This window comes from Arachis stenosperma, chromosome 2 (genome assembly GCF_014773155.1).
Source record: "Arachis stenosperma cultivar V10309 chromosome 2, arast.V10309.gnm1.PFL2, whole genome shotgun sequence".
Classification (NCBI taxonomy): Eukaryota; Viridiplantae; Streptophyta; class Magnoliopsida; order Fabales; family Fabaceae; genus Arachis; species Arachis stenosperma.
In genome coordinates, this window is record NC_080378.1 from 115,878,787 (window position 1) to 115,950,422 (window position 71,636).

At 32.6% G+C, this 71,636-nt stretch overlaps 6 protein-coding genes and 1 non-coding gene across 10 annotated transcripts; 4 read left to right on the top strand and 3 right to left on the bottom strand.

The window, feature by feature from the left end:
* Positions 1-24,327: 24,327 nt before the first annotated feature.
* On the top strand, positions 24,328-31,663 carry LOC130960290 (protease Do-like 2, chloroplastic). Of its 2 annotated transcripts, none has more exons than XM_057885660.1 (21): positions 24,328-24,622; positions 25,293-25,448; positions 25,593-25,643; positions 26,255-26,328; positions 26,406-26,469; positions 26,718-26,762; positions 27,079-27,186; positions 27,370-27,447; positions 27,554-27,620; positions 27,780-27,838; positions 28,084-28,183; positions 28,567-28,646; positions 28,752-28,808; positions 29,263-29,366; positions 29,975-30,062; positions 30,147-30,232; positions 30,339-30,363; positions 30,452-30,523; positions 30,685-30,735; positions 30,801-30,861; positions 30,953-31,663. In XM_057885660.1, the coding sequence occupies exons 1-21, from the start codon at positions 24,455-24,457 to the stop codon at positions 31,195-31,197; spliced, it is 1,839 nt and encodes a 612-aa protein (XP_057741643.1). In that variant the 5' UTR covers positions 24,328-24,454; the 3' UTR covers positions 31,198-31,663. The 2 variants fall into 2 exon arrangements, with proteins under 2 accessions (XP_057741643.1, XP_057741644.1); XM_057885661.1 differs by having other exon boundaries at positions 25,296-25,448.
* An 87-nt stretch (positions 31,664-31,750) lies between these two features.
* On the bottom strand, positions 31,751-31,831 carry TRNAL-AAG (transfer RNA leucine (anticodon AAG)). Its single transcript has one exon. It is a non-coding gene; the product is annotated as a tRNA-Leu (tRNA).
* Positions 31,832-35,220: 3,389 nt separating this feature from the next.
* On the top strand, positions 35,221-36,299 carry LOC130962041 (classical arabinogalactan protein 26). The gene has a single exon (XM_057888127.1). The coding sequence runs from the start codon at positions 35,323-35,325 to the stop codon at positions 35,788-35,790; it is 468 nt and encodes a 155-aa protein (XP_057744110.1). The 5' UTR covers positions 35,221-35,322; the 3' UTR covers positions 35,791-36,299.
* Positions 36,300-36,619: 320 nt separating this feature from the next.
* On the bottom strand, positions 36,620-40,030 carry LOC130961956 (protein NETWORKED 4B). Of its 2 annotated transcripts, none has more exons than XM_057888010.1 (3): positions 39,199-39,240; positions 38,940-39,069; positions 36,620-38,325 (listed from the first exon to the last, which is right to left on the bottom strand). In XM_057888010.1, the coding sequence occupies exons 2-3, from the start codon at positions 39,034-39,036 to the stop codon at positions 36,803-36,805; spliced, it is 1,620 nt and encodes a 539-aa protein (XP_057743993.1). In that variant the 5' UTR covers positions 39,037-39,069; positions 39,199-39,240; the 3' UTR covers positions 36,620-36,802. The 2 variants fall into 2 exon arrangements, with proteins under 2 accessions (XP_057743993.1, XP_057743992.1); XM_057888009.1 differs by lacking the exon at positions 39,199-39,240 and adding an exon at positions 39,940-40,030 and having other exon boundaries at positions 36,621-38,325.
* Positions 40,031-43,769: 3,739 nt separating this feature from the next.
* On the top strand, positions 43,770-45,400 carry LOC130960451 (uncharacterized). Its single transcript, XM_057885846.1, has 2 exons — positions 43,770-44,121; positions 44,735-45,400. Exons 1-2 carry the CDS (start codon positions 43,800-43,802, stop codon positions 45,265-45,267), a joined length of 855 nt encoding a protein of 284 aa, XP_057741829.1. The 5' UTR covers positions 43,770-43,799; the 3' UTR covers positions 45,268-45,400.
* Positions 45,401-46,443: 1,043 nt separating this feature from the next.
* LOC130961714 (sodium/hydrogen exchanger 1-like) lies at positions 46,444-52,188 on the bottom strand. Of its 2 annotated transcripts, none has more exons than XM_057887701.1 (15): positions 52,007-52,188; positions 51,312-51,518; positions 51,102-51,220; positions 50,007-50,104; positions 48,966-49,025; positions 48,810-48,856; positions 48,532-48,726; positions 48,353-48,399; positions 48,123-48,189; positions 47,935-48,035; positions 47,733-47,834; positions 47,507-47,645; positions 47,352-47,414; positions 47,148-47,231; positions 46,444-46,902 (listed from the first exon to the last, which is right to left on the bottom strand). In XM_057887701.1, exons 2-15 carry the CDS (start codon positions 51,489-51,491, stop codon positions 46,630-46,632), a joined length of 1,575 nt encoding a protein of 524 aa, XP_057743684.1. In that variant the 5' UTR covers positions 51,492-51,518; positions 52,007-52,188; the 3' UTR covers positions 46,444-46,629. The 2 variants fall into 2 exon arrangements, with proteins under 2 accessions (XP_057743684.1, XP_057743685.1); XM_057887702.1 differs by lacking the exon at positions 52,007-52,188 and adding an exon at positions 51,605-51,818.
* A 9,531-nt stretch (positions 52,189-61,719) lies between these two features.
* LOC130961469 (tubby-like F-box protein 3) lies at positions 61,720-65,661 on the top strand. Its single transcript, XM_057887377.1, has 6 exons — positions 61,720-62,667; positions 63,609-63,696; positions 63,956-64,085; positions 64,210-64,392; positions 64,490-64,981; positions 65,247-65,661. Exons 1-5 carry the CDS (start codon positions 62,335-62,337, stop codon positions 64,959-64,961), a joined length of 1,206 nt encoding a protein of 401 aa, XP_057743360.1. The 5' UTR covers positions 61,720-62,334; the 3' UTR covers positions 64,962-64,981; positions 65,247-65,661.
* The last annotated feature ends 5,975 nt before the right edge of the window (positions 65,662-71,636 follow it).

Here is a 71,636-nt window from a genome sequence, read left to right on the forward strand (position 1 = left end):
AATTTATAAATTTTGTCCAAAATAATACCCATACATCAAACTTTACTACTTTAGTATTAGGGAAAAAAAGTTCAACCAACTTCATAATAAACATGTAAAGCTGACACACTTGACGGTTGAGCTTGACTGGTATATTTCGGTTACTAGCTAGAGAGTTAATTAAATTTATTAAATATTTTTAAATAAAAATATAATATTAATTAATTTGAGTTTGAGGGAAAGAAATCAAAGAAAATATTTATAAAAATTATGACATGGAAAAAGCAAATTGGAAAGATAGTTTTGTATGCTCCATGCCAACAATTACTATAATGTATGTGATTTTTTATAATGATATGTAAATTAATTAAATATACAACCAAGGCTTTGGGCTTAATGGTTAGGTCCCTATAATAAAAGTATAAAACATAATATTAGAAGAATGGTAAAATTAAAAATAAAAGAATTTGAGTACTAATTATTGACAAACTAAAATTCAAACAAAGAGGCGTAAAATTGAAATGTTACAAAATATCTAGTGTAAAAACTGGAATTAAATAAAAGTTAAAGATAAAATTAAAATTAAATACAAATGTTAAGAGTATAAAATACACTTTCGTCTTGTATATAAATTTTGATTCAAAATATTACATGTATAGATCTTTTTAAATACAAATAATTTACTTATGAGTCTTATTAACACTTGTGATTGAAATATCTTAAAAACATTACTTTTTAAGGTGATTAATGAAAAGAGTTTTCATGAAAAAATAAAATAATTTAAGTTTTCAAATTTATTTGATGCAAGACGTATATTATAACTTGCACTAAAAGCTTTAAAATAGTTTATATTATTTACCAAAAACTCTACTTTGTAAGAGATGAATGTTGTTACGGTGGGTAACCGGAGATTAATAAGATGGATGGCTTTGGTTGGTCCAATCGTCCGCGGATGGTGGTTTCCGAGCTAGTTTGCACGTTGGAGCCTCCTCCCGACTTGTGTTCGTGAGTGAATGGGGGGTGGTACCTGCAAAGACACTCCGATGCCTAAGTTAGCAAGGGTGTGAGCAGGTCTAGAGAGTATTGGGCTTAGAGATACCTGAGGGGAATCGGTGTATTTATAGTGGTGAGGCAATAACCACCGTTGGGGTAGTGCCATATTTTTAGGGTGTTAACCGTCCCACTATCTTAGGGAGGTTAAGATATGGCTCGATAAAGTAGTCAGAGAGATTTTAGGGGCAGTTACTCATTTGAATGAGTGCTTATCTGCCAGCTATTCTCCGTCCCGACTTCTTGGGAGTAAGTCGGGTTCAACACCGACTTCTTAATGTGAAGGTTGGTGCTTAGCAAGGCTCAATCCTCTGGACTAGGCCTTTTATTTGGACCTTGGACCTTTATACTTGGGCCAGGGTATGAACAGTGCCCCTATTTGAGCCCAAGATCTTTATAAGACTTGGGTTCAAGTATTTTACTCGGGGTCGTAGCCGACTTGTTGGAGGACCGACGTGATTTTCTGAAACCGACGTGACATTTCCGTGTCTTTTTGGTTCTGACAGTTACGTCTAATCAAGCGTCGTGTCCGTTAGGGATGTGCGTAGACTTTGATAACGGTGCATTCTCATTAATGACTACCCCGCTTTTACCATTATGCGTGTATGCTTTTTTTTTATTTTCTGAAGTCTCCTTGATCTTTTCTTGAAAACCTTTCCTTTTGGCTTGTTTGTTTTTCTGAGCTTTTTTATTTAAGGACTTTTGGGACAGCCTTTAAACTTTTTCCTGTGTTTTCCAATCTCTTTTTGTTATCCCCTATACTCAACTTTGTTTTAGCGAGTTCTTATGACTTAGGTTATTTTTGCGATGCGTTTTTCTTCTACTCGGTCCTTCGTTCCGATTTACGGGTCGAAATATTTCCGAGTTTTTCTACTCGGGTTCTCATTTCAACTTATGAGTCGAATTGTCCCCGAGTTTTTTACGATCAACTCATATAACCTCTTTACACCGACTTGTACCTCGTCGTTTTATCCTGACGACCATCTAGGTCGGTTCATGGGATTTTCACGTTTTGTCGAGCTTAAGTCGGCGCGTTTCGTAGAAAGACTTAGAAAATAAAAAGAATTTTATAAGAGATATTGTAGATGAAAAAGATCTTTATTAATTGGGGAGGTACCTTCTTGCTACCAAGGGTTTTAATAGCCTATTTTCCCTTAGCCTCTACTATGATGCCTCGTTAAAAACCCTTCTCCAGAAAAAAACCCTTTTGGGAAAAAAATCATGAAGTTGGGAAAAGAGTACATCAGGGAGTAGAGTTCGCTTTTAACTGTAGTACATTTTCATATTACAAGCATGCCACGACCTTGGGAACTCCGTGCCGTTCAGGTCGGTTACTTTATAATAACCTTTTCCTAAAACTTCATTGATTTTGTATGGTCCCTTCCAATTTGCAGCGAGCTTTCCTTCTCCTGATTTGTTGACTCCAATGTCGTTTCTGATTAGGACCAAGTCATCCGGGGCGAATGTTCTTTGAATGACTTTTTTGTTGTACCTTGTAGTCATCCTTTGCTTCAATGTTGCTTCTCTTATCTGGGCATCTTCTCGGACTTCGGGGAGCAGGTCGAGCTCCTCTTTGTGCCTCTGTATGTTTCCGATCTCATTATGGAGAATTACCCTTGGGCTTTGCTCATTGATTTCTATTGGTATCATTGCTTCTACGCCATAGAATAGTCGGAAGGGCGTTTCTCCAGTGGCGGATTGAGGCGTTGTCCTGTAAGCCCATAGTACTTGGGGGAGCTCTTCAGCCCAAGCTCCTTTTGCTTCTTGCAATCTTTTCTTTAGTCCTGCCAGTATGACTTTGTTGGCTGCCTCGGCTTGCCCATTGGCTTGTGGGTGCTCCACCGAGGTGAACTGATGTTTGATTTTCATACTGGCTACTAAACTTCTGAAGGTAGCATCGGTGAATTGGGTTCCATTATCCGTGGTGATGGAATAAGGTATCCCATATCTTGTGATGATATTTTTGTAGAGGAACCTCCGACTTCTTTGAGCGGTGATGGTAGCCAATGGTTCTGCTTCTATCCACTTTGTGAAATAATCTATTCCCACGATCAGGTATTTGACTTGTCCTGGCGCTTGAGAAAAAGGACCTAACAAATCCATTCCCCATTTTGCAAAAGGCCATGGAGAAGTGATACTGATAAGCTCTTCTGGTGGAGTCACGTGGAAATTCGCATGCATCTGACATAGTTGACATTTTTTCACAAATTCTGTGGCATCTTTCTGCAAGGTCGGCCAATAGAATCCAGCTCGGATTACTTTCCTGGCTAGTGACCTTGCTCCGAGATGGTTTCCGCAGATTCCACTATGTACTTCCTCCAACACCTCGTCAGTTCTTGAGGTCGGTACACACTTTAATAGTGGTGTTGATATCCCCCTTTTATAGAGAATATTTCTCACCAAGGTGTAGTGTTGTGCTTCCCTTCGGATCTTTTTAGCTTCTTTCTCCTCTTTAGGGAGGATGTCGAATTTCATGTATTCGACTAAGGGGTTCATCCATCCGAGGTTTAAACCGACTACTTCAAGTACTTCTTGTTTATCTTCTATTTTTACTACTGAGGGTTCCTGGAGGGTTTCTTGGATCAGGCTTCTGTTGTTCCCTCCTGGTTTGGTACTTGCTAACTTGGATAGGGCGTCCGCTCTGCTGTTTAGATCCCGAGTTATGTGTTTGACCTCGGTTTCTGCAAAGCGCCCAAGGTGCTCCAAAGTTTTTTCCAAGTACCTCTTCATATTAGGGTCCTTTGCCTGATATTCTCCGCTTATTTGGGAGGTCACCACCTGTGAGTCGCTGTATATCATCACCTTTGTAGCACCGACTTCTTCTGCCAGCTTCAATCCAGCAATCAAGGCTTCGTATTCTGCCTGATTATTTGAAGCTGGGAATTCAAATTTTAAGGAAACTTCTATCTAGGTTCCTCTTTCATCCACCAATATTATACCTGCGCCGCTTCCTATTTTGTTGGAGGATCCATCTACATAGAGTTCCCATGTAGTTGGTTTTTTCTCCTGATCCCCTGCGTATTCCGCGATGAAGTCGGCGAGGCATTGGGCTTTAATAGCCGTCCGAGTTTCATATCTTAAGTCGAACTCGGAAAGCTCTATTGCCCATTGGACCATTCTCCCTGCAACATCCGTCTTTTGGAGGATTTGCTTCATGGGTTGGTTCGTACGGACTCTTATTGTATGAGCCTGAAAGTAGGGTCGTAGCCTTCGTGAGGCTATTACTAAGGAGTAGGCAAACTTTTCTAGTTTGTGGTACCTTAGTTCAGGGCCTTGTAGAACTTTACTGATGAAGTAAACTGGATGTTGTCCGACCTCGTCTTCTCTTATCAAGGCTGATGAGACAGCCTTGTCTGCTACGGATAAGTACGGGACGAGGTCTTTTTCAGATACTGGTCGGGTTAGAATAGGAGGCTGGCTTAAAAACTTTTTGAACTCTTGGAACGCCTCCTCGCATTCAGGAGTCCATTCGAACTGGCATCCCTTTCTTAATAAGGAAAATAGTGGAAGGGATTTCAGTGTCGACCCTGCCAAAAATCTGGAGAGGGCTGCAAGTCGGCCATTCAGCTGCTGGACTTCTCTCAAACAAGTCGGACTTTTCATTTCTAGGATGGCTCTACACTTTTCGGGATTGGCTTCGATCCCTCTTTGTGTTAGTATAAACCCTAGAAATTTTCCTGCTTCCACCGCGAAGGCGCACTTTGCGGGATTTAGTCTCATCCCGTGCAGTCTTATGGTGTCGAAGACTTGAGAGAGGTCTGTCAAGAGGTCGACTTCTTTCTTTGTCTTTACCAGCATGTCGTCGACGTATACTTCCATTAGACTCCCCAGGTGAGGGGAAAACACTTTATTCATCAACCTTTGATATATGGCTCCTGCATTCTTCAATCCGAATGGCATGACCACGTAGCAGAAATTAGCTCTGGGGGTGATGAATGATGTTTTCTCCTGGTCGGGCTCATACATCGGGATTTGATTATATCCCGAGTAGGCGTCCATAAATGATAAGTATTGGTACCCCGAGCTGGAATCCACTAGGGTATCAATACTTGGCAGGGGGTAAGGGTCCTTGGGACATGCCTTATTTAAGTCGGTATAGTCGACACACATTCTCCATTTGCCATTCTGTTTTTTGACTAGCACTACATTGGCTAGCCATGTTGGGTATTTGACTTCTCTGATGAAGCCGGCTTCCAGGAGTGCCTGTACTTGTTCTTCTACTATTAGGGCTCGTTCTGGGCTGAGCTTGCGTCTTCTTTACTGTACAGGTCGGGATCCCGAATAAACCGAGAGTTTGTGGGACATGAGCTCGGGATCTATCCCAGGCATGTCTGAGGCCTTCCAGACAAAGAGGTCGGAGTTATCTCTTAGGAGCTTAGTCAATCCTTGTTTTAGGGTTTCCCCTAGGTTGGCTCCTATATGAGTATTTTTCCCTTCCTCTTTACCGACCTGTATCTCCTCGGTTTTTCCTCCTGGTTGTGGTCGCAGCTCTTCTCTGGCCCTTGCGCCACCAAGCTCTATCGTGTGAACTTCTCTGCCTTTTCTTCTCAGATTTAGGCTTTCATTGTAGCATTTCCTTGCCAACTTTTGATCTCCCCTTACCATTGCTATTCCCGCTGAGGTCGGGAATTTCATGCAGAGGTGGGGAGTGGACACCACCGCTCCGAGTCGATTGAGGGTAGCTCTACCGATTAAAGCATTATATGCTGACCCCACATCAATGACTATGAAGTCTATACTCAGAGTCTTTGATTTTTTCCCTTTTCCAAAAGTGGTGTGAAGGGGTAAAAATCCTAGTGGTTTTATTGGCGTGTCCCCTAGTCCGTATAGGGTGTCGGGGTAGGCTCTTAATTCTTTCTCGTCTAACCCTAGTTTGTCAAAAGCGGGCTTAAAAAGAATATCTGCCGAGCTTCCTTGGTCTACTAGGGTTCTGTGGAGATGGGCATTTGCTAGGATCATAGTTATTACTACTGGATCATCGTGTCCAGGGATTATTCCTTGTCCATCTTCTTTTGTAAACGAAATGGTGGGGAGGTCGGATGACTCTTCTCCGACCTGGTAGACTCTTTTGAGATGTCTTTTGCGAGAGGATTTGGTAAGTCCCCCTCCCGCGAACCCTCCTGAGATCATATAAATATGTCTCTCTGGTGTTTGCGGTGGTGGGTCTCTTCTATCCATGTCATCTCGCTTTCTCTTTCCATGACCGTCCGACCTTTCTATGAGATATCTATCAAGCCGACCTTCTCTAGCCAGCTTTTCTATCACATTTTTAAGGTCGTAACAGTCGTTTGTGGAGTGACCATATATTTTATGGTACTCGCAGTAATCGTTGCGGCTCCCCCCCTTTTTTATTTTTAATGGGTCTAGGGGGTGGCAGTCTCTCAGTGTTACAAATCTCTCTATATACGTCCACTATAGAAACTTTCAGAGGAGTATAAGAGTGATATTTTCTTGGCCTTTCGAGACCGAGTTCTTCCTTTTTCTTGGCTTCCCTTTCCCTCTCTTTTGTTGAGGGAGGGGGCCCAGGTTGCCAACTCAGGTCTCTTAATTTGGCGTTTTCCTCCATGTTGATGTACTTTTCAGCTCTTTCCTGTACATCACTCAAGGAGGTGGGGTGTCTTTTGGATATGGACTGCGAGAAGGGACCTTCTCTAAGCCCATTGACTAACCCCATTATTACTGCCTCGGTGGGTAGGTCTTGAATCTCCAAACATGCTTTGTTGAACCTTTCCATATAGGCTCGTAAAGATTCTCCGACCTCCTGTTTTATTCCCAGGAGGCTCGGTGCATGTTTCACTTTGTCCTTCTGGATCGAGAACCTCATCAAAAACTTCCTTGAGAGGTCTTCAAAGCTAGTAACCGACCTCGGGGGGAGGCTATCGAACCACTTCATTGCTGCTTTCGATAAAGTGGTCGGGAAGGCTTTGCATCGCGTAGCGTCGGAAGCGTCAGCTAAGTACATCCGACTTTTGAAGTTGCTCAGATGATGCTTTGGATCCGTGGTTCCATCGTAGAGGTCCATATCAGGGCTTTTGAAGTTCCTTGGAACTTTTGCCCTCATTATGTCCTCGCTGAAAGGATCCTCCCCGCCTAAGGGCGGCTCTTCTTGTTCGTCACGGGAGTTGCGACTTTTGAGGGAGGATTCCAACTTTAAGAGTTTTCTTTCTAACTCTTTTCGTCGTTCCATCTCCTCTTTTAGGCTCTTTTCAGTTTCCTTTTGCCGCTCTCGTTCCTGCTCTAACTGCTCCAGGCGGCTGTGGACTAATTCCATGAGTTCAGTTATATGGGGTGGTCCTTCTTTTTCTGACTCGTGCCCTTCTGAGGAGTTTACCTTCGGGTTCTTTACTCCGGAGGTGCCTTCCCTGTGTTGATTATCGATTTCCTGGTGGAGGGTGAGGTCCACATCGTTATTGCCTGTGTCCAGATTCTCTTGCTCAGAATCTGTCTCTACATGGCCTTCTTCGTGGGATCTGTCCGCCATCGATGGATGATCTCTCGGGTCCCCGGCAACGGCGCCAATGTTACGGTGGGTAACCGGAGATTAATAAGATGGATGGCTTTGGTTGGCCCAATCGTCCGCGGATGGTGGTTTCCGAGCTAGTTTGCACGTTGGAGCCTCCTCCCGACTTGTGTTCGTGAGTGAATGGGGGGTGGTACCTGCAAAGACACTCCGATGCCTAAGTTAGCAAGGGTGTGAGCAGGTCTAGAGAGTATTGGGCTTAGAGATACCTGAGGGGAGTCAGTGTATTTATAGTGGTGAGCCAATAACCACCGTTGGGGTAGTGCCATATTTTTAGGGTGTTAACCGTCCCACTATCTTAGGGAGGTTAAGATATGGCTCGATAAAGTAGTCAGAGAGATTTTAGGGGCAGTTACTCATTTGAATGAGTGCTTATCTGCCAGCTATTCTCCGTCCCGACTTCTTGGGAGTAAGTCGGGTTCAACACCGACTTCTTAATGTAAAGGTTGGTGCTTAACAAGGCTCAATCCTTTGGACTAGGCCTTTTATTTGGACCTTGGACCTTTATACTTGGGCCAGGGTATGAACAAATGTATAGGAAAAATTTTTTTATATAAATAAATTAAATATTTTATTTATCAATATATATCGTTTCCACACGTTTATTATTTATACTATAAACGAGATAAATAATATGAGGTGAATTGATAAATACTTCCTAAATTATATATATTAGTAAATAAAATATTTAATGTTTTATATAGAAAAAATTTCCTAAATGTAGCTTTATATATTTATTTAGAAAATATATTAATAATTAAAATGAAAAACATGGAAGACATGACCAATGGCTCAATGACAAGCTACTTTTGTCTCTAGCAATCAATCACGAGGTCCAAGCAAGCACTTGGTTTTCATGTTTCATTTTATTTAAGTGGGTTTGTTGGTCCACATAGATTTCGATTAAGATTTCACAAGCATTATTATTATTATTATTATTATTATTATTATTATTATTATTATTATTATTATTATTATTATTATTATTTGAAGTCTTCACTGGCTTTCTTTGCAAATTTGATTGAAAAGAGAAATTACAATAATCTGCCATGGTCCTAGGAGAAAAATAATATATATTTTTATATACATTTTATGTATATATTAAAAATAATTGATAAAAAATGAGAAAAAATAAAGAAAAAGTATTCACTTTTATTGTTATACTAAAGAATTATGCAAATATAATTTCTTTTTTGTATGACTTCAAATTCTCAATACAATCTAAAGAAATGGCTAATTCCAAATTGAAAACTGTTAAGTATATTTTACCAGTTTCTTTTGGATTTATCATCTGAATTTAAAATTTATTATTATTTTATTATTAAATTAAACTTTAGCTAATCCAATTTAAGACACTATATATAGTCAAATTAATGTTTTACACATAAAAATGTCTAGTAAATTTTTTAGAGATCATTATTTTTATGTGATATAAAATTTGTAATACTGCATAAAGGAAAAAAAAAACCCTTTAAGTGAGAATCTGAGATGTGAAAATTATGCAAGAAGTTTATACAAATATTCTTAGATCTTACTAATAGCTAGATAGAATCAGTGTCATAACTAGACTAATTCAGAAGAATGTAGAAACCTTTTTTTAATTTCCTTTCAACAATAAGTCAGAGAGACAATAATGGGGGCCTTTAATCAATTAGTTTGTGACTTTAATTTTTCACTGTTTCAGCATAAATTAAATACGAAAAAAAAAACATGTGGAGTATAGTGATGATTTTTGTCACCATCGGTTCATGTGTGACAATAGAGTGAAGAGAGAAAAGTTGGATACATTATTTTGCATGTTAACTCAATTTATATATAATTTAATAAATATATTAATTTATTTATTTTGAAGAATTAAAAGATTATATAGTGACCGACAAAATTGTAAGGAACAATGCAACAAACAGTGGACAAAAATGGGTAGAGTTGAATCGAATTTTAATTTTGACGAGGTTGATCTATATAATTATTATGATAGAATTGACAAATAAAAGTTAACCGCCTGAATTTTCAATAAATTTCTCTTCATGTACATAATTCTATATATATAATGAATAATAATAATTATATCAGTCAACATGTTACTTGCAAATAATAATTCACCTAATGACACGTAAATATTTCAAGTGATATTATTTTAAAATTGTAATATAGGACAAATTTACACTCAGTTTATATACTTAGCAATTCAATTTAAATTTAGATCATTATTAAATTGAAATAAAATATATATTATGTTAGATTTTATTATTTTTTATTATATAATAAAATTTTTTGTTAAATTCTACAAATAAGATGAACAAGAGTCTAGCAAAGATTAAAAAAAATTGCATTTCTAGCTAGTAATAATTTTTTAAAGTAAATGCTTAACTTGGTCCGAAACAAATTTAAAAAAAAATTAATATTTGTGAAAAATATAAAAAAAATCAAATTTTTAATCAAAATATTTTAAATAAACAAACCCAAAAAGTTTGGTGGGGTTGTAGTCCAAAACTTTTTGTCCTTGTCATTGGGCAAGAAAGTGACTAAAGGACTTCGATTTATCACATGACATTTTTTTGTCTGTATTAAGAAAAACTAAAATTATTCAAATAGTTAATATTGTAAATATAAATTTGATTTTCTAATTTTTATCCAGAGATACTCTAGTTTGAATTTCCACAAATGCAAGCTATGGATCGAAGAATTTCAAGCCCTATATAAAAATAATACTTGGACCTTCGAATTATGTATGCCAACTTAATGGTTCAGAAGCAAACTCTAACTTGGTTCATTACTCTATGTTCCACCCTTCACCATTTTGGTTTTAAAAGACCAAATTTAATTCATTTTTGTTCTAAAAGCACAATCTACGAGAGATCTCTCAAATTATTTTTGGTCAGAATGATATTTTTTCTCTAAAAAATCTTAGAGAATTTTACTATTTCTTAGATATAGAGGTATCTAAAATTAAAATCGATTTTTTTTCTTTCGCAATTCAAATATATCAAATATAATAATATAACAATAAAATTTTATTCTGTTAGATAATTTTAGATAAATGCGTGCGAGAAGGACAGTAGCTCTCATCGGACTCTGTAGAATGAGTTCTTGAGAAGAGAAGAATGTGAAAGTAGGATGCAAAATAGAGAGGTTGGAGATGCAGAGAAGATGAAGAAGAGAGAGAATAAAGGGAAATAATTTTGTGAAGTAAAACAGAAAGGTTGGTGTTTTCTATTAGTCATGAGGCTAATATATATACATCAGGGAATGAATTCATCTGTAACAAACTTATCAAGTGACCAAAAATATCTACAACTAATTATCACTTTGTTAGCTATCTCTAACTGCTTTGATTTACAAATTAATTATCTCTAACAAACTATTATTAACTTATTGGACTGAACCAATCAAGTCACAGCCTCCCGCAAGCTAGGACGATGGAGATCAAGCAGTCCTAGCTTGGACAAATTGGTGGAGAAAGGTCCTGGTGCCAAAGGTTTGGTGAGGAAGTCTGCCAATTGATCAGCAGAGGAAAACGGGCAATAAGTGCGTCAAGCCGCTTTGTAGCTTCTCACGAGTAATGTGGCAGTCAACTTCAATGTGCTTAGTACGCTCATGGAAGATGGGATTGGCGGCAATGTGAATTGCAGATCTGTTGTCACAAAAAATGGTAATCGGAGCCGTAAGTGGCATGCCAATGTCTTGGAAAATGAAAGAAAGCCACTGGGCCTCGCAAGTAGCATTTGCTAATGCACGATATTCAGCTTCAGATGAAGACCTGGAGGTGGTTGATTGTTTCTTGCTCTTCCAACTAATCAATGCTGACCCAAGATAAAAACAGTAACCAGTGATTGAACGTCGTGTATCTATACAAGCAGCCCAATCAGAATCGGAGAAACCAGTTACTGAAAAGTCAGAATCAGAAGGAAAGAAAAGGCCAAGTGTGGGACAACCCTTGAGATACCTCAAGACCCTAAAAGCTGCCTCGAGGTGAGCAGTAGTTGGGCAGTCAATGAATTGACTCAATCTGCCCATCACATAAGAGATGTCCGGACGTGTGTTGGCTAGATACATAAGGCGACCAACTAGTTGCCGGTAATTGGTGAAATCAGAGAGCAAAGTGCCATTTTCGGAAGATAGTTTCGCATGGTAGTCCATGAGGGTACTGATAGGTTTGCAATCCAAGAAACCAAAATCTTCAAGAATGTCCAAGGCATATTTTTGCTGACAAAGATGAATACCTTTGGCTGAACGTGCAACTTCCATGCCTAAGAAAAACTTCAAGTCACCAATGTCCTTGATTTTGAACTTGTCATGAAGAATTCCTTTAATTCGATTAATCTCCGAAATGTCATCCCCCGTGAGCACTAAATCATCGACATAGACAAGGATAATGGTGATCCCTGAAGCTGTAATTTTGGTAAAAAGAGAGTGATCCGAAACGGACTTCTTGTATCCCGAGGTAATAAGTGTGGCTGTCAACTTCAAATTCCATTGTCTACTTGCTTGTCGCAAGCCATAAAGAGATTTCTGTAACTTGCACACCATCCCTTGCTGTTCATCCAAGCCCGGAGGGATTTTCATGTAAACATCTTCATTTAGATCGCCATGTAAGAATGCCGTATTGACGTCAAGTTGTTTCAAGTGTCACTTCTTAGCTGCTGCAACTGCTAACACTAATCTCAAAGTAGTCATCCGAACCACAGGGCTGAATGTATCAATGAAGTCGACCCCTTCAATCTGTGTGAAACCTTTCGCAACCAACCTAGCTTTGCATCTTTCAATGCTACCATCTGCATGAAATTTGGTTCGGAAGACCCACTTGCAACCAATGGCTCGCTTACCAATTGGAAGTTTGCAAACTCTCCAAGTATTGTTTAACTTCAATGCCTCCAACTCACTTTGAATAGCCTCTCTCCAGCAATGATGAGCAACAGCCTCCTTATAAGTGCGAGGATCAGGATTTGAAGAGACGGCCAAACAAAAAGATTTGTAATTAAAATTTAGCTTATTATATGAAAGAAAGTTAGAAATTGGATATCTTTGAGTAGAAGGAGGTGCTAAACCTGCTGTGGTCACCATACAATGATAGTCCTGTAAGTAGGAGGGTGGTTTGCTGTTCCTAATAGGTCTTGTTGATGCAATAGGAATGATGTCAGCAGAAACATGTGTGCCTAAATTCTACTGAGATGCAAGGTGATGTTTTGTTGTATTTAAATCCTCATGTGGTGTGTCTAATGAATGAGACTCATAATGATTTAATGAATGAGATGTATTATTTTCTAATGAATGTGTTACATTATTTTCCAATGAAATAGGAATGTCAGGAGAAGTTGCATTTGAAGAATGCGGTGATGCAGGTGAGTGATAAGTGCAGGAAGTAAATGGATCTAAATCTTGAAATTGAAGATTATTAGTCCTGCAATCAGCACCAATAGTTGAAGTGTAAGTGGAATCATGCAACTGTGAAGAATGAGACAGTAGGAAAAATAATTTTCATAGAAGATAACATGTCTTGAAGTAAAGATCTCCCTAGTATTAAGATCAAGTAAAATGTAATCTTTTGTACCATCTTTAAAACCCAAGAATACACACTTCTTAGCTCTAGGGTCCAATTTAGTTCTACCATGAGCAAGTGTACTAGCATAAGCCAAGCATCCAAATGCTTTCAAAATTTGTAAATTCGGCAAAGTTTGAAATAGAATCTGATAAGGACTGCAATGGTCTAAAAAAATGCTTGGAACTCGATTGATCAAATGAATTGCATGAGCTATGGCAAATTTCCAAAAAATTTTGGGTATGTGAGACTGAAACAGCAATGCCCTTGCAATGCCAAGTATGTGTTGATGCTTGTGCTCAACGATACCGTTTTGTTGTGGAGTTTCTACACAAGAGATGTGATGGACTATTCCACTCTTAGTGAAGAAATCTCTCAATAAAAACTCAGGTCCATTATCAGTTCTAATGCATTTTATTTGTGCATTAAACTGAACGTTAGCATATTGCACAAAATTTTGTAAAAGTATGGATGCTTCTGACTTTGTTTTCATGAAATAAGCCCATGTGTATCTACTCTTGTCGTCTACCACTGTTAAAAAATATTTGTGTCCGGAACTAGAAAGTGTGGATAGTGGTCCCCAAATATCCATGTGTATAAGATCAAAAAAATTTTTAGATTTACTAATACTATGAAAAAATGGTAATCTCTTTTGTTTAGCGAAATGACATGGGTCACAAGGTGTGACTTTGCTTTCTTTACATTGGATATAAGGAAAATCTTTCTGCAACATTACAATTTTATTAAATGGAATATGTCCTAACCTTACATGCCATAGATGTTCATCAGAAATAGAAACTACATCTAAATGCTTATTATTCTGACCTAACGAATTATTGGAAGAATGAAGTGTTAATGCTGCAGATTTTGATGAATCACTATGTATTGTAGGGCTGTTCATTGTATATAGTCCATCGGCACATTTAGCTACTTCAATCGTCCTCAATGTAGCTTGATCCTAAATTTCACATGTTTCATCATCAATAAGAATTTTGCATTTTAAAAGTGTTGTAAGTTTTGACACCGAAATCAATTTGAAATCAAAAGATGGAATGAAAAGAACATTTGTTAAAAATAGATTGTTAGAGAACATGATGGTACCTACAATGCTACTAGTTGTAAAGCTACCATCAGGTAATTTAACAACCAAGGGCTTAACCCTTTGATAAGTTTTGAAATCGGTTAGATCAAAAGAAACATGATCTGTGACTACAGTGTCTATGACCCAAAGAGCAGATTTTGGTCTAACCAATAATAAAATTCTTGCACTGAATTGCAAAAAATGAGTTTTAGCTTGACCTGAAACAGGATTGGATGATTTCTGACCCTGGTTTGCACCATGAGAGTGTTGCTGAGCACATTGTTCTTTGAGAAGGGACATCAAGGCTTGCCTTTGGTTCACTGTTAACGCAACACTTGCAGTTTCACTCACTTCTTCTTAGTTCATAACCAATTCATTACTATTGACTTCATCAATTTTCTGCTCAGTAGTCATCATTTGATTGATATTGCCTTGCTGCCGCTGTCTTAAGTGTGGAGGCAATCCATGCTTTTTGTAGCATGTGTCCACAATGTGTCCTATTTTTCAACAGAAGGTGCACTGCATCTTGGTGCCCCTACCTCTGCCTCTTCCATTTGTCCGACCACCTCTGTTTCCATCTCTGCCTCGGCCTCTATTTCCTGAGCCATCTAAGTAGTTTATCCTTGCATTATTCAGTAAGGTTTTAGAGTCAATCAAATCCAGATTGCCAAACTGCCTCTCTTGTTGAGTGAGCAAAGAAAATGCGGTGTTTATGTCAGGAATAGGATTCATAAGCATGATGTGGGATCTTACAGTCGAATATTGTTCATTGAAGCCTCTTAGAAACCTCACTGTGTAACTCTCTTCTCTGTATTCTCTCATTTTAGCCAGGCCACACTTACAGTCCTCAGTACACATTACACAATTAGGAATTGGTTTGAATCCATTTAATTGCTCCCAAATAGCCTTCAACTTTGTAAAATATGTTGTAATTGTCAATTCGCCTTGTCTCATTTGGTACATCTCTTCCTCTAACTCAGCCACTCGAAACCGATCTCCCTGACAATATCTATGTTCCAAATCTCTCCACAGATCAGAGGCAACATTATTCCAAATCACACTTTCAGAAATTTTAGAACTCAAAGACAGATTAATCCACGAGACAATAAATGTATTGCATCTTTCCCATGCCTCAAACAATGCATCTGTTGGATCAGGCTTCTTTGTTAAACCATCTATGAATTTTAATTTATTCTTTGATTTTAATGCTAACAGCATTGCTCTACTCCAGCTATGGTAATTATTTGTATTTAGAGTAATTGATATCAGAGGCGAACCAGGACTCTCACCAGGATGTATGAAGTAAGGACTTGCGGGATCTGAAATCGGACTTGAACCAGCTTTGGAGATTTGAGCTTGTAATGTGGACAATTGATTAAGAAAGCTTGCAATTTGATGCACATCCATGGATCCCAGTTGTGCTCCACTAGAGGATCGATTGAAACCCTCTAGATTTTCTTCAGCCATCAAGAAATCGCTACTGTTGAATATCTCACTTGATTAGGAGAATTTCAAAGTAATTCCTCAACCAATTCAACTTAATGACTTTGTTTTATCAAAAATTCAAATCTTTCTCTCATGAACTCGTCGATCGGAACACCACTACCTTCTCCATGCTCACCGCACCATGTTAAATGCGTGCGAGAAGGACAGTAGCTCTCATCGAACTCTGTGGAATGAGTTCTTGAGAGGAGAAGAATGTGAAAGTAGGATGAAAAATAGAGAGGTTGGAGATGCAGAGAAGATGAAGAAGAGAGAGAGAATAAAGGGAAATAGTTTTGTGAAGTGAAACAGAAAGGTTGGTGTTTTCTATTAGTCATGAGGCTAATATATATACATCAGGAAATGAATTCATCTGTAACAAACTTATCAAGTGACCAAAAATATCTACAACTAATTATCACTTTGTTAGCTATCTCTAACTGCTTTGATTTACAAATTAATTATCTCTAACAAACTATTATTAACTTATTGGATTGAACCAATCAAGTCACACAAAAGAAGAAGTAAGAATAACCTAAAAATTAAGCTCCCAACTAGGTTTACAGTATAGTGATAAAAAAAATTGTGAAATATTTACGTAATGAGGGACGAAAAAAAATATATCAGCAGAGTTGACAATACAATAAAAAAGAACCAAAAAAAAAAAACAGAAAGCGGCACAAAACTCAGGCTAAATTCTTTTATGAGGAGTAGTATTAGTTGGGTATCTTTTGAGGAGTTAGTATTAGGTACCGTTTGTGTTTTAAGCTACTTAGACAGAGGTTGAGAGACTGAAATTTAGTATTATGTTTGTTGGTTTAGGGATTAGTACTAAAATTTTTGTCTCTATTTTTAAATTTCAGTATTTCAGTAATTCCAAAAAGTGGGGACACATGAGACTAAAATTTTTAAAGATAGAGATTGAAATTTTAATAACATTTTATATAGAAAATACTCTCATTTTAATTAATTAATTCTAATTTTATCCTTTGTTTTCAAATCAAATTAGAGTTTCATTCTTGTTTTAATTTTTGTCTTCCATTTTATACCAAATAGAATACTGAGATTTATTTCAATATTTGTCTCTCAGTCTCAATCTTTTTATCTCTGTTTTTTCACCAAACACTACCTTGGACTATGTTTGGTTGGAAGAAAAGAAATAGAGAGGAAGGAAATAGAAAGGAAAGAAAGAAAAGGAAAGAGTTTGAGTGAATTTTTTTTTTTTCAGATGTATTTGGATGGAAGGGAAATAAGAAGGAAAGAAATGTTATAGAAAGACAATTTTATTCCTATATTATAATATATATTAAAAAAAAAGTGAAGGGGTAGTATTGGAAGTAGAGAGAAAAATATTAGTTTTCTCTCCATTTTCTTTCTAATGTTGGAAAGAAAAAAAATTGGAGGCCCACCAATTTTTTTCCATCCTTTTTTTTCTCTCTAATTTTCCTCTTCAACCAAACAATATAAAATAATCATTTTTTCTCATTTTCTTTCCTTCTTTTTCTTTTCTTATATTTTCCTCTCAAACAAACATAGCATTAGTGTTTTGGTGTTTTGACAAGGTATTTTGGTTGTGTTTTTGTTAGTTGTTGGTCTTTGGTCTCTTAAAGAAGTAGATTTTTTATTTGATTTTCGTGTGTTAAGTGTTTTGGGCCGGGGTATCATTTGTAAGGATGAGACTTGTTATTTTGATAGTTAGTCCAATTTATCTATTTCGTTGAGTTCTTATATTTTACTTTCTAATTGTGGTTGAACAACTCACTTAAATACAAAAAAAAAAAAATTTGTTGGCTGTTAATCCAACACCGCATCTATGTTTGTATGAAAAAAATGGAAGAAAAGAAAAGGAAGGAAAAAAAAGGAAAAAAATAATTATTTTCCATTGTTTGGTTGTGAAGAAAAATTGGAGAGAAAAAAAATTTATTTTCTCTCATTACTTTTAATATTATCCCTTCACTTTTTTTAATATATTTTATAATACAAGAATAAAATTATCTTTTTATAATATTTCTTTTTTTTTTAATTTTTCTTTCATCCAAACACATCTACAAAAAATAAAAATCCACTCAATTTCTTTTCTTTTCTTTCTATTTCTTTCCTTCCAATCAAACATAACATACATGATAACAGAAAAAGAATAACTTGTTCATTTTGTTGTGATAAAAGTGGATGACCATGGATAACCACGCAAGGCTTAGGTGGATTTCATTCTCAAAACTAAATGAATCCATTTACAAGACAAATGGCAATAAATGAAAGTTGAAAGTGGTATCATTTTTCATGTATAAATAGCAAGCATCTTCGTATGCTTTGATACACAGCAATAACAAATATTTCTACCTCTCTCTTCTTTCATATATTATAAAGTCTATTTCCATTTCTCTCTCTCTTTACAGTAATAAAACAAATGCTATTCTATCTCTCTTTACTTTTATAATCCTTTATATCTTTATATATATATTTATGCAATTCTCTTTCTATATACTTTTTGTACTCCTTTCTATCTTTGTGTATATATATACATTACAACATATAATATTATTATATATAAAAATTATTATTGAACTAATTATTTTAATACTAGAATCTTCTATTTATACATCTTTATTTTATATATCTTTTATTCTACAACACGTTATCAGCACGAGACTCTGATCAAACTTTTAGGAAGACTCAGAGAATGGCAAGGATATGTAATGAAGATGTATGCCTTGCGGATAGTGCAAGTTCGCACACTATTCTCAAAAGTGATATATATTTTACCCATCTTGTGCCAAAAGAGGAATATGTTAACACTATTATTGGCTCAGGCAATGTGATAGAAGGCTCCGGAAGAGCTATAATTTTGTTTCCTGGAGGAACAAAATTTATAATAAATAATGCACTGTTATCTACCAAGTCTCGAAAAAACTTGTTGAGTTTTAAAGATATTCGTCGAAATGGATATCATATTGAGACTATGAATGAGGGAAATCATGAGTATTTATGTATCACAACTCATGATTCAAATAAGAAAGTTATATTAGAAAAATTACCCTCACTTTCATCTGGGTTGTATTATACCAAGATTAGTGCAATTGAATCACATGCCATTGTAAACCAGAAGTTTACTAGCTCAAATGAGTTCATAACTTGGCACGACCGATTGGGTCATCCGGGAACAACCATGATGAGGAGAATTATTAAAAACTCTCATGGACATTCACTAAAGAACCAGAAGATTCTTAAAACTAGTGAATTTTGTTGTGCTGCATGTTCTCAGGGAAAGTTAATTTTAAGGCCATCACCAGTAAAGATTGGATTTGAGTCTCCTGAATTCCTAGAAATGATTCAAGGTGATATATGTGGACCTATTCATCCACCATGTGGATCTTTTAGATATTTTATGGTCCTAATAGACGCATCTTCGAGATGGTCACATGTGTGCTTATTATCTTCTCGCAACCTGACGTTTGCGAGATTATTGGCTCAAATTATTCGATTAAAAGCACAATTTTCAGAAAATCCAATTAAAGCAATTCGTCTTGATAATGCTGGTGAATTTACTTCCCAAGCTTTTGATGCTTATTGTATGGCTAATGGAATAAGTGTTGAACATCCAGTAGCTTATGTTCACACACAAAATGGGTTAGTAGAATCACTTATTAAGCGTCTCCAATTAATTGCTAGACCCTTGCTTATGAGAACAAATCTCCCAACCTCGGTTTGGGGGCATGCTATTTTACATGCCGCAGCACTTATTCGTTTAAGGCCAACGAGTTATCATCAATTCTCTCCTATGCAATTAGCTTTTGGCCAGCAGCCAAATGTTTCCCATTTAAGAATATTTGGGTGTGCAATATATGTTCCCATTGCACCACCTAATCGCACCAAAATGGGACCCCAAAGAAAATTGAGAATATATGTTGGATATGATTCTCCCTCTATAGTGAGGTATCTTGAGATACAAACTGGAGATGTATTTAAAGCCAGGTTTGCAGATTGTCATTTTGATGAATCAAAATTTCCAACATTAGGGGGAGAGAATAAGCTTCCTGAAAAGGAACTTAATTGGAATGCATCATCGTTGATGCATTTAGATCCTCGATCAGGGCAATGTGAACTAGAAGTTCATAAGATTATACATTTGCAAAGAATAGCAAATGAATTGCCTGATGCATTTTCCGATACAAAGAGGATAACCAAATCTTATATACCAGCAAAAAATGCCTCAATTCGAATTGACGTCCCAGTAGGACAAGTAGCCACTGAAGCAAATTCACGCCAGAAGCGTGGCAGGGCAGAAAATGTCCCAATTCGAATTGATGTCCCAGTAGGACAAATAGCCACGGAAGCAAATACACGCCAGAAGCGTGGCAGGCCTGTCGGTTCCAAAGATAAAAATCCTCGAAAGAGAAAAGAGGTAAATACGATTCCTGTTGAAAAAGACATAGTAAAGACACCGGCAGTTGTCCAAAATTCTGATATAACGCCAGAAGACATTCAGGTACCTGAAAATTGTGAAAATGATGAGATCTCAATAAATTATGTCTTTACAGGAGAGAAATGGGACCGAAATAAGACAATTGTCAATGAAATATTTGCATATAATGTGGCATTAGATATCATGCATGAAAGTAAAGATCTTGAGCCAAGATCAGTCGAAGAATGTCGACAAAGGAATGATTGGCCAAAATGGAAAGAAGCCATGAAGGCTGAATTAGACTCACTTGCAAAACGTGAAGTCTTTGAACCTGTAGTACGTACACCTGAAGATGTAAAACCTGTTGGATATAAGTGGGAATTTGTGAGAAAACGAAATGAGAAAAATGAAGTTGTGCGCTACAAAGCCCGACTTGTGGCACAAGGTTTTTCACAAAGGCCCGATATAGATTATGAAGAAACGTATTCCCCTGTAGTGGATGCGATAACATTGCGTTATTTGGTCAATTTATCTGCATATCATAAACTGCATATGCATTTAATGGATGTGGTAACAGCCTATTTATACGGCTCATTAGATCGGGATATCTATATGAAAGTCCCTGAAGGACTAAAGATATCTAAATCATCTAGTGAATATTCGCAAGGGTTATACTCAGTCAAATTGCAAAGATCTTTATATGGTCTAAAGCAATCTGGATGAATGTGGTATAATCGTCTTACTGAGTATCTGGCCAAAAACGGATTCAAGAATGATGATATCTGCCCATGTGTTTTCATAAAGAAAACTACATCTGGGTTCATTATAATTGCTGTGTACGTTGATGATTTAAATATCATTGGGACTCCTGAAGAGATTCCAACAATTATAAAAACTCTAAAAGAAGAGTTTGAGATGAAAGATCTTGGAAAGACTAAGTTTTGTCTCGGCCTGCAAATCGAGCATATAAAAAATGGGATTTTTATTCATCAAACAACATACACAGAAAAGATCTTGAAGAGATTTTATATGGATAAGTCACATCCATTAAGTACCCCAATGATTGTAAGATCTTTAGATGTGAAAAAGGATCAATTCCTTCCTAAAGAAGAAAATGAAGATATCCTTGGTCCTGAAGTACCATATCTTAGTGCCATTGGAGCGCTAATGTATCTTGCTAATAATACGCGACCCGATATATCATTTGCTATGAATTTACTAGCAAGATATAGTTCCTCTCCAACCAGAAGACATTGGAGTGGAATCAAACAAATCTTTCGATATCTTCATGGAACGGTTGATATGGGATTGCTTTATCCCTATGGATCCAAGTCACAACTAGTTGGCTATGCAGATGCTGGATACTTGTCTGATCCACATAAAGGGAGATCTCAAACAGGATACCTGTTCACATATGATGGTACAGCTATATCTTGGAGGTCCACGAAACAGACGATTGCTGCAACATCCTCTAATCATGCTGAAATACTGGCGATTCATGAAGCTAGTCGCGAGTGTTTTTGGCTGAGGAGTCTGATTCAATATATTCTATCATCATGTGGATTGATTGATCATAAGATAGCTCCAACCGTCCTGTTTGAAGAGAATACAGCATGCATTGCTCAACTTAAGAGTGGATACATCAAAGGTGATAGAATAAATCATATTTCTCCCAAATTCTTCTTCACTCATGATCTTCAAAATCAAAGGACGATTGATATCCAACAGATCCGCTCAAGCGATAATCTGGCAGATTTATTTACAAAGTCACTCCCAAAATCCTCCTTTGAAAGATTGGTACATGAGATTAGAATATGCCGATTTCGAGACATTAAATGATGTCGACAAGAGGGGGGACTGTACTCTTTTTTCCTTGGTCAGGTTTTTTTTCCCATTGGGTTTTTCTTGACAAGGTTTTTAATGAGGCAGTCCTCATCACAAAGGATATTGTACTCTTTTTCTTTCACTAAGGTTTTTCCCACAGGATTTTCCTTTAGTAAGGTTTTAACGAGGCAATAATCCTAAATGGTCATCCAAGGGGGAGTGTTGTGATAAAAGTGGATGACCATGGATAACCACGCAAGGCTTAGGTGGATTTCATTCTCAAAACTAAATGAATCCATTTACAAGACAAATGGCAATAAATGAAAGTTGAAAGTGGTATCATTTTTCATGTATAAATAGCAAGCATCCTCGTATGCTTTGATACACAGCAATAACAAATATTTCTACCTCTCTCTTCTTTCATATATTATAAAGTCTATTTCCATTTCTCTCTCTCTTTACAGTAATAAAACAAATGCTATTCTATCTCTCTTTACTTTTATAATCCTTTATATCTTTATATATATATATATATATATATATATATATATATATATATATATATTTATGCAATTCTCTTTCTATATACCTTTTGTACTCCTTTCTATCTTTGTGTATATATATACATTACAACATATAATATTATTATATATATATATAAATTATTATTAAGCTAATTATTTTAATACTAGAATCTTCTATTTATACATCTTTATTTTATATATCTTTTATTCTACAACACATTTCACCATTTGTCAAATTTAAGGATAAACTCAAAGTTTTCTCTAAAACTATCCTTGAGTTTAAGAGTGCACATAAAAATTATATTCTATTACTTGTCTAAGTTTATTATAAAATATTTGTTTTGGTGTATGAAAGATGGTATTTAATTGCTAAAAAAAGTTAAATAGTTAATATTTAATTTAAAATATAAAAATTAATAAACTTTAAATATTTAAAATTTGATATAAAAGGTAAATTCGAAAAAAAAAAATCAACACCAAATAATAGAAACTAAGAATTTGCATTATTATAGTTGTTCATCTCCTTTTATTGGTTCTGTTAATTATGTTACAAAAGAGATTTTAGTTTCGAGTTTAGGAAATCTAATTTGCACTGCAGGGATTGTTTTTGGATCGAATTGCATTTTAAGTCTTATTGGGCCAAGATTGTTAAGATTTTGTGGGCTCTTACGCTAAATGCATTGCTGAATTTCCGTACATATAAAAGCCCGTTTAGGAGAATTTCCAATCTGCTAGGTACAGAGGTACTTAATGTAAATAGAAACTTGTGTCTTTTTTACCAAAAACTAAAAAAGGAAACTTATGTATCTAAAAAAAATGCAATTAGAATTTTAGAAACTTTGGTTGGGGTTGTAGTTAAATAATAGGAGTTAGGGGTTATTGACTCATAAGCAGAAATCAAACGGTGTGATTTTTGTCTAATAAATTGGATGATTTGATTTTTACTTCTCTAATTAAACAGTATCACATTTATGAATAACATCCCAACAATTCATATTTTAAAAAAATATCACTATTATTCTAATATTAAAAATAAAAAAATTCTAAATACTCACGTGTAGAACTGAATTTTCTAGCAGGAGTAAATATTAAAAATAAAAATAATTAATAGTTCTAACTAATTTTTTAATTTTTAAATTAAAAATTTCAATTATTTTATCTTTTGATATTTTTAAAAATATATATTTAAATTCTTACTCATTTAAGTATTAAAACAATAATTAAAAAAATCCCAATTATTATTCATTGAAAATATTCTGCTTGAAAATCATATCTATTATCAACCCGATAAGATTATTGTTGAGACAATAAGTTGATAATAATTAATAAGTAAGAGTAATACTACAAATAAATTCTTAAATGGAAACATTAGATATATGATATATGGAGCTACATTAGTTAGGGATGTGAAAAGAAAAATCTCATTGGAAAATTCGTATTTTTTTATAATAAAGATAAAATATATTTTTTGTTTTTTAAATTTATTAAAAATTTAAAAAATATTTTTAAATTTTATTTTGTTTTAGTTTTATTTTAAAAATTTTTGAATTCCATTAAATATATTCTTTACAATTAATTTTTTAAAAAATTTTGGACTAATTTAATAATAATTTTATAAAAACAACTTTTAACACAAATAAATTAAACATAGTTGTCATGCGTTATTAATAAATTGATCCTAAATTTTTAAAAAATTTAACCATAAAAATATACTTGATGCAAATTGAAAATTTTAGGAACAAAATTGAAATAAAATAAGAATTTGGGATCTTTTAAAAATTTTAATAAATTTTATATTTTTAATAAATTTTAAAGCAAAAAAAATATACTTTATCCTTATAATAATTATTATATTATATTATTATTACAAATGCATAAAAGAAAAGAAAAATATCCAAAAACATAAGATAGGAGTTTGAATGCAAAAACAAAGAAGCGGATAAGAAAAAGAGAAGCAAAAGAGAAACAAAGTAGACACTAGTTTCAGAAATGGTGGCCGTGAATCAACACTGAACACACTTAACACTTTCTCTCTCTCTCTCAATTTATATTAATGGCGGTTGCAGCACTTTCCAGCTTCACTTCGCCGTTATCCTCTTCCACCGTTAAATTCCGTTACTCCTTCTACTCAAATTCTTCGTTCTTCCTTAAACCCCTTCACTGCCACTGCAAGATCTCACCTTCCAATCCTCAACCTCATCATAGACATAATCATCGAGAAGTAAGTTCAACTTCGCACTCTTTTACGATATCATACATTCTTTATCCTTTACCTGCATATTTGTTTATTCATTATTCAATACGCAAGTTATGATTTTTTTTTTTTTGGTGACGCAAGTTATGATTTGTTACTTACATTCTTTTATCTTTTACTTAATTGCTGTTATTGACATTCATTTTTTCATTAATCATTAGTATTAGGTGATCTGAGCTTGTATTATCAACTAAGGGTATGTTTGGCTTGATGAGCTTTCAATGGAATGGATAGTTAGTGATGGAATTGAATTTTTTTTTGTTCTAACTAGAACTCCTGATTTTAGTTACTCCCAATTTGGGGGATTTTGAGTGGAAATCCATTTTATTCAAATAGTAAAAAAACAAAGCAGTATACAAGCATCTCGCGTTAAGGCAGGATTCGGGATGAGCTGCACAGCCTAACCGGAGAATTACATTGGTAGCTTAGACAACTCAACTGTTGCTTCAAGGCTCCTCTTCTATTTTATCCAAAGAATGAAGTGGAATAATTGCTGCACTCCTTTGTTGTTGTTAGACAAGTCATGGCAAAGCCTTTGTTTGTAGTCAACTATCTTAGTCGGAAAAGACTTGATGGCGGTTGTAGATGCTATATGTTTATTATTTTTGTTAACTTTTTGGCTCTGCTAAAACTGTAGCAGGAAGTTGTAGGGAAGAAGAAGAAGCCAAGGGAATGTAAAGAGGAAAGGTCTAGTAAAGGGAGTGTGGTTGGACCCCAAACAGCTGCTTATAAGTCCTTTGGCATTTCTAAGAAAGATAAGGAGTCATTGATATTTGACTCCAAGGATCAACAGGTATAGACAGGCACAATGGCTTATTCTTCATGCTATCATTGTTATGTACTTCTTGTGTAACAAAGCTAGATTGTTTTGTTTGTGTTAGGGTTTGAAATATATTGGTGTTGCTTTCTCATAACTTCTTCTAATAACTGTGTTCAGGTTGAACCAAATAACATACAAGACTCTGCTTTCCTTAATGCTGTTGTGAAGGTAAAGTTTCACAACTTTCTTTTCATGGTTGGTGGTTATTTTTGTTTTGTGCGGACAAAATAGTGAATTAGAGAAAATGTTAGGGCAATGCCTATTATAGAACATATGGTAGAATCTTGCCTTAGGTGGTTTGCTTATGCGTGAAGACATGTAAAAGCCCTATGAGGAGCATAGATCTTGAGAATGCCATAATAACTAAAGATAGAGGGAGGCCAAGAAATACATAGGTAAAAACTAAATTTGTATGTTAAAAGCTATTAAAGTAGATTTATACGGTAAGTTTGTTAATTTGTTTTAACATTTTTCCTATGATTATAGGTTATTGATCACTTACTTATGTAAGACACTAAATTCGTATATAGATTGTTCATGTCCTTGTTAGGGAGCTTTTATTGCATAGCACTATATGATTGACTGTCCTAAATCTGAATGATCTCATCCATTTCATAGCATATAAGTTCAAGTGCTTTAATCAATGTATCCTCCTTTTTTATCCCCTATAAGGATCAATCCTAATCTGATCTCGGTAATTTCATAGTTTCTGGTGTGTTGCACTGCTCCTGTATGCATTTTCTTTTTATTAATATATCTTTTTTCTTTGACATCTTTAGGTTTACTGCACTCATACTGCTCCAGATTACTCACTTCCTTGGCAAAAACAGCGACAATACGCAAGTACTGGAAGGTAAGGTTTTGAAAACCTTAACAGTAGAATAGTAAAAATGGATTCATTCTTATTCTTACAAGCCACCTTTTTTGCAGTGCATTTATGATTGGAGGTAGGAAACTAATAACCAATGCACATTGTGTGGAACATGATACACAGGTAATTTCCTTAATTGTCCTATTTTCTCCAGGCTGTAGATCCTGCAATATAAATTTTATTAAGAAATTATATTATGTTCTTAGATCTTAGAATCAGTTGCCAAAAGGTTATAAATAGCACCCCCGATTAAATTAAGTTTGATTTTGGTATTACTTTGATGTCTTGACTTTAACCAATTATTTGTAAGTTCATAGAGCAAGTTAAAGACATTAAGCTGCCAACTTTTTCATTGTTGTGGTTTATTGCAGGTTAAAGTCAAGAGAAGAGGGGATGATAGAAAATACGTAGCTAAGGTGTGTCTCCTATGAAGGACTTGTCCTTTTTTTATTAAAAAAAATGAGTATTATGTGAAGAGCAATTTGCTTAAATATCTCATATAGTAGTGAGTAAGGACATTAAGAAGTATCAGTGAATAAGTCACTAAAATTGTATTAGTGCAGGTAAAATTTGATATATCTGAGGTTTACTTGTAAGCTATACCTTGCTTTTAAACTTGGAGTGAATTCATTGTAAAGTGCAAGTTTTGCATGTTTGCTTAGAAGGATATATAGCTTCCAACTCATGACATGTTCATATAGTTACTTTACTCTCAGTGAATGAACTGTACAGGTTTTAGCCAGAGGTGTTGATTGTGATATAGCTTTGCTTTCAGTAGAAAGTGATGAATTCTGGAGAGATGTGGAACCTCTCAGATTAGGACGATTGCCGCATCTTCAGGTTTGAAATAGTTTTCGTTTTATTTTTGTTTTTCTTTTTTTTTTTTAATTTGAAAATTGACAGTGTTTCAATGGAAAATGTTAAAAGCATATATACTATATAATTTGTCATAGAATATATTTCAATTTGCATGGTTTGAACTGATCAACTGAAGTTTCTGTATACTTGTCTTGTAACTTGTAGGATTCTGTTACTGTGGTGGGATATCCACTTGGAGGAGACACAATTTCAGTGACAAAGGGAGTTGTATCTCGCATTGAGGTTTGATATATTGAACATAAAATTACCATTTTATATGCCGTAAAATCAATAAAAGTGTTTTACTCTATGGTTTTAGTGCTCAGTTATTGAAAAAACCTGTAATCAGGTCACATCATATGCTCATGGATCGTCGGATTTGTTGGGTATTCAAATTGATGCTGCAATAAATCCTGGTCAGTAGATCTTATAGTTGTTTGATTGTTTCACCTCCTCTCCAGCAAAAAAATTCTCCAGCCTCTTATTATTCTAAGAACTGTTTTAAAAACAACTTCCTCTTATATGGAACTATGTGCATTGATTTCATAGCCATCGTTTACAACTTTTGATTTCAGGCAACAGCGGTGGCCCAGCATTCAATGACCAAGGGGAGTGCATTGGTGTGGCATTTCAGGTATATTTTTTATGGCCTTCTGTTAACAGACTTGTATATTTTGCTATGAAAAATGCCAATTTTTGTAAAGGAGGAAAAGGTTACACTTTCATGCTGGACATGTTAGAGTAAACTTGTCAGGTAGAATGACCAATTCAGTTCTTTAGGTTGAGATAATATCCCTTCAGATCTTAGTGTATATCTTGTGCTAATTAATGAGAACTGGCATTATCCTGTGTCATTTTCTTACGGGACTTTACCTCTAGGTCTACAGATCTGAAGAAGCCGAGAATATTGGTTATGTCATTCCATCGACAGTTGTTTCCCATTTTCTGACTGACTATGAAAAGAATGGCAGATACACCGGTAAGAAAATCTTCTCAAATAGTTCACATTAGGTTGATTGGTGTTTACTATGTCTGCTAAAGGCATTGCCTTGTACCACATGTGGAAATTTAATTTTTGTCTTAATATCATTTTTGTACGACTCTGTCTCAGAACTTGAATGATTGATTTAAGTTCTAAGCTAGTGAGCTAATTAAAATTTCTAGATTTCTGTAATGATAGTTATAATACAAGTTGAGGCTACGTGCCAATGCCTTGACAATCTAAAAATTATTTCACATGTGTGTTATCTATTTTGTCTGCATAGATTCACCTCTGTTTATCTCTGCACACAAGAATATGATAATCCTAGTTAAGCTTATAGAAATTATAATGTCTGTCTGAAACTGGGCTTTTACTGCCAGGTTTCCCATGCCTTGGTGTACTAATACAGAAGCTGGAGAATCCTGCACTACGAGCATGTCTAAAAGTACAGTCTAATGAGGTATGTCTTTGGCTAATCTTGGCTGGGTGAAGTAGGTTTTTATGCGACAACTTTACCTGTTTTATGCATAGTTGAATTTGACATTTCAAATTGCATCCTGCGCAGGGTGTGTTGGTACGCAGAGTTGAGCCAACTTCTGATGCAAATAATGTATTAAAAGAGGTATCAAAGTATTTCAACTTGTATGATATTGTCCTTGAATGTTCCATTAGTCGACAATCAACAAAGCCTTGAATCATTTCTTTGCCTCTCCACATAATTAGCCTGGTAGCAATTTTAACATGAAGTGTAGCTGTTGGAACTAAAACCTAGCTTTGGAGTCTCAAATACTGTCACACTATCATGCATTTTGATTATTTTTAAAAAAATTAAAATATTTGTGAAGTGTTCTAACTGTCAAAATATCTGTGAGTATGTCTTCTTTATTATTCTCATATTAAAAATCAGTCATGTCTTCTTTTAGGTAATTTATATCATTGTCATTAACCATGTAAAAGAATTTTTTATGATTGGATTTGGAGAATACATACCTGTGGAACTGTTACATAAGTAAGCTTCCTTTTCTGGAGTTGATTGTACCAGATGTTAACGTTTTGCATAGAACTTTCCATTTCAGGGTGATGTTATTGTCAGCTTTGATGATGTTCGTGTTGGTTGTGAGGGAACAGTTCCATTCCGATCAAATGAACGAATTGCGTTTCACTTCCTCATTAGTCAAAAGTAAGAGCTTTAGTCTCTTCCAAATTAGATAAGTTAAATGCTCCATTTGATTTCTGGTTTATCTCTTAGTTTTGCTAGTAACATCGATTGCCTTTTTTTATCTCTTAGTTTTGCTAGTAATATCGATTGCCTCTTTTTTATTTTCTTTTTTTTCTTCTTCTTTAATCAAAGTACATTGGTTTGGTTTGGATTTCAGTGCTCATTTAAATGACTCATTCAACCAAGCAAAACAAATATCTTATATTCTTTTTTTTTTTTCTTCTTTCCTATAAAAATATTTTAGACAATTTTTTATTATCTATTTGATACTTTTGTAATATTTTTATCTTAATTTGCCTAGCTGGTCATTGAAAGAATTAATTTAAGTTGACTTTTTTAAATAAAAAAAATACCAAATAATAGTAAGTGCTTCACCAAAAACCAGTTGGATTGAATCCAGCTAAAACTATTGGGAAAGGTTTAGTTCTCTATTCAAAACAAACCAATCAGATTCCATGATGTCTATATTATGATAATATCTTGAAAGAAATTTATGACCTTCTGCCATCTGCTTTTTAATGGACATTGATATTGTTAGCATGGAAACATAGAATAATTGTTTTGTACAGATTTGCAGGTGATACTGCAGAGCTTGGTATCATCAGAGCAGGGGAATTTATGAAAACCAAAATTATTTTGAATCCACGAGTTCACTTGGTATGTGATATATAAATATCATACGATATATGCTCTCGTGCTCTAAGTTGCACTCTTTATATTTTAACCTCTCTTCTCTTCAAGGTTCCTTTCCACATTGATGGAGGTCAGCCTTCCTATCTAATAATCGCCGGTTTAGTATTCACACCCCTCTCAGAGCCATTGATAGAGTATGTTATTTATTATTCTTCATATTTAGCAGTGCCCATGGTTTTTTCTTTGGGAGATTGTATTCCTAGTTTTTGTATTCTAATTTCATTATTAAACCTTCTCCAGGGAAGAATGTGAAGACAATTGGGGGGTAAGTCTGAATTTGACAGATTAATTTTAAAGCATAAAGTTGCAAAACATAATGTTTATTGCTGAGTTTATTTTATTTCTTTGGTCAGCTGAAGTTATTGGCGAAAGCACGCTACTCATTGGCAAGATTTAAAGGTGAACAGCTAGTAATCCTTTCACAGGTTGGTTGCTGGGTATCTTCTTTAAAAATATTTATGTATCTGATGTTTTTGTTGTCTACATTTATTCCTTAATCTTATTTTAACAGTTTTACAATTTATTATGTAATTCATAACATGTGGCATTTTGGTATAATTTTGCTTTGCTTCTTTCTGATAAATAGGTCTTAGCAAATGAAGTCAACATTGGTTATGAAGATATGGGCAATCAACAGGTAATTTCCATTTTTGACATTTGAGTCTCACTAGTATGTTTCTCTAATGTTATTATTTGTCACAGGTTTTGAAATTCAACGGAACTCGTATTAAAAACATTCATCACCTAGCACACCTCGTTGATTGTAAGTTGCAACATTCTTTATCTATTTTCCATTCATTTTATTTTGCAATATATCTCTCAAAGTTGTGCCTTTTCTTTTCTCTCTTGATCAGCATGCAAGGACAAGTATCTATGTTTCGAATTCGAAGATAGCTATGTTGCTGTTTTGGATAGGGAGGCTGTTGCTGCAGCTTCATCCTCCATTCTTACAGATTATGGTATTCCATTGGAAAGATCTTCTGATCTTTCGAAACCGTACGTGGATACGCCAGAAGGCGACCAACTGTCTGGCAAGGAATACAGCGATAGCCCAGTTTCAAATTACGAAATCGGTTTTGATGGACTTCTCTGGGCGTAAAATCTTTGCAACTTAATGGATATACTTGAAAGCAAACTTTTCACAAATTTTTGGGTAGCAAGAAGTGCAGCAACAGTGTCATTCATCAAATCTTGATGTGAATCATAAGAATGGTTTTATGCTACCCTTGGAGCATTCCAAAGCATTAATCCTCCTTCCTTCCCCGTTCTATTATTATTAGATTTTTGTTGTTAGAAAATGGATAGGAAAGTTCATGATATTTATAATTTTCTTTTTTTAAATTCTTATTGTAACTTTATTTTTTTATGAGTAAACCTGAAAGAATGCCATCAGGTTTGATCTCAAAATTTTCACTTGCATTATGTATTTTTAGAGAATAGTGCACATAGGAGTGGCTCTTACATAAGCCTTTGATGCAATCATGTAACATTTTTAGAATACAAATCATAGTTATGAATGCCCGTTTTAATTGGGCTTCAGCTGTGGGAAATTTTGTTTCTATTCCTATCTATAAGGCGTATTTAGACTTGGAAAAATTAGAGAGAACTTGATTTCAAGTTGAATTTAGAAGGGCATAAAAAACATTTTTCACTGTTGAGAGTGGGATTTGAACCCACGCCCTTTCGGACCAGAACCTTAATCTGGCGCCTTAGACCAACTCGGCCATCTCAACTTGATGTTATTACAAGCAAAATCAATATAATTCATATTGTTTCTAACTAGAAAATTACATATTAAAGGTACAAAGTGAATGACCGTTGTTGAAGTGGGGGTGTCAGTTATTTTGGCATAATGGAATGGAAGAATGACAGTGAATGTGCCTCTCAACAGTTTCATGTATACAGTCCCTAAGGACCCTACCATTCACATTCATGTGTCTGATTGCCATTGACATTTCAGAAAGTGATAGAAGTAAGTGTGTGTGTGTGTCATGCCAATAATACTACCCAACAAAAGCAAATAGCAAGTCTTTTCCTTCATACTTGTTGTCCGTGATTGAAATAACGACAAATTTATACAACTAAGATATATAAATTATAATATTTGAAAGTTAATTTGAATGTGAATGTGAAGTGACACAATAACCCACATAAACTAAAGAAAGCTAACACTATATATATAATAAGTGTGAAGTGACACTAATATTTAATTAGGTTTATTATGTAGAAAACATAATTAATTTTTACATTATCATCTAAATATTTTTTTTTTATTTATGTGACAATATATGATTAAATATTAGTGTAAAAAAGTTTTGTAAATTGCATTGTATAAAAATTTAACTCAATAATGCATCAAAAGACAAGAAGAAACAATAGTAGCTTAAGATTCCCTTACAATTGCATTATTTGTCTGGCTTGTTTAGCCCCTATGTTTCTCATGGCATGGCCCTTTTATTAATTATTATTGTACTCATATGCACAATAATGAGCAAGCACCATTTTTCTTTTCTCTAGGGTAGTCATTCTACTTATTTTTATCCTCTCACTTTGCTATATAGCCTACCAAAATTATTATAATTCATGAACCTTTATTAAGGAGCCTATCTTTAGTATTTGTCTTTGGTCTCACAATTTATGCTTCAAATAACATTCGATAATAAAATGATGGTAATTTGTTAGAATAAACGATAAATAAGTCTCTGACTTTTTTATTTTGAAGATAAATAAATCATTAACTAATTAAAATTACAAAAAAGTTTTTCACTTTCTAAAATGCAGGATATCTAAGTCCCTTTAAAGGACCGATTAGTCCTTATATATTTTAAACGAAAAGACTTAAATAATCAAAAACGTTTTTTATTTTTAATTAGTAAAAAATTTATGTATTTTTAAATTAAAAAATTAAAGAATTTATTTGTCTTTTTCTCTATTTTTTTTAAATATAGAAGCAAATGTCAATTAAAGAGACCAATGTAATTTAGAATCCTATATATATAGAATATATATATAACCTCCATTTGTTTTTTTTTTCTTTTTTTTTTTGTGAAAATTTGTTACATAGTATATAAAATCAGTGTACTATATCTAGATAGATTATTCAACATTATACCAAATTTTATTAGTGATTAGAAAAACCAAAAATAAAAAAGCTGAGGGAGTATATACATTGAAATTCCCAATATTAGATTCCGTATTAAAACAATTGCACTAGATATTAAAGCTGAAAAGAGAAGAGGATTTGTTTCCCCCAATGTTTATGTACTTCAAATAATTCAGAGTGTAATGGTATCCACCACTTCATGCATAGTTTGTGAGAATGGTTGCTTTCTACTATCTTTTATGGAAGATATGTACAAAACACTAAGTGTAAAGTGTGTCACGTTGAAAAACAAATATTATTTAAAGTTTCATTATTAGACACTTTTTCCTTTCTAAAGGATTCTAATCCAAACTAAGAAGGAACACAACCTTGATATAATGAAATATAAGCCCACTTTCTTAAAATTCAAGATCAAATTTGAATTCTAAAACTAATGATTTCATTATGTGTGAATAAAGCTTTCTTTATCCAAATTTCACTCAATTGAAATTTGAAAAAGAAAAAAAAATCCACTAAGCTCCCCAATCTCTCTAAACTTATATATATATATTTTTTGGTGACTATATATATATATATATATATATATATATATATATATATATATATATATATATATATATATATATATATATATAATATCATCTAAAATCATGTAGAAAATAAGAATTATTTAAATTCTAAAGAACCATCATTAATTCAAACAATTAATTTAAAAATAAGTCAAAAACTAAAAAAAATAAACACAAGAAGAAAAATATAAAACTAAAAATAATTAAAAAAAATCCAAAATTTAAATAAAAATATCCAAAATTTAAATAAAAAGAACAACTGAAAGTGAAACAAAATAAAATTAATTTAGAGAATAAAATTTAAGATTCAAAATATAAAATTTAGGATTTTGGATTTACCAGTTGGAAGCAGTGGCAACTAATAATAATGGTGGTGAGTGAAATTGTAGTGTTAGAAGGAAGAAAAAAAAAGGGTTAAAAAAGTAAGAAATGACTTTAAAAAAAGTGAATGAATTTGTTTGATTGTAATTGTTGTTGGGTATGTAACATGAATGTAACTCGATTTTGGAAGTAGATGCCGAGCTGTTGCTTGTAACACTGAGTTATAAGTTGGGAAGATTTGAGTTTTTCATTCAGAGAGATATTACGTCACGAAGAGTATGAACAAAGGAAAAATGTACTTGTAAAAGATACTTCAATGCTTAAGTAGTATTGTGAATTTAGTATATCGTTTGAATATAAAATATCATATTTTTATAGGTGAGATAAAATAGGTCGATTACGTTTTTATTGATCATCTGAATTGAAGAACAGTTAATAGGTTTTAATAAGTGATAATGTCTGGTCGAACGTTTTTATTCCAAGATGTAGTTCGTTGAGTCTAATTATAACATATAACCCAAGTTATAATGTAAAATGCTAAATTATAGTACATAATACCAAGTTATTATATATAATGCCAAATTATGAAATTGAATTTGTAACGACCGTATCAGTAATCTAATTATTATTTAACTGAAGTTGGCTGTTTTTTTCCCCTCTAGGAGGGCTTGTAAAATTAAATAAATAAATAAAAGGATTGCATTATTTGAATATTCAGGGGGTAAAGTTGTAAACTTCACAATAAGCAAAAGTGATATATGCTTCATGCCTAAGAATTTCTATTCTATATAATCTATATAGTGCCTACTTTATTTATTGCCACTTCAATCCTTCAGAGTTCAGTGTATAGTAACCAAGAAACTTTTTGGTCCTTATTTATTTAATTATTTATTTTTATCCAAAGTGCAACCTACCATAAACTATTCATGTGCTCCACATTTTCAATTACTGATCAACTTTGTCACTTAGCATTCACAAAGTTTGCAGCTGTAAGATTGAAAAAAAAAAGTTTCCAATCACCAAATGCCACCAACTCAAATTGGATCCCACCACCACTTCTTTGTTTTTTAGACACAACCCTTTTTTAAAAAACCTTTCTTCTTCTTCTTTCAATCATAAATCACTTCCCTTTTTCTTCTTCTTTTCTTCTCTCTTTTTAAGACACAAACATTTATTAGAGACTTTAATTCATTCATTCATTCATCATAAGGCAATTGATTCTACATCATTTATGGCTTCCTTTTGTTCATTCTTAATCTTCTTCATAGCCTTATTAATTGCATCATGCAATTTTACATTATTAGCCTCACACAAAACCATGCATGTTTCAACAATTTCAGCAGCACCAACAGTGTTACCAAGTGTTGATTCTCCTTCTTCTTCTTCTTCTTCTTCCTCTTCTTCTTCTCCTATGGTGTCTCCAACACTTTCACCAGATATTGAACCTTTGTTTCCAACACCAGGAAGTGCTGCTTTCACTCCTTCAGAATCTTCATTGCCTACAATTCCTTCAAGTCCAAGTCCTCCAAACCCTGATTCCATTACAAGTCCTGGAGGATCTGTTATGGCTTTTCCACCTTCTGAGTCTATGCCAGCTCTGGCTCCTTCTTCCATTGCTGCATCTCAAGATCAACTATCTTCAATTCTATTACATTTGGCCTTGTTGGTATTTTGCATACTCCATTTTCAAGACATGTGAGTTAAAAAGTCATAGATTTTGGTGTTCTTAGATTATGTTCTTTCTTGCTGCTGTAATAATGTTTCAAAAGTTTTATACTCCATTTTGTTTTGATAATGTTGTGTTTGGTTTTAAAGACAAGACACAAATTTAGAGAGAAAAATATTAAAAAAAAATAATGTATTTGTGTCTTATCTTAAAACTAAACACTATTTAAGTCATTTTAATTGTTCTGATATGTTCATAAATTAATGTATTTAAATACATTTTATATCTAGACATTAATTTTTGTTTACCTATCAAAAAAGTTAAAATGACTTATTGGCTATAAAATGGAGAGAGGACTTTTAAACATTTTAAGTGTGTCAGTCTGATATTCTGAGTGATTGTAATGTAAAAAGAAAATAACAATTGAGGATAATTTTTTTTTCTTGGTTTTATTTATTATATCAGTTCAGATGTTACTCAGCATATATGTTGTAATAGCTAGAAAGCTTGTATTATTCAAAGCTTTAATTTTTGTTAGTGTATGTCACATCTTTTTATATTATTATATTGAACATTACTATCATCATATCATCATCATTAATGTTACATTTTTTTTTCAATTTCTTTTAAAATATGTAGAATTAAGTAAATTCAGGAATATTCTTCAATTGCTTTTAAACTATAGATTCCTTGCACTATGGCATTAGGGCCACAAATAACTTTGATTTAGCAGAAAGAACCTTTTAATGACTCAGCTTTATGTTCACTTTGCACTAAGAAACAGAAGAAAAAGAACAATTGAGGCAAGATAAAGAGAGATTAGGTACATTGAGTGGAGTGCATTATAATAATGAAGAAAATATGAGACAAAGGAATAAAAATATAAAATATCTTACTAAAAATATAAATAGTTTAATTATATAAGATACTATACTAGGATGATATTGTATTCTATTATCATATTTCTATGCTACTTGGGTAAATCCCAATCTTATAATATATAGACATCTTTGTAAGATCTCTACTAACTTTTTTTGAACCAGATCTAAATTGGCATAACACTAGTTTGATTCTTAGAGGCTCTATTGAACAATTTATTAAAAGGGTTGTTCCATTTCTTTTCAAGTTCCTTGGAAATGAAGCTTCTCATCTTCACATTCTCTTGCTTAAGCAAATCTATTGCTAAACTTAGGTGCCTAATCACTCCCATCTTCTCTTCATCTTTCTGCTTTAAATGAGCCTTTTGTGTCTTATTCTCTATTTGAAGTTCTTCAATTTCTTCCCTCAGCATCACTGATACTTCATCATAGATGTTATCTTTCTTCTTTAGCAGATCCTTCAGAGCTATGTTCTCTACTCTGAGTTTCTCTGTTTCTTCACTCAAAGACATTATTTTGATACAAATTGCATCTTTGTACTTCAGCTGATCCTGTTTTGTTCTATTCTCTTCTCTGAGCCCTTCAATTTCTTTCTGCAAAACCATTACTTCATCACAAATGTTACTTTTCTGCTCGAGTTGATCCTCCTTTTCTCTATTATCTTCTCTGAGTCTTTCTATTTCTTTCCTCAACACCATAACTTCATCACACATAGCATCTTTCAGCTCGAGTTTTTCCTTCAACAACCGATTCTCTTTTCCAAATCCTTTCCCCAACACCACTAGTTCGTCAAGAAAGCTATCTTTCTGCTTCAGTTGATCTTCCTTTGCTCTATTCTCTTCTCTGAGAATTTGTATTTCTTTCCTCAACACCGTTATTTCAGCACAAACGGAATCTTTCTGGTTGATTTGATCCTCCTTTGCTCTATTCTCTTCTTTTAGTTTTCTATTTTCTTTTCTCAACTCTATCAATTCAACACAGGCAGGAACTTTCAGCTTAAGCTTCTCCACAAGTTCTCTATTCTCTTCTTCAAGTCTCTCAATCTTTTCCTTGCACACCAAGTTACCTTTCTGCTTTAGTTCTTCCTTCTGCACTCGATTCTCTTCTCTGAATCTTTCGTTTTCTTTCCTCAACATCATTACTTCACCACAGATTATATCTTTCTGTCTAATTTGATCCTTCTGTGCTTTATTCTCTTCCTTGAGTCTTTCGATTTCTTCCTTCAACATCACAATTTCTTCACAAATGAAATCTTTCTTCTTGATTTGATTCTTATCACCCTTGTTCTGAATTTCTTTCTTTATCTTCATCATCACTTTATCGCTTGACGCCACAGAACGAACATCGTCCTCGTGCTCAGGATCATCAACTTCGGATTCAATAAACTCGTCCTCTACATCACAACTCTCAGAATTGCTATCATCATAACCACTATCTGCAAAACTTACTGCCTTCTGTAATTTACAACTTGGAGAAGCAAAAGGCGACCCTCCAACCTTCAGTGGCCGAGCTCCAGTGTCCGGCCTGATCTGATCGTACCGCTCGGCTAACAAGCGATGTGTCTTATAGAAATCTTCAACAAGGCTTAAAAGCTCTGGCCTCTTCTTGTAATACATCTCTGCGCGTTGCGCGAATGAATCTGCATCTTGTTCAATTAATTTGAGCATTGCCTGTGTCTTCTTGTTCAGTTCTGCCATTAAAGAAAACAAACACATCAATTCATTTTCTTTCCTTTTACCTCTCAAAATTAAAAAGCATAGACACCATACATATCAAACTGAAAAGTGGATTCTAGAAGAAAAATGAGAATATTAACTTGAAAAGTAACAATCATGAAATAATAACATATAGGTAGATGCATCTGGGACCAAAACTTTAGCAATCTACTTCCCTGATTCATTTAGATCAATATATTTTTATACAAATATGTATAAAAAAGTAACAGTAACAGATCAAAGAAAACAGAGGAATAAGGGTCAGAAAATTATTGGTGGACCATAGTGATTCAAATTTTATGTCTTTTAGTTATGTTTGAAAATATAGGTTGAGTTCACATAATTAGCTATTCCAATCACCAATAATGGTAGCAATTAAATAGATATACAGAAAGAAAATCCATTTTTCATAAAAACAAACTCTCCCCATATGTTAATTAAGTAAACAAAACACACAAGAAATTCATATACCAAATTACTCATTCCGCTCCAATTTATCTACCATCATGAAAATCTAAGAAATCTTGAATCACTATGTCTAGATACAAACAAAGAGGGTATTAACTATTAAGAATAATAGTGAATTAACCATTGAGTGTGGATTGAAGCCATTGAGATCTTCTAGTGATGGTGTGTGTGTCAAGCCACCACCATTGTGAACCTTGATTCTTCATAATTTCACTCATCTTCTCCTTTGATAATCTCTTCTTAGATATCACCTACACAAAGAGCTTGTGTACATTAGAAAAGCCATAGAATAAAACAACAAAAATGAATTTTCAAGTTTGAATTCCCCAAGCTAACTAAAAATTACATTAAAAACAATCACTGCAAGAGATAGTAACAACCTATGCTATCCTGTTATTTGAACATCACATAGGGACAACATGTCAAAAAGCCACTTATTTAATTCTATATGATATTCGGATCATGCATATCTTAGTAGTCTCTGTCTCATATATATAAATATAATTTAATTTTCAGGATAGAACCATTTTACATAAAAAACCAATTATGTATCCTCACATTAATAAAAATAATTAATTTTTAAATCGATTACTAAGACTTAATCTAAAAAAACGTATTTAAATGCATAAATCTAATTAGATCACGGCATAAATTGTGAATAACTGAATACCACTCTAGCTGAAAAATTCAAACTATATATATAAGAATAATTTAGCTGAAAAAATTGTGAATACCACTTTTAAGTTTTAACGCATAAATTGAAAGATAAAAGGGGTCGATATCTATCAATCTATGCATCTTAGATTAATCCAAAAATAAATTGAAAAAAAAAACACACGTCTTAAGTCTTCTTTTTTTCAAAAATCTGATTTTGAATTCGAATTCTCGAGCTAAAACAAAAGCTAACATATCAAGATGATCAAAAGAACCAAAAGGAAAAACTGAAAAACCTCGAAACCCCACGATTCTTTTATCGAAAATTCGATCATTTGATGCTACCCCAGATGATGAAACCGTAAGAAATGGACATTGAAACGACGAAGAAGAAGAAAAGACTCGAACTTTGGAATGCCCATAATGCAAAAAACAACACAATGCAGAAAGAGTGAAGAAGCAAGCACCTGGTTCAACTCAGCTCGCTAACTGTGACTCGTTTGACTCGGCGTGTTTTTAGATAGAAAACAGAAACCATTCACTGAGTCAGTGTCTATCTCTGACTCGCTCAGTGATGAAGAAGGAGTTTGAAACATAAATAGTTCTCACTCAGTGTTGTTTTGAATTTTATCTTTTTTTTTTTCTCATCTTAAAAATCTATCTTATCATATTATGACACGTGTAATTAGTTTTTTGTTATCTTTTTAATTTTTAGTTACTATAGAACATTTTGTTGCGCCAATTTTTCAACCACGAGACAAATCCACACATTTAACAAGTATTTGCTCATTTAATTATTTGACCAAATTGCATTAATTCAGTTAATTTCATTCCTTCAAAAGCTCAAAACTATGTTTGAGAAATCTTTACACAATTTAGTTCTTACAATTAATAAGGAAAATTTATTAATTTTTTAAGTTAACAAAAGATTCTTTTCTTTAACTATTAATATCTGATTTTTAATTTGGTCCAACTTTTTTCTTATAGATGCATTTGAATAGTAATTCAGTCTAACTGACCTGAGCAAAATAATTGTTGGCATTTATTCATAAGTTCTATATTAGTTTAATTTTTTATTTTAAATTTTTGTTGTAATCTAATTATATAGTTTATAAAAAATATTGTCTACTATTTATTTGTTAAATTAAGGCAAATTGTATAAATAAATAAAGTGTACTTTAAAATTATCTATTTACAATATGTACCATCATTTCTTATGTAACTATTAAGTACATTTTATTTATTTATACAATTTAAAAAAAATTATATTTACATATATCTCGTTTATATGTTATTACTCATATTTTGTTTATATGTTGAACGAAATAAGAATATTGAACAACTAAAAAAAGATGTTTATAGTATGAATACTAAAGACAGACTGTGTAGACTAGGTGTAATTAACTCAAATGATAGTACATGCGTTTTATGCGGTAAGTCTGTGGAGTCTGCTTTTCATTTGTTTACTGGTTGTGAGATTTCCTAACAGGTGTGGTGTGCTTGGCTATTCGCTTTTGGAAGGAAATAGACCATGCCTGGTACACTCAAACAACACTTTGAAAGCTGGACGAATGCTATAGCAAGAAGAGGTGAGAGGAGGAGGTGCGTGATTGGCTTCTTTGCTGTTATTCGGACAGTTTGGCTAGAATGGAATAATAAAATCTTCGGGAATCAAAGCTCACCTGTGATGGATATTATTAGTAGATCCTTCTTGCTCTTGGATGAGTGGAGTGGTGGTGAACCCTATGGTTGTTGATGACAATGCCGAAGATAACTAGAGGTTGTCATGACTAGAATTGTCGGGTTGTTCTTTATTATTTTATATGCTCCACCTTGTTGTGTTGAGCCTTTTTTAAAAAAAAAAGATTTAGATTAACTTAAAAGATAAAATTGATATAATTTATTATTATTCACATTGTATTAGTTTAATTTTTATTTTTCAATCTAATTCAATCGTATTTAAATTTATTTTTTAATCATTTTTGATTCAAACTATTATAAGTTGTATTGGATCGATTTATATCTTATCTAAAGTTTAAGTTTTGGAATTTAAAAAATTTAAATTTTGTTTTTCAAAATCAAATTATATTTTATCCAAATTTTAAATTTTACAAAGTTTTAAAAATTTAAAATTTAAATAAATATAATTTAAGTTACTCAATTTTTAAAATTTAAAATTCGAGTGAATATAATTTTATGTTTTAAAAATTAAAAATTAATTTTTTCTAAAGGATTATATATAAATTGATCTAATCTAAAATACAATAGTTTGAATATGATTGATTTAAAGATAATAATCGATATCACACAAATCATAATTGTTTGAATAAAATTGTATTAGATTGAAAAATAAAACTCAAGCCAACACAATTTAAATTTTAACAAATTATATCGATTTTACTTTTTAAATTAATCCAAATTATAATACACGTATCTTATATACATTAACGTGTAAATATATTTCGTTGAGATTATAAACGAAGATAAGTGATAATACACAAAAACATGAATATTTTAAAATACGTATATCAATAAATAATTAATTTAATTTATTTTTATCAATTTAATTTTGATACATATTATAAAATAATTTTTTATATATATATAATTATTAATATTATGTCAACAAAAATAATTATTGTATGAATAATTATTCAAAATAAAGAATATTATTGAACGACAATCTAAAATATTTTATGATTGATCAAAATTAAATTATTTATTTATTTAAAAAAATCTTAATTTGTTAGAAAAGAACATGGTTTTGGGAAATTTTGTCCACAGTAATTAGATAGTGATGGAAATTTGATTATGTCACTATGGGCGTTGGTGGATGGATTTATAAGAATGAATGTGAAATGTGAGAGCGAGGGGAGCGTGATATTATGCTCAAAGTAATACCAATTCAGAAATTTTAATATAACGGTCGGAATAAAAAATTTATGCTCAAACTTCCATTTATGTAACTTGTCTCCGTCAATATTATGTGTACGCTCCAACTAGATTACTAGAAAGATTACTGATTTTTCAAATTCGTCTTTAAATTTTTTTAATTAAATTTATTTTTAAATTAATTGTATTAACTTTTTTGTTATTTTTTTAATACTATCAAAATTTGTTAATGTAAAACGATAAGTAACACCACAACATACACTAAAAAGTCTTAATTAATTATTCACATAATAAATTTATAAAATTAAATCAAATCAAAACTAATTAAGAGGAAAATTTGAGGGATTAGAATCTTTCAATTTAGAATTGATCTAATATAATTTGATAAACTTATCACCAATTAAGACTATTAAGTATGTATTGTGATGTCATTTTACATATTATATCAGCAAATTCTGATATTATTAGTAATAGAAATGTAGTAAAGACTAACATGATTAATTAAAATTTTTTAAAAGACGAATTTGATTAAAATAATCCTTTTAAAAGCAAATTTAAAAAATAAGTTATCTTTCAAAAACTAATTTAACTATTTGCTCTTATTACTTTTTTCTCTCAAAATAAAAGTCTCTTTATAATTTTGTTTTTTTTAAATCAAATTATTTGGTATTTTCGGATTTTAATGGTTCATTAATTAATTTATAACATTATAAAAGAGGATATTAGTGAATATCATAATCATAAAAAAATATTATGCTTAATAGAGTATTTTTACTATTTTCCAATAAAAATGTAATAATTATTCTAATAAATGTGTATAATAAAAAAATAAAATTAATTTAATAGTTTTGTTATTATGTGCCCCATATGTTAAAGATTATTATTAATAAAAATTTTAAATTTTTATTTTAATAAATACATAATAAATATATTAAAAACTTAAAATTTTTATAAAAAAATTAATTTATAATAATAACATATGAAATTCGCTTATGATAAAAATTATAAATTTAATAATAATTAAACTCTTATTTTTATAATAAAAAAATTATAAATTTAATAATGATTATGATCTTATTTTTTACTTAATCATTCTCCTCATTTAAAAAACTTCTTTGGCATTTATTCTTTCTTATTTAATAATTAAACTAGGTATTTGTATTTCTTCTTTTGTTTTTTTTTTTTTTTGTTTACCTATCACTACAAAATTTAGGAGATTTTTGGATTAATATAATATACATCAAACTATACCAATAAAATGTAGAAACAAATTTTTGTCAGTTATCAAGGATGAAAGGAAAACTAGCCCAAAATAATGGGCCTAAGAAAAAAAGTAACATGACCCGAGGCCCAAACTAAGAGGGTAAGGTTTATTCTTCTGAGGAAGAAAGAGGAAAACAAGAGAGCCATCCAGTGGAAGAAGAAGAGCCTAAGAATGGCTTCTAGAACACAGAGATGGAGCGAGCTGGAAGAGGACGACGAGAATCTCGATTTCCTTCTGCCGCCGAAGCAGGTCGTAGGCCCCGACCAGAACGGAATCAAGAAGGTCATTGAATACAAGTTCGCCGACGACGGCAGCAAGGTTAAGATCACCACCACAACACGCACTCGTAAGCTCGCCAACGCTCGCCTCAGCAAGCGCGCCATCGAGCGCCGCTCATGGCCTAAGTTCGGCGACGCCGTCCACGAGGACGTCGGTAGCAGGCTCACCATGGTCTCCACCGAAGAGATCCTCCTCGAGCGCCCTAAGCCCCTAGGTCAGTATTTTCTCACTCTATTTTCCGTCATGGAATCTAACCCTAAAATATTGCAATTTGATTAATGGTGCAATTTTAGATTAGTGTCAATAATATCAGACATAAATATTGTTTCCGAGATGTGTTAATTGATGATTTTCTGATGAATAAGGGCTGTGACCTTGTGAGTATAGCGTAATTTGGTGGATAATGGAAAACAGAGTTATTTCTACTCTTTCACAATGTGTTTCATGTGTGGTGCTGTGGCTTTTTTGTATTTCTGATTTTCTACCATCTAGCATATCCCACTGAACAAGACATAGTTGTTTATGTTGTTGATTGTGATGTAGGGTGCAATCCAAATTGTTTGTGCCTGCAGTCAAATTGAAATTTTGATCCCTCTTTAATTTATTTTTTTCTCTTCTGGTATTGGCATTTGAATGAATGTGCTATACTCTAGAGGATAATGGTTAATAGTTAATACTTTAATAGTTTACATTCATCTTGTACCTGTATCTATTAGACTCTTATCAAAGCTACTTGATGTGCATCATCCTGTAGGTGTATGTGTTATCATACTAGGGTTTTGTACTTTGGTTTCGAATTAATATTGACTTTTGCAACTTGTTAACAGGTGCCAAAACTGAGGAACCAAAGGCTACTGGTGATTCATTAGGTCAGTTCCAGAAAGGTGCTGTTCTTATGGTCTGTAGGACTTGTGGGAAGAAGGGTGACCACTGGACTTCAAGGTGCCCCTACAAGGATCTTGCTCCACCGTCCGAGGGATTTGTCGACAAGCCTCCTACATCTGATGCTGCAGCTGCTGTTCCTGGTTCAACAAAGGGAGCATATGTGCCTCCTGGAATGAGAGCCGGTGCAGAGAGAACTGGATCGGACATGCGGCGCAGGAATGATGAGAACTCTGTGAGGGTCACTAACTTATCAGAGGACACAAGAGAGCCTGATTTGCTCGAACTGTTCCGCCCATTTGGCGCAGTGAGCAGAGTCTATGTTGCTATTGATCAGAAGACCGGCATGAGCAGAGGATTTGGATTTGTTAATTTTGTAAACAGGGAAGATGCACAGAGAGCAATTAACAAGCTCAATGGATATGGATATGACAATCTCATCCTCAGAGTTGAATGGGCTACCCCAAGGACAAACTAGATTCTTGTTTGTTTTCTGCCTCTTCCTTTGAACGGCCTCTTGAATTTTTCCCTAAATTTTTGCAAGAGTATTGTCTTCATCCTGTGAGATTTTTAATTATTTTTAAATTAAAATGAACTTCGATTCAAAATCAGTAGATGAGTGTAAAAGAGTTGTTTGCTTGGTTGCCTTAATTGAAAATCATATAAGTAAAGTTTGATGGGCATGTTTCACTTCCGGTTTATACAACCACCATCTTTTAATTTGGTTACCCACAGTATTCTCTAACCTGACATATTCTCCAACCTGACATGTTAAAGGACTAATCCGTTGCGACACTTGGTTAAGCTATATTTTCGCGGAACTACGATTTCTATTTTTTGTATTCAACGATGTATTAAAGGACTAATCCGTTGCGACACTTGGTTAAGCTATATTTTCGCAGAACTACAATTTCTATTTTTTGTATTCAACAATGTATATGCAAGCAAAATTTTATTCAGAAACTGGTGATTGATAAAATTCAGATGGAATTATAAAAAGTTTACATTTGAAAGCCGATAGAGAACTAACTACAAAGTGTAGACAATGAAAAATGGGTCTTCTGAATTTAAAAAAGATTTTTTATTATTATAACAAGACACCATTCAAATTTGAATATAATAACTTAGATTAGGTAAAAATTATAATTATTAATTCACCAATACAAACAAAATTTAAATCCTAAACTTGTCACAATCTCTTTGATTGAACACATCACTTGGAAACAACTAGATTAATAGTATACTATATGAATAGGGAAATAATAGTAATACCAATATCCATTACATAGTTAGGAAAAAAAATCATCCTTTTTTGGGAGGCATGAAGAGCACAATTAAGAGTATGTGATGTCCTTAAAAGATAATAAAAGAAGTTACATTGCCTCTTAAAAGTTACATGATATTATACACAAATATACTATTTCTTTTTAGAAAGCCTAATATATATATATTTCACTTATTATCTTTTTATTATGTGAAGTTTAACAATGAACGAATAAACATGACACTAAACACCCAAGTAAAAAAAAAATTGTAAACATGATCAATAAAAAAGTGTCGCATATAACATTAAAATATAAATAAATAAAGAAAGAAATAAAAAACCTCTACCACTTTTTTTTCGCTTTTGCAAAAATACAAAGTGTACTTATATATCGATATACATATTCCTCTCCGTGAAAAAAAAAAAAAAAAAAAAACAAAACAAAACAAAACAAAACAAAAAACTTAGTAAAGCAACTAACTTTTCTTCCTAATTCCTATGTGACAAAGTAGTCAGCAGCACCATTACCATGTATGTACGTCTAACACACCAAAAAATCTTTTCTTTTAGCAGATACTAATGTAGACTACTACCTTCTGTAGGTGAACTTGGAACGACAGGTACAAACCCTCTGCCTCCGAACATCGGACGCATGAACCTGTCGTCAAACCTTCTCCAATAATGGTGGACAACTTGGCTTGAATCGATGGGGTTGCCGGTATCTATGTTGGATTCTGATTCTTGTCTACTTGAGAGAAGTGGCAGTGTCTTGGAAGAAAATGAGTCAGATGACATTGAGTTCCCAACAAGCAATGACCTTATTAGAGGCTTGGTTAATAATCCACCCACCTGCATTCATCAATAAACAATATTCAGATTAAAAGTCACAAGAAATATATTGAAAGTTATCTATTAATATCTTCTTCTGGTTAGAACCCTCCATAGGTAGCCCTTTTCGGCTAGCTCTATAAGGCTTTTCTTCTTCAGATGTTGGCCCCCGATGTGCGACTCTTTCTCAGGTATTGGTCTCACGAGATTCAAAACAATCGAGTATAGACACAAATGCGGACGCTTATACTTTGAAGGATTCTTACCACATTAGTAAATAGAACAACTGTGATGGTGCTGGTGATCATGATAGCATTCCCTTGCAGTTGAGTATGCCCCTTTCTAGTAAACTGAACACGCAAAAGCAACCTCGTTTAGCACATAATTACACCATCCCAAATCGAATTCACAAAAAAAGCAGAGACTTGTGATTTGATGAATCCGCGCACATAATATGATCATTCTTATACCTTATTATATGCAAGTGCAATGGATACAGCGCCTCGCATGAGCCCGGCCCACCATATTACAACCTGTTTGAAACGTGCACAAGTGATTTAAGACTTAGCTTGCAATTCAAGGTAATGAAATACTTGCTTACTTGGAACAAATACAATACACTTACCTGCTGCTTGAATGCAATCTTATCAGCCTTGGATTTCCTGAACAAATTAGCTATGAATGAAAGGGGGAACACGAAAGCGGCCCTTCCGAGCAGAACCAAGCAAAGCAGTATTCCACAGGCCCCAAGTAATGTCCATGGACTGCATGAAACAAAAATCAAATCAATATAAACTTTTTTTTTTAATTTATGCCAATATGTAAAGATGATGAGTATATCTGATCAATACCTATTGCTGGCGAATCTCCACTTCTCCATGTCCAAGGCATCCATACCAACATACAAGAAGATGAAAATCTCGGACACGAAAGAAAAGGTTGCAAAAGCATGCCTATCAGATGTGGATTAACAACATTAGAAGGACGATGACATGACAATAACTATATTAGCATATTGGAGAACTCGACGAAATGTATGGTAGCTTATATTACCTGCTTGTGATCCTAGAACTTTCGGTAACATTATGCCAGGTATAGTGTGACATGACAATCCCACAAAAGAATACAGTAAGGATCCCACTCAAATCAAGAAGCTGGAAGATAAAAGTTGTCAACATTTTAGTTAGAACAGGAACATGTAAACACATTAAGAAATAACATCTAGCTTAAGAAACACTTACTTCAGCCAACATATAAGAGAAGTAAGCCATCAGGATCATAAGCGCGATTTCTCTGTCAGTTGAATGCCTGATACCAAGTACCAACCACAAGAAACTAAGATCAGATTCAACTACAGCCAAAAAAAAAATAATAATAATAATAATAATAAAGGATATTTATACTCTTTACAATATGACAATCTAACAGACAGATATGAAAAAGATATCAATAGAGTTCTAGCACGATGTACCTGCCAAAGTACAACTTCTTTATAATGTAAGCGCTGAGCAAGCCAACCTGAAAAAAATGATATATGGTATGAAGGTAAAGATCATTACAAGCAAGCATGTTTTATGCAATAGAGACTCGATAATGTCGATAGGGAACACAGATTATAACCAGACAAATATGCAGAGGAGAGGAGCATACCACTACTCCCAGGAAAGTGCTTGTCAGGAATAAATAAAAGAAATTGCCGATGAACTGCAAGACATTGACTGAGGTGATATGTGAGAGGTCGAATTTCTGGATTGCGTTAAAAAGAACCACGGAAGTTGCATCATTGACCACGCCTTCACCGAAAACTAGACTATATAGGAGAGGTGTCTCTTCCTGATTAAGCACCTGCAACATAAGAATGAAAACTAAGCATCGGCTTTCCTCCGCCGGTTTTATAACTAAGTATCTTTTCCTTTACACACACTCACCTGTAATGTGCACACAGAATCTGTCGCTGAGAATACAGCTCCGAGTGCTACAGATAGAGAACAAACAATTTAGCAGTAGACAATAATGTAAAACAATTATAATTTATAAACTCTCACTTGATGTCATGTTATAGGACTCATAAGGTAAGAAATTACCAAAATAATCTGCCAAGCCCATCAAATCCAGATCCAATGTTTTGAACAACTGTAAGGAACCTGAATCATAAATTTATGGTGCTATAAATAGTTAGGAGGACCATGGTAAATTGAAAAGACATAGCATGTCCACACATAATATACATAATTGCTCTAGAAGTAACAAGAAACTTTTCTAACTAAAAAAAATAAGTGGAAAAATATATTTTTTTTTCACAGTACAAGTCTAAGTTGGCATTATTCTGCTGGACACATGGATGGGGAAAAACACCATACATGATAGTTTAGAAATTAAGTAGTATCATCAATCTGTAAAAGACATAAAAGTTTTTTTTTTTTTTTAAGTAGAGTAACATACAGAGTTCATACAAAATAAACCAATCATACAAACAAAAAAAAACAACCCACCTACACATACATTAAAAAAGTATGAAAGCCCCAAGGAATATGAAATTTCTATAAAGATTTCACTACAATTAATTTGATGACATTCCTTTGTGTTATTGAACTCTAACAAAATCACAACAGCACAGTATTGTTCCTTTTCTTCATTTCTCATTCAGTGTGTATATCCTTGTTAGCTTATTAAATCCTTTCCCATTTCCACCAGTCCAGGGGTGAAGCTTAGTATACATGAAGGGGGTAATGGGCCCTCCCAAATAAATAAATTTTACTTATAAAGTCTTCTAATTTTATAATTTGGCTCCTCCCTAATTTTATTTTTTGCTTTCTATTTAGTTGCATTTTTCATGTTAGCCCCCTCCTAAAAAGGGTTCGAGCTTCGCCTCTGCACCAGTCCATGTATGTATGAGACCCATTTTTTATAAACAGAGAAACATGTTCAAAACAAAACGATACTATCATGAACTACAAAGGAAAAATCTGCTTTTACAGTGGTAATTGGACTGTTAAATAAATCTAATATAAATACATTTACTCATTGAAAGTTATACAAATTTACAGAAAATTCAGAATGAAAATTTCTTATGCATGTCATGGTATGCTTAGATATTTATATAAAGAAGGTCTGTATGAACATACCAAGAGATACGATGATAAACGATATTAAACTTCCAATAACACCATACAAAATAATGGCCAAAAAGTTCCGAAAGAATTGTTTCTTTTTCACTTGAAACCTGTTAAAAACATAACAGAAAAGAAGAATTGGAGTCAGAGAAGCCAGAACCTTTTACAACCTTTCTACTACTACAAGTTCATAAATAATAGAAAGAGAATTATGAATAAAAAATCATAGTTAGTTAACAAAAATTTGTTTTATTTTCGTTATGTTGATATGTAATAAATTTCTTCATTTCATTAATTCATCGAAAAGTAATCAAAGAATAAATAATTGATCATTGATCAAATTAATTTTAGAAGTTATATGATACATACAATAATTCAATATAACAGGTTTAAAACACTAGATGGATGCTTAAATTTTAGGAGAAGAAAAAAAAAATATTTTGTGAAAAACCACTCTCCCTTTAGCTTCAATAAAAACCAAAACTTGCATTCTTTAGCTAATATTTACAAAATAAAAAAAAAATACGGAAGATGCAGGGGTAACTAGTGCAGTTTATATTGGTTTTGAAGCAAAAAATATAATTTGTAACAATTTGAAACATATCGGTTTTATTGGCTTCGAAAAGAAAACAATTTTTAGTATTAAAAGATAAATGTATATGTTGATAAAATAAATAACTACATAACAATTCATTTCACAACCACAAAATCCTTATTTAGGTTAAAAAATTAATGTATAAAATAAAAATTATATAATGTGTTAAACATATTATAAATAAAAATTATTGGTACGATAATAAAAAAATAATATTATCCTTTTTTTTCATATCTATATGTATATAGTCACCAAAACAAAATATTTATATCTATATACTTCTATAGTTATTAAATCCTACCAGATTGAGTGCAAGCTAACTGGTCAGTTGGATTCAATCCATGACTTTGCTAGAAACAGGATCCGATTACAATCCAATCCAAACTAGGATAAAGTATTGTTTTACCTAGAGAACTAAAACAGTGAAATAGGATCCAATTCCAATTTTTTCAAAATTATTATGATTTTGATCGATTTTAGGTCTTGAATCCATTATATATAACCAAACTTACCCTGCATTGAATATAATTGGCGGAAGAAGATAAATAAAGAAAAGCTCCTCATCGAACACCAAAATGTGCGAACTTTTCCCCCTAGTTGTCATTAGAATTATGGTTCCGGTGAAAAGACCCTAAAATCACAACAACATTAATGCACATTGCAACAAAAAATTACATGATGAAAACTGAAAAGAGAAAAGGAAGTTTGTGATGCTAACTCACAATAATTAGGGCAACAACTGACTCAGTCATCCATCGACTCTTTTCTAGAAGATGGCCAATGAGAACGCAAGCACAAAGAAGAAGCACAAACAGAGTAATGGAATCCACAGAGGTTGAATCCGGCGACGACGAAAACATCTCCAATTTCATAACACCTAAGCTTGAATTCAAAGCCATCATCGTTCAATGGCTCTTTCTTCTTTCTTTCTGCAACATCAACACAATCAATCACTTCAACATTCAACATCTAAATACGTAGCATACAAAATTTAAGGCAGCAATTGCAGTAGTACCGTTTAAAATTGAAAATTTTGTTTGGATTCTTGCTTATTGTTCTTCTTATGAGGCTGATCAATTCTGATTTTAGGTTTCAAGAAAGCAAAGCACAAAACAAACACAGCTAGCTGAAGAACAATAATATGCTTTTTGAGGATTTGACTTTTAGTTCTTGTTCCATTCATTTTTTTAAAAATAAAAAGTGTTTTTATTTTTCAATATATTCAGGGGAAAAAAACTTTTTTAATAGATAAAAATTCTAGCTGACTAGAATAATAATTCAGCTTGAATTGATGAGAAGAGATACACTCCCATCTCCATATATTGCAAATATAATAATGTAAATAATATATTTCCAAAAATATTGAAGAAAAGGGGATTTCTAAAAAATAAATAAATAAATAAAAGAAGTGATTTACCTTGAAGGAGGTTGAATTAGAAGTAGGTGAGCTTCATAAGCGTAACAAGTTGTTTTTTTTGTAATCACCAACAATGAAACAAATTGGAATCAATGTGAGAGAGAGAGAGAGAGAGAGAGATGGTGAGTTGCGTCTTGTGAAAGTTAATGAGAGCAGCAACTAATGTGGTAGGTTGGTACTAGAATCTTATAAAAAGCCACATTCTTATTTCAACTCTTTTTCTTTTGTTTTTTTTTTTTCCTTATTTGTTCTTTTAAATATTTTTAATTTTTTACAGATACGCCATCTTTTATGAGAATAAACAAAATAGATAACTTTTTTTTATATTATTTCAATAATATCTTTTAATTTTCTACGGTATTACCTATTAGTTTTTATTAGTTTATTTGAACGAAAATTACTTTTTATCAAAAATAAAATATTCTTATCAAATTTTAAACACATTTAAATAGATACTTTTATAGTTTTATTAAAAAGATAAATTATTTGTTTTTTTTTTCAAATGAATAATATTTTATTTAAAAAAATTGAAACAAAAAACATATTTAATATTTAAAAATTCTGTTTAAAAAATTTATTCAAATATAAAATTATTTGTATTTATTATAAAAATTAAAAATTAAAAAACAAATATACAGTTTTGCTAGAGAACTAATTAAAAAGATAACTAACTAATTAAAAAATAAAAAGTCTGTTATAACTTATAAAAAAAATAACTTCTTATTATTTTAATTTTTTAAATTTCAAAACTAAAAATACAAATAATTAATTTGAGTTGACTTATATTATAATTGACTCCTTGAATCTTTTTCTTTTTTCAAAAATAATCCAAACCTACACTTAATCTGCCATAAATCGAAACTCTTCATAAGGCAATAGTACAAGCAATTAGGATGTAAATAAAGTAGGATACTGTTTTTACCTTGTTTTGATAATATATTAAGAATAATGTATATAAACTCTAAGCAATAAGCATTTAACATGTTTCCAAATGAATTGAAGTATGTTGAGGCATGTGGACCGTGGATTCTTGTTTATAATAAACTTGAGCACATCTGAACCGTTGAATTCGTTTGAAAACGACCATGCCTGGAATCAACGCTAACTACACCTGAGATCTTAATGCAGTGTTTGGCTAACGACAAATCAAACCTACAAATCTATGAAGAGAGAAAGAATTATTGGAAGAAGTGTGTTTCCTTCGTTTGCAAGACAAGGCAAAGGAACAATCACATTTTGACCCTTCCTGTTACTATCAAACAAATAGTAACAATCAATCCTTGTCAAATTCTTAATTACATTTTTCATATAATAATACCCATCTAAACTTTTTGTTAATTATATTTAATTAAATTAATTTAACACAACAAAATTTAATTATAATTAACATTTATTTTAAATTTTATTATTTAATTTAATTAAATTTAATTCATAAAATAATTATACGTAACATTACTCTTTTTCATCTACTCAAATTTTGATGTTGCTTTTTCAAATTTTGATGTTGCTTTAAAGTATAAACAAATTAATTAGGATTTAATACAAAATAATAATTACTCATAAACGTGTATAAATCAAGACAGCTTTCTTGAAATATACAGTACTATTTTGAAATTTACTTTGAGCTCTTTTATTGAAACTTTTATTTTTTTAAATTATAAAATATAAAATAATTATTCATTTAAGCATTTAACAGATAATTAAAATTTGGATAAAAATAAATTTTAAAAGACACATTAAATAATTATTGTTAGACGAGCATAATATACTTACAAAAACTTTAACAATTAAGTCGGTCTAAGACGGACAAGTAAATTGACCGCTTGATCAACACAAATTAATTAGATATAATCCTAAATTTTTTAGTTATCCACAATACCTTTTAACCTGACAGATCAATAATTAATCCGTCGCGAATCTGAACTTCATTTAAGAATTCTCTCAGATAATTGATTTGATAATGTACAACCTTAAATGGACCGTTTGAACGCACTTAAGTCTAGTTCAAAAGCTGAACAGTATCTGACAAAAAAAAAAGCCAAACAATAACAATTTGCTACCTATAGTCTATTTAATATTAAATTGAAAATAAGCTTCTTAAATTAAAATTTAAATATATATTGAATGCCTAAGTTATAATTATTAGTCTATTTAATGTTAAATTTAAAATAAGCTTCTTAAATTAAAATTTAAATATATTGAATAACTAATTTTTGAAAATATGAAATTTAATAGAATATATATATATTTTTTTTCTTTTGGAAACACGTTTCCACCTTATACGATTTATATAACTGATTGCACAGCACGTCAAGTTCTTATTAATTATTATGAAAATGAAAATGCAGTACATCATTTTGTTCCCTGTCGTGACCCACCTGCACTCACGTTCTCCGCTTTATAATAAGACTTCCCGGGATCTCAACTTTATAACTTTAATTATTTAATTAAAGACGAGTCTTGTATAATTGTTGACCGATGGGCCCAGAAAATTTAAATAATCTAAGCAAAAATAAATGGGTTCGATTTATGCTGTTGAAAAGTAAAATTTCTTCGGCACCTGCAGAAATGAGATGAAGATAACCAAATCTGGACGCGTGTTGTAATTGTTATTGCAGTAATAAATATAGGCTGAAAAATAATAGTGGTAGCAGGAATTTATATGGATTAATTACGGTATAAAATTCCGTAATAATATAAAAGCATTAAGAGATTGTTATTTGTTAATGTGACACATGTTTTTGTTGGTTTTTATTGTTATTGGATGTGGGCTGTTTGGTTTTTGATGGAGCTGGGTTGGGAAGACGAAGTTTGATCAGAAAATAATTATGGACCACCATAAAATGGCAAGAATAAAAACAGAAACAAAAAAATCCAACAACACATAAGATCCAAATTCAAACCATATCTTTAACAATTTGTTAACCAAAAAAAAAAAAAACAAAAATGGAAGAATAATTGTAATAATAATAAATTCAAAATGAAATAGTTAGGATAGTATGTGAGAATAAACTATTTATCTCTTCTGGTCAATTATACTTTCGATTTTGTGTTTGTTTGAAAGCTACTGAATTTATTTTTTAGTGTGTCAGAAAATTTTTAATAATAAAAATAAAAATATTAGCAAAATAAAGAATTTAGAAGATACAATTTATATATTTTTTAATTTTTTACTTAAAATATATTTTTAACATAATAAATAAATAAATAATATTTTTATATTATTGTACTTAAATATAATTATTAGATAAAAAAATATTTTCAATACTTACGTAAAAAAATTGGTGAACTAATACAAATTTTTCTTTTTCCGACTCTAATAACAATTTGTCCCACACGATCATTGAGATAAGTCTCAAAGTAGTCTCTGAAGTTGCACTCGAATCTCAAAGTAATTTTTGAAGTTAATAATTTTTCAAATTCGTCCTTGAAATTGCACTCCGAAACTCATAATAGTCCTTGAAATAATTTCCGTCCATCCTTGCTACCGAAAATTTGAGCTGGACTGAAACGACGTCGTTTTGTATTTATAAAAAAAATTAAAACCTAATCCCCAATACGACGTCGTTTTATATTTATAAAAAAAATAATCATTATCTTCACCAATTCTCTTTTTCACTGATGTTCTTCTTCTTCTTCAATTTCATAGAAGCAACAACAACATCTTCAGAACCAACAAAAATCACATAATTGAAAAAAACTAACAATTACAAAAAATCACAAAAAAGAACTAACAACAATTAGAAAAGATCAATTAACTTAAACAACCAGCATCAATCAACCTAAATAGCAACAATAATAAAAAACAGCAACAATTACAGAATCAAGAACACAAAAAGTCAACCATGACAGCTACATTAAAACACAATCATCAGCAGCAATAATCATCCAAAATATTAAACAATAATGATTCAATAACTAAAAAAATAAAAAAAAACTCACCTTTGACACAGAGAAGAGAAGAAGGATGCAGAGGAAGACAAAGAGAAAAACAGAGAGCAGACGGCGACAAATAAGGAGGAGTTGTCAGCCGGGACAATGGAGAGCGCCTAGAGCTGGCCGTGAGAGACATTCTGTTTGTGGCCTGGAGCGCCTGCCTCATTGTGGAGCTGTTGGTGGGCTTTGGAGTTGCCGGCAAGTGCGGCGGGCTTGAGAGCGAAGACGGCGGCTACAAAGGATTGGGGGCGGTTGACGGAGCGCTTGAAAACAGTGAGAAAGTGTGAAATCTGGGTGGTGAGGTCGGAGAGCACCTCGATCTCGTGGTGGTGCGAAGAAGCAGATTGGGAACGTGAAAGACTAGGTTGGAGAGAGACGATTGGTGCGGCACCAAAATGGAGGCCGGCGACATAGAGGGTTGAGGAAAACTTGCTTGTGAAGGAGAGAAGGGGAAGGGAAAGGGCAGATTGGGAAGGGGAAAGGGAAGGAAAAGGGGAGGTTCGGGAAAGGGGTGGGGTTTAGTGTGTTTTATTTATTTATTTAAACGTAAAATTACGTCATTTTCAATGTTCCTTTTTTTTTTTTACTTCTCAAAACGGCGTCGTTTTAAGATTCCGACGAACAGAAAATTCCTCAAGGACTACTATGAGTCCCGGAGTGCAATTTCAGGGACGAATTTGAGAAATTATTAACTTTAGGGATTACTTTGAGGCTCGAGTGCAATTTTAGAAACTACTTTAAGACTTATCTCTACGATCATCATTTAAGATTTTCCAAAGCCCATGAAATGCAAACATAACAAATTTATGACTCTCATCCAATTCGCTCGAATCTATCTGTGATCTGGCCTCTAAATATGAAAAGTGAAAGTAGGTTGTTCAATTCGAAACCGTTGTAAATCTTAAATGGTCTGAAGCATTGGACAAATAAATATATTAGTAGGTGGAAACTTAGGTGCAGTCGATTGATAGTTAAGAACCGTTAGATAAAAATTTAATTAAATCAGTCAAATTATTTAATGACTCTCAATTATCCACTTCACGTAAAATCGATTGCACCTGAATTTTCACCATGTTAGTATCATGGCTAAAATTAAATCGTTATTGTTATCGATATTTGTTTTATAAAAAAGTGAATAAATAAATATGTTTGTACCTATCGATATATTAATATAGAGTAAAGATATTACAAGAGTGAGTTCTATCTATGTCATCTATAATTAAAATGTCTTTCTAATCTTTTTTCCCATCAAATTATGGTCTGCTCTATGTCTTTGATTGGATCACTTTCATGATGTTCCTATAAAACCTACACTTTCCTAAATTACAATACCTTTAGGGTGTGTGTGATTGAAAAAAGTATAAATAATTCTTAAAAATTTTAAGCTAAAAATATCATATTTTTATATTTAGTTTAAAATTTAAAAAATTATTCTTAAATAAATTTGATTTTAAAAAATCAAAATATCATTATTTTAATTTCTATTTTTTATTTGAGTATATTTAATTTGTATAAAAATAAAATTTAAATAATAAAATAATACTTGAACCACATACTTTTTTTATGTTGCTAATAACCCACTTGTGTTGGTGATATCATTTGAGAGTTTTGCACACTATTTTTTTTTCCCTCAAAACCACACTTCATAAGTTTATACTTTATATCATGCTATGGTAAAAAAATTCAAACACAATCATCGATTGCGGCCAAGGCCTAGTTGAGATAGCACATTAGCATGCCTCTTATTATATTACTTTCGGATTTAAAGTTTCAAATCATGGTAATAACATGTGGTCGATAAAATTTTTTGAAAATGTTGGATGTATAAGTATATAATGTAAATGAGTTTATGATTTAATGTTTAAAATTAGAGTTGTCTAATTTATTTGACACAAAAAAAAACACAATTATAATTTATCTCTCTCAGGAATAGTTTGATAAATTTGATTTAACCGATGAATTATAATTTTTTTTTATAGATTTTTTAAATGTTAAACGATATTTTTTGTATTTATTAATTTATTGGATTATACAAAAAAAAAACAAAAAACAAAATGGAGATGTTGCATATTTTTTTACAGGATGTTGCATGAGTTCAAGACCTCTTGCATTGTGTGTTTGCTCATGAACATTTGGGCCGAAGAAAATTAACGTTTTTTACTCTTCATCATATGGGCTTTGGCCTCTTTGCTGTATTTTAGAACAAAAGTCCCAAAAAGTTTGTACCCCAAAAATAATCCCAAATAAAAGTTGATTATTAAAAAAATTTATAAACCAAGTTGGGTTGATGTAATAGTTAGCTCACTAGTCCGTTTAATTAAGTGTCAAAGATTTGAATCTCACCTTGTGCATGTAGCAAATCTATTGAGGAGCGACAAACTCTTAAATGAAACTCAGTACTGCGACGAATTAATCCTTAATTTGCCGGGTTGAAAAATACCTTAGGAGACTAAAAAAAAATGGATTATCTTTGTTAGCAACAACATCTCTCCATGTGTAATTTTGGAAATATGCCTTCATTACATCTATTTACATAATTAATAGACTATCAACTAATGTTTTTGACAATAAAAACCCTTACGAAGTTCTATTTCATCAGCCACCAGATTTTAAACTTTTTAAAATTTTTAGATATATATTCTTTCCTTATTTAAAACTATATAAAAGTGCTAAATTTGATTATAAATATGAAATTTGTCTGTTTCTTGGATATGATTCCAATCACAAAGGATATAAATACATGACTAAGAGTGAAAAAGTTTATCTTGCTAAACATATTCAATTTATTAAAAATTTGTTTCCTTATCACACGATGTTTAGTACTATCTCATCAAAGTCCTCTTTAGAGGCATCATATCACAGGTCAGACTCTACGAAATTTAAGATATATATCTATCCTCAACACCAATTCATTCTACACAACCTTCACCTATTTTACCAACCTTTTCAACCATATCAGAAATACACATTGAAATACACATTTTATGATAACAAGAGCTATAGTAGGAATACACAAATCAAAAGTCCTTTTAACTCAATCTGCTAATCTTATACATAATATACCAATTATAGTTAATCAAGTTTTAAACTATCTACATTGAAAAAGAGCTATGGATGCTGAGATTCATGCCTTGAATAGGTGCAATACCTGGACTCTTACTAGACCTCCATCAAATACAACAGTTATAGATAGTAAATGGGTATTCGTTATTAAGAAAAATCAGAAAGGTGAGATTCTCAGGTACAAAGCCAGACTTGTTAGGAAAGGATTCCATCAAAAAGAAGGGGTGGACTATGAACAAATTTATTCTTCAGTAATCCGACCAACAACAGTAAGAGTTATTCTCACCATTGCAGTGTCATTAGGCTAGCCACTGTAACAATTTGACTTTAACAATGTTTTTTTAAATAACAAGCTCGAAAAAAATGTCTTTATGGCATAACCTCAAGGATATATGAGTAATAATCATATACTAGTTTGTACGCTAAATAAAGTCATATATGACTTGAAACAAGCACCTCGTACTTGGTTCAAGACACTGGCAAAAACTCTTCAAAATTTTGGCTTTAAGAGTACTAAATTTGATATTTTTCTATTTATCAAACGTAATTCCTCCTATGTTATTTACCTCTGGATGTATATAGATGATATAATAGTGATAGAAAATAATTCGAAAGAAATTGAATCTTTAATTGTTGAATTGAATAAGCAATTCTCTCTAAAAGATCTTGGCAGCTTCAATTTTTTTCTGGGACTTGAAGACACATATCTTCCATAGGGAGACCTCATGGTGTCACAAATAAAATGATACGTGCTTCAAATATTTGTGATATGAATAGTTCAAGTAATATTTAGAAGATACTAGTTTACATTTTTAGAATGTTTTAATTTAATGTATTTGAATTTTGTTTATTTAATTACTATATTGGGCCTTATGTGTATGGGTTTTAAGATTTTCTTTGTTTTAACCTAATAAGAGGTTAAAAATACCTCCTTAGCTATTGTAATCATAGTATAGAATGATTTAGAGGTTTCAAAATCCCTTTTTGGTTTCGTGATGAAACCATTGTGTGGACAATTGAGGTTGAGGAGTCCCTCTTTTGTTGCATCGGAGAATTGAGTAGAAGATTGAGGAGTCCCTTCGATTCAATTTTCAAACTATGGCATTGGCAAGTTAGGTTGAGGAGTCCTTTTCTTGTTGCGTCAAGAAATTGGGTAGAAAGTAGAGTGATTCTCTTTGTACTCAATTTCAATCTATCTTTTTTATTTATATTTCAATTTTAATGTATCTTTATCTTCTTGTTTATCTTTTATTTCTTCCCATACACATAAGGCCCAATATAGTAATTAAATAAACAAAATCCAAATACATTAAATTAAAACATTCTAAAAATATAAACTAATATCTTCTAAATAACACTTGAACTCTTTATATCACGAAAATATAAAGAGCTGCTAAGCAGGTCTAGAATGGGTAATCCTAAACCATTACCTACACCAATGTCTACAAATTCGAAGTTATACTCAAATGATTCTGAGCTCTTCGATAACCCAACTAAATACATATCTATAGTAAGAGTCTTGTAATACTTAATAATGACTAGATCGGATATCACATTTGCTGTCAATCGTGTCTCTCAATTTGTGCATAATCCAACTCTTTTACACTGAAAAAGTGTCAAAAGAACACTTCGATATGTGAAAGGTACAGTGAATAATGGGATTGTGTTAAATAAATATGCTAAGTTCAGAATTCTTTCGTTTGCAGACTCTGATTGAGGTGGAGATCTTGAGGATCAAAAGTCAATCACATGGTTTTGTATTTATTTGGACAATAATCTTATATCTTGGAAGAGTAATAAGCAAACTAAAGTCAACAGGAGCAGTACAGAAGCAGAATATCAATCTATGTGTGCTGTCTAGACTGAGATCATGTCAATCCAGCAATTTTTGAGGAAGTTGAATGTTCCTCAGCTATCTCCACTAATTATATAATGTGATAATCAGAGTACATGTTTATTAACGGTAAATCCTACACTACATAACAGATGTAAACACCTATAACTGGATCTTTATTTCTTGAGAGATCTGGTCAATCAAAAAGCTCTTTATGTGATGCACATACCTTTATGTTCCGGGGACTTACCTAGAACCGAATGATTGGGCTCAACTAGGGGCCCAAACGTTAAAAGATGGTATCTCCGAGTTGTTACTGCTTGGGAGCCTCCGTCCGAGTTGTATGTTTTGAGGAACGGAGGGTGGTACCTGTAGAGGCACTCCGATACCAAGTCAGCAAAGGGGATAAGCAAGTTTAAAGTATTGGAACTTAGTTTTACCTGAGTGTGTCATTATATTTATAGATGATGAACTAATAATCATTGTTGAAATAGTTCCACTTCTAATGGTGGATAACCGTTCCTTTATCTTAAAGTTGTTGAGATATCTCTTCTAAAAATGAATGAGAGATTTGAGAAGACAGTTATTTATTTGAATCTGCCAGTACGTATTGAATTCAACCTCTTTAAAAGATCGGATAGATTGACGAAGACCAATTCAAACCTTGTTGACTTAATTATGCCTGATCATTACATTAGACCAGGATAAGAAGAGTATACATAACAAAAATTATAAATTTAATAGTAATTAATTTTTTATTTTATTACGTTATATTTTTTTTCCCCGTTGGAGTGAGTGAGAGGTGTGAACCTCGTAGGATGTAAATTGTGGGTGCAAAAGATGACCCAAGTGGAAGAGAGAAAACAAAGAGAGAGAGATGAATTTGTGGACTAAACCCAATCCACACAAACACACAAAAACACTATCGTATCCGTATCTATTTCTTTCTGTTTGTCCCAACAATCTCTTTTCTTCTTGGATAAGGCCGTTACTGTTATTCTTACTGTTACTGTTTCTCTTTCTTACAGCCCCCACTCTTCTCTCCTTTCTTCACCTTTCCCTTCTCTCTCTTCTTATTCTTCCATTTCCACATGCTTCCAAGGGAAAGGGAAGAAGCAGCAGCTGAAGAAGAAGAAGGGTGGCACTGAATCGTATACTCTTCCTTCATCAACTTCGTTTCCTCACTCATTCACTTTATCTACTCTTTTCTTTTCTCTTGTTGTTTTTCTTTTTTGATAAAGTGTTGTGATTTTCCAATGTGAGAGAAAAACAAAGTGTATATTTCACTCTTGCTACTGCTAGTGCTTCGTTTGTTTGGCAAAAAGGAAAGCTTTTTCCTGGGAAATTTTCCACCTTTCTATGTTTTTCTGCATCAGCTAGTAAAAGGGTAAGTAGGGGTGTTGTAGAATTCTGAAGGGTTTGCAGCAAAAATGGGAAATTGATTTGAGTTTAAGAGAGAGAGAGAGGAGGAAGAGGACAGAGGAGGTTTGAAACGATGTCGTTTAGGAGTATAATCTTTGATATGAAGGGTTTGAGATCCAGGTCACAATCACACCACAGAGATGGTGTTGGTGGTGTTGTTAGTGTTAGTGAGGGTGGTGGTTTGGTGGTTCTTGATGGGTTGAAGCAGAGTTGTTGGGCTAACATGCCACCTGAGCTATTGAGGGATGTGCTCTTGAGGATTGAGGCCTCTGAAGATGCCTGGCCTGCCCGGAAACATGTCGTTGCCTGTGCCGGCGTATGTCGCAGCTGGAGGGAGATCATGAAGGAAATTGTCAAGTCCCCTCAAGTTTCCAGCAAGCTCACATTCCCAATCTCATTGAAGCAGGTCCCTCTCAGTTACTTGCTTTGGTTTGTTTGAGATTCCTTGCAAAATATGTGTTTTGAATTTGTTGTTATGGTTCTAGTCAATTCAGTTCAAATAGTGAGCTGATGATTTAATAGTGTTCGGCTCGTCAATCACGACCCTTTTATGTTTAGTTAGCTTAGAGAACTTTGTTATATCTGAAACAGACTTCATGAATAGGTGAAATGGTTATCCTTTTATGCGTGATTCTGATGAGTGTGACTAAAATTCATTCGGGGAAGAAACAATTTATTGATTGATCTCCATAGCAGGCATGTTTAAGGGATGTGATACTACTCTTAGTTTGTGTATGCCAAATTGAATGCCCAACAAAGAGTGAGTGAGTAATTAATAAAGATTGGGTGCAGTTGTTAACTCCTCTCCAAGATGAGAACCAAGCTTTAAATCCTTTAGTTAGCAATTGTTATTAGGTTCTCTTAATAGCTACGGTGTTAGGGGAAGAAAATACCTTCAAGATCAAAAAAGAGAGGGAAAAAGAAGACGAGAGTGGTGATTGAGTGAGAGATCAAGAATGATTGTTGGAATTTAGGAACTTAATGAGAAAGAAAGAGACAGAATGAAGACTATGCTTTTGCCATCCAATAAGGTTGAGATGGCTGGAGTTGAACTTCTATAACTGGAATGTCTAATTAGTCCGTCAAAACAAGTGATAAGGATTGAATATTGATTGGTTACTTTAATACTAGTAGCTTACAAGAATTGGTATTATTGGTTTTACTAAGTTTATATTTTGTTGAAAGTGTTTTATATTGTAATCTTGATGATCCACTATTTACTGAAATCTCTGCTCTCTTCTACTGTGAAGTTCTTATTGTATTAGGAAGGTTGTAACAGTTGTCAACAGTTTGCGATCCCTTTTATTCACTGCCAAGCTTTGACCGACTTCTGTTATAATTATGCAGCCTGGTCCAAGAGATTCTCTTCTCCAGTGTTATATTAAACGCAATCGTAGTAATCAAACATATTATCTGTTCCTTGGTTTAAATCAAGGTGAGTGCTTCTGAACATTTATTCTATATAGTACTCCCTTCATTCCATATCAATTAGTCATGTTGACTTTTCTAGTATATTCAGAAAATTAATGTAAAAAAAAATTAAAGTGACTTATCAATCTGGAATGGAGTTAGTATCATGCTTTTTAAACCTTTTGGCACAAGCTTATAGACTTGTACCAATATAATATTTGAAGAACCCCTTTTATGTTAATCTTTCTTTATGCATTGTGAGATTTACCTTAATAATCTGGCAGCCTCAACTGATGATGGAAAGTTCCTCCTTGCTGCACGCAAGTGTCGTCGTGCAACTCACACCGACTATATCATCTCTCTTAACTGCGACGACGTATCAAGAGGGAGTAGCACCTATATTGGAAAACTCAGGTATATTAGCTCATATTTGGCCTGACATGTTATGGCTTACTAATCATTATCTTTTATATGTGTTTTTATATAAAAAAGATAATTATCTTCTATGACTGAAATCACCTCTTTCTTTTGGTAATAGATCAAACTTTCTGGGGACTAAGTTCACCATATATGATGCGCACCCTCCACTTTGTGGAGCTGCCAAAGTTACAAAGTCTCGTTCCACCAGGCTGGTTAGTCTCAAGCAAGTGTCTCCAAGAGTTCCTGCCGGCAACTATCCCATTGCGCATGTTTCGTATGATCTGAATGTTTTGGGATCCAGGTATGTGGATTATTGCTTAAAATAACTATCCTTGCAATGCTATTTTGTTGAGTTCTTGTTGCAAATAACTAAAAGTTGTTTGCTGACATGTTAGCAGGGGCCCTAGGATAATGCAATGTGTTATGGATGCCATCCCCGCATCGGCTGTTGAACCAGGAGGTGTAGCTCCAACACAGACTCATTTTCTTCATAGCCGAATTGAAACTTCTCCATCTATTCCCTTTTTTAGATCAAAATCAACCCGTATCGACAATCTCCAACTGGTTCCTTCGACTACTCAAAACGAGGGAATGCTTGTGTTACGAAACAAGTCCCCTAGGTGGCATGAACAACTCCAGTGCTGGTGTTTGAACTTCAATGGACGAGTGACAGTAGCCTCGGTTAAAAACTTTCAGCTGGTTGCATCACCAAAAAATGGAGTTTCTGAGCAGGCTCAGGAAAATGTTATTCTACAGTTTGGAAAAGTTGGAAAAGATGTATTCACCATGGATTACCAGTATCCAATCTCTGCCTTCGAAGCATTCGCAATTTGCCTTAGTAGCTTTGACACCAAGATTGCTTGTGAATGATTACCAAGGTTGATAAGCAGGTATTCTTAATCCCAATAGAATAGTTTATTAGTTTAATCTGGAGGTAGTTGTTTCAACTTTCAACTTAACAATGAAAATGTCTAGGGTGCAAGGTTATCAAACTCAAAATCGGACCTAAACTCGTAAAAGTTTAAGAGTTAATTCGAGAGTTGATAACCATGCTGGTTTGCAGCCAGCCACCATATTATATAAATTGTGAAATCAATTGGTCTGGTTTTTATTTTTGACATTAACTCGCACTTGTTCACTTACTTAACATGTCAGGTGCTAATCAGTGCCACTGCTGATCGAAATCGCAGGACACTATCACAGGTCAGATATTGGCAATAGATTCTTCTGTTTTTTATTTATTTGGTCCAACTAAGCCTGTTGTATATATGATTGTTTGTGTGCATTATATGTAACCAAAGTGGATTGTATGTCGTTGTTTTCGGCTTTTCGATTGCAAGTCTTGTAGACTACCATTTTTTGTTTCTGCTGTGAGATTTTCGCCGACGATAGCCGCAACTGGTTTGTGAGATTTCCAGTTATTGTTGCTGCCATTGGTTCTGGCAAAGTAACAAAATGACCAAAACCTTTGTATGAGTGCACATTTTGCTGCTTAGTGTTGTTGATTGATTTGACTCTTAATCCATACAAAAAGGAATAAGAGTGATTCTGGGTTTGTGTATGCTTGTCACTGTTATTAATTTATTTATTTATTTCAAGTTCATAAATCTGGGTGAGTTTATGATTTTGCATAATAGCCTTTGTTTCTAACCTCATTCAAACCAACATATATTGTACTAAAATTCAGATCTGGTTCATAAATCTGGGTGAGTTTATGTCTTATTCAATGTTGTATATTGTGAATTGACACGATATCTTGCACATAATTATATACATAAAAAAAAAATCCTATGCCTTTTTTTTCATTCTTTCTATTTTTCTTTCTTTTTTTAATGAAAAAGGTGTCATCCATTTTCACTAGCTTTGCTCATTTTGCCACATCTCACGAGTATCACAAAATAAGAATATATATCTTAGTAACACAAAGTATATATAAGGATAAGACGGATTTATTTGTTTATTTTCTTACGGTATTTTCCAGTGTAATAATATGAGTATTAATTTGTTGCGGATTTAAGTTTTGATTAAGAGTTTATTGTTGATAAATAAATCCTTGTATATACTAGGTGAATTCAAACGTGTAATACTTGTTTAATCAGACAAATGAGCTGATTCATTCAAATTAAATAAGAATTTATTTAAAGCATAAGTTTTTTTAATTTTTTTTCATTATACAAAACTAATATGCCAATTAAGAATTACAAGATACATGGGCAAATTTTTGGGCCTTTATTGTATGATGTTATTTGGTCTTAGACAGTTAGTCCCTAACCAAAACAAGCATTAGAGAACCCAAAATATGGACAATTATGTAATTTTTATTTTGGACAAATAGAAAATGTAATTCCCAAAACCCATGGTAATATATATGAATATCAATTGCATTCAAAATCAAATACAGTGACATTGATTTTAAAATTTACCAATTTAATGAATGCAAAAAAAAATTTCGAAGCATAAGTCCTTACCATAGGCAAACCAACCAAAGAAAAAGCAATGAAGAAAATAGGTCAAATCAAAAGAAAGTGACCTATATTTGAATGTGGAAAAGCCTAAAAGTACAAATAAGACAGAACAACCAAAGTTGTATATATAACATCAACATGTATAATTTATTAGGTGACACGTGTTAATTAAGAAGGCAATTTGAGATTTTGATGCACTGCCCTTTTTGCCCTTTGAGTTGTCCTAAAGCCTTCTTGTCGGTACTTTTTCTCTCCTTCATAATCCTCTCCTTTTCGATCTCCATCCAAATTTTCAATCTTTCTTTTTCCTATTATTATTAATTTTTTTTTCCACATGTTATCCCTCTTCGGCTCTTGCCACTACAAGAAAAAGACACTAATATGGTAATCATAATCTCCTTCAAATGTGGTTAGGGTTATTGTCTTAACTAGTGTAGAGTTCAAATTTTTCCTAGAAACATAATATATATGTTTTTGTAAATCAGGCACCACCCTTATTAGGTTATCAATATGTAAATTGTTTACAATTTTGGTTATGATTATTATTAATATCACATGATACTCAATTATATATGAACTTTTTTATTTTATGTAACAATTGAAAACCGTTATAGTATTTATACATTGTTAACTTTATATAACTAAAATGGAGTTAATTCTAAAAGATCTCTAAGTTTGACCGCTTACACTTTAAAGATTTTCAAGATTTTAATTGCATTATAAATATCTTCGAGATTAAAAAAATTGCACTACTTTAATTCTTCTATTCTCTTTTTGTAGAGTTATTATGTTGTGAATGATTTAACACATTTTTTTACGTTGATAAATAAAATGATATCGTTTTAGTTTTGACATTAAATACTTAAAGAAATGATGTGGTTTAATTTTAATGGTCATACATTTTTTATGGAGAATAAGATATTTTGTGATTAGTTAAGATTAAATAGCGTGGTTTCATCAAACATTTAGCGTTAAAACTAAAGCAATGTCATTTGATATAGTCCAATATAAAAAGGTATGTGTCAGGTTATTCACACCATGACGAGTAATTCGAAGGAAAAAAAAGTGAAGATCAATGTAATACAATTTTTCAATTTTAAAAACCTTTCTGATACAGTCAAAATTTTGAGGATATTTTTAGTGCAAACAATTAATTTCAAAGACCATTTTGCAGTGTAACTCTACTTTTTTTTCCTTTTTTTTTTAACTTAAATAATATTACATTATGTACCTTAAAAATTATGTGTATCATAAAGTGCAACTCGTACCTCTATGGAATTGTTACATTTTTTTTCGCTATTTCTCTCTACCTCCCTTCTTTTCTTGTAATTTATTGGAGGCTAATTTTTTTTTATTATGAAAGTAAAAGTAACGATATATTTTAATATTGTAATTTTTTGTGTTTTTTAAAAGTGTAGAAAGTACACAAATTAGAGAGTCCAATTTCTGTACCTCAATTTTTTTATTAAACTACTTTTCCACATTAGTCCATGACAACAATAAAATTTCTTCATATTTTTTTCTTTTCTTATTCTTTCACAATTTTTTTATCTTTACATACTCTTTATGTACTCTTTACGTTTTATTATGGTATCAGAGCCTTGATATCTTCTTTGGTATCATCTTTCCGGTGAAAAAAATCACCTTACTTCTTTTTCAACCTCCTCCCACGATGAATAATCAATTTTCTAATTTAATTCAAGATCCAACTAATCCTTATTACAAACATCCAAGTGAAAATTCTACCTCAATTTTGGTTACCCGGTTCTTTTCTTTACCAGCAATCTGCACTTTCTTCCATCCACCAGCTTGCGGGAGCGTATTAAACTATTCTTCTATCTTAACCCATATCAATAATAAAGAAGTCTCATGACCCACAAATTCAGCCCAACATAATACATAAATTCAATTACAATTTTAGTTTTTATTATATTATCTTTATCTTATCTTTAGTTGTTCTTATCTTATCTTTATTTGTTTTTTATTTTTCATAGGACAATGTTCTATATATATTTAATTTACAACACAATTTAATACAATTCAATCAATCAACCATCAATAAAAATTTGCATTTTTTTTTTCTTATTCTTTCACAATTTTAAGCAAGCTAGTTATGATGGCATGGAGTTGGCATCCCATTTGGCACCCCATTCATGTGTTCTTGTTAGTGGCATCATTAGCATGGTGCCTTGTTGGTGGCGATGGCTCCACAAGACAGCATATGAAGTATCACCGCCATCTTTCATTCTATGGTTTATCTGCGTCTGTTATATGCTCCTCGCTATCATGGTCATCACAGGGAGCATCAACATAATGCAACTTTTACGAGTCTCCCAACTCAGAGCTTCTGTGATTGTGAGATTTACTTTGTTATTCGGCAGTTCGATTTCCATTGCCACTCTGATTGCTGTGGCCGCACTTCAAGAACCACCAATAGTGTCTGACACCGCCTCACAAGCCGCCGATGCAATAACGACCTTCTTTCTTAGCGTCGAGATAATTGCCTCTCTCCCTATGGTTGCTGTTGTTGACATCTTTCCCATTCCGGATATGGTACATTTTGCCAGAGTCGTTTTTCCTGTTTGGGAGTCATTGGTTTTCACATATGTAATGCTTAGCGCTGTGGAATTGGCAGCTGCTTCTCACGCAACCGTACAAGTTGACATTGAACCAGTCACTGATTCCTTTGAAGTCATCACTCTCGTTGTAATGGCTTTCTCAACCGTAATCTTTTCAATCTTCATAGTTGGCCACCTCCCACGCACAGCCTCCCATTGAGAAATGCTCGGATTCCATTGAAATTTTGATTTTGGTCATTATTTTTAAGAAAAGTACAGACAAGATAATAAAGACTAAAATTGTAATTGAATTTATGTATTTTGCTGTACTGAATTTGTGAGTCACGAGACTTTTTTTTATTGTTGTCTTGGACTAAAATGGAATAATAGTTTAATATTTTTTAATTTTTTTAACACAAATTGGATCGTTCGATTTGTGTACCTCTAGAAATCAGACGGTCCAATTTCTATACCTCTAATAAATCGAATGATCCGATTTCTACTTCTCTAATTAAACGGTACTACATGTGTGAATAACACCCCAACAATTCAAATTTAAAAAAAAACACCACTACCATTTTAATATTAAAAATAAAAAATTCTCTATTGAAAGCTCTTAAATAATAAATACCAAAAGAAAAGAGAAGAAAAATCCACAATGATATTTACGTGTCACTGCTTTGTTGTTTTAGATGGGTTGGTCCATTGCTATTTCCCTACACCAAACTTTTTCATGCCTCATTGATAATGATACCAAATAAGTGATTAGTTGATAATATTCATAATAATTAAATATACTAATCAGAGTAATTTTGTTGACTAAGAAACGATAAAGATAAACAAATAATTACAAGTGATCTTAAATTACACATTAAATTTGTTGTAAGATATATATATATATATATATATATATATATATATATATATATATATATATATATATATATATATATATTCAAACTAGAATTTTAAAACAAATTATATTACATACTGATCTCAAAATCTAAGCATATTTCATATTTTATATTAGATTAACTACCAATTTTATCGCTAATAAATTTTTTTTAAAAAATATTATCGATAAAACAGATTTTAAATAATTTAAAAATATGACAAAAAAATAAAATATTTATTTTTTTGTAAATAACAAAAAAATTTATTTGTTTTATTTTTTTGTAAATAACAAAAAAAATTTATATTTAACAAATAAATTATGCCATTAATAAACAAGAAGAAAGCCCGTGAAAGGTTCATATCAGAATTTTGGCACTTTGTTAATGGCAAGAAGCCAACAAGGCAACAACCACCTATGAATGTGTCAGAAAACTAACATGGTGCCTCAGAATGTTGTCTCCTCTTTAAACCAATAATACTGTCATCATCATTCAGCTACTACTACAATCCAATTCTTAATTCTCTAGTCCTCTCCTCAAAGGTTTTTTTTTTTTTTTTTTCTATTTCAAAAAAAAATTCCAAGTCATACATATTTCAATGTTAGATTATGAATTAAGGGGAAAAAACATAGCAATATTTCAAAAACTTTGTCTCATTATTAATTTACCTAAAGAAATTTCAGATAACAATATAAAAAAAAAAAGAAGTGTAAAATCAACTTGTCATGGAAATTACTTACTTAGTACATTACTTTCACAGTCATTGAAAATTGATAAGAATAAAAAAACACATTTTACTTTGGAAATAGTATAGGCATTGCATTTTCTATGTATAAATAATAGGAGAATTGATATTGTAAAAGTTAATTTCCAAGTGAGAAAAAAGGATATAATATATGATGTTCATGAAGACTTTGGGGATTTGGATTTGGGTTTGGGCCATCTTTATTAGACCCAAAAGATTTCTATAAGTGGGCCTACGAAACATAAATAACAAACTTAATGGACCTACATAGGCCCAGTAGTTTTGTATTCCTTATGAAACTTGGTTGATTTTCATTATGAAATGAAAAACTATTATAAAATTCAGGGGTGTCAATACACCTTAATTTGGGGTTGAAATTCAGTTATATGTTTCACTAATATCCATTTTTCAAATTAAACTTAAAGGTTTTCAATTAAATTATATTGGTTAATTACACAAAGCATACTAATATTGTTATATAAAAATAAAGGAACCAATCTCAAGAAATTTTTTTTTAATTTTTTATATATAACAAGATTTAAACTCCTAATACTTATTTAAACTGCGAGTGAGTTGATCAATCAATTAATCCAAGTTAGTTAAATACAGAGATAACTAATGGCATAGGAAATTGAATATGAACATTTCTGATCATACTTTGATAAGTTTTATAGAGCTATAGATTTTATTTATTTATTTATTTAGAGGAAATTGGTATCATCAAGTTGCATTAGCCATGACCATGACAAGCTTGTCGTTATCGCCACTTCATTGGACAAAAAGAAAGGAAAAAATTAAAAGCAAGGGATAAAGAAAAGGATGTATAAGAAGGCAAGAAAAAAATAATTTAGAAATGGCCTGATTAAATATTAAAATAGAGGAAG

Coding starts and splice junctions, on each gene's coding strand:
- LOC130960290 (XM_057885660.1), top strand. CDS start 24,455: ATGGCGGTTGCAGCACTTTCCAGCTTCACTTCGCCGTTATCCTCTTCC. Junction 25,449..25,592: donor TTGACTCCAAGGATCAACAG/GTATAGACAGGC, acceptor AACTGTGTTCAG/GTTGAACCAAATAACATACA. Junction 25,644..26,254: donor TCCTTAATGCTGTTGTGAAG/GTAAAGTTTCAC, acceptor TGACATCTTTAG/GTTTACTGCACTCATACTGC.
- LOC130962041 (XM_057888127.1), top strand. CDS start 35,323: ATGGCTTCCTTTTGTTCATTCTTAATCTTCTTCATAGCCTTATTAATT.
- LOC130961956 (XM_057888010.1), bottom strand. CDS start 39,036: ATGAGTGAAATTATGAAGAATCAAGGTTCACAATGGTGGTGGCTTGAC. Junction 38,326..38,939: donor GCTTCAATCCACACTCAATG/GTTAATTCACTA, acceptor CTTTAATGGCAG/AACTGAACAAGAAGACACAG.
- LOC130960451 (XM_057885846.1), top strand. CDS start 43,800: ATGGCTTCTAGAACACAGAGATGGAGCGAGCTGGAAGAGGACGACGAG. Junction 44,122..44,734: donor CGAGCGCCCTAAGCCCCTAG/GTCAGTATTTTC, acceptor ACTTGTTAACAG/GTGCCAAAACTGAGGAACCA.
- LOC130961714 (XM_057887701.1), bottom strand. CDS start 51,491: ATGATGGCTTTGAATTCAAGCTTAGGTGTTATGAAATTGGAGATGTTT. Junction 47,835..47,934: donor AGTTCTAGGATCACAAGCAG/GTAATATAAGCT, acceptor CACATCTGATAG/GCATGCTTTTGCAACCTTTT. Junction 46,903..47,147: donor TTGTTCTATTTACTAATGTG/GTAAGAATCCTT, acceptor TGATGAATGCAG/GTGGGTGGATTATTAACCAA.
- LOC130961469 (XM_057887377.1), top strand. CDS start 62,335: ATGTCGTTTAGGAGTATAATCTTTGATATGAAGGGTTTGAGATCCAGG. Junction 62,668..63,608: donor TCCCAATCTCATTGAAGCAG/GTCCCTCTCAGT, acceptor ATAATTATGCAG/CCTGGTCCAAGAGATTCTCT. Junction 64,086..64,209: donor ACCTATATTGGAAAACTCAG/GTATATTAGCTC, acceptor TTTTGGTAATAG/ATCAAACTTTCTGGGGACTA.